We start from the raw sequence: 72089 nt of genomic DNA on the forward strand, positions 1-72089 counted from the left end.
GGTATAATCTACGCATACCCTCCATTTCCCATTCTTCTTTTGAACGACTACTACATTTGAGAGCCATTGCGGGTATTGCACTTCTCGAATGAATCCTGCTTGCAATAGTTTATTTACTTCCTCGGCTATTATGCGATTCTGTTCGGGTGCGAACCGTCGGTGCCTCTGCTTGACTGGCCTGAACTCTGGGTTAACCCTCAGACTATGGCATGAGACTGTAGGATCGATCCCCACCATGTCCGAGTGATCCCAGGCAAAGACATCCGAATTGCACCGAATAACCCTGATCAATGATTCCTTCTCTTCGGCTGTGCAAGATGAGCCAATGTAGGCGAGCTTCTGGGGGTTTCCGAGGACTACCTCTATAGCTTCGAGGGACTCCTCGGTAGGTGCTTCAGCTTCGGCTTCTTCCTCTGCCTTGAGATACTTGGGCAGAGGATACTGTAACTGCTATTTGATCGCGTCTTTGGGATTCGCCTCTGACTGAGGTGACTTCGACGCTTTCTTTGCTTCATGTAGCGTTAGCATGTAACATTCTTTTGCAGCAACCTGGTCTCCCCAGAGGTCGATGACCTCCCTGCCATCCGGGGATAAACACCTCATTACTTGGTGAAGTGTAGAGGGGACTCCGTTCATACGATGGATCCAACCTCTCCCCATAATGAGGTTATAAGATGGATGAATTTCCGTTGCGACGAAGTTTTCCTTCAGAGTCCTCTTTGCTGCAGTAACAGATAGATCAATCACCCTGAGCGGATTCACCTTAGTACCATCAAATCCCATTAGGGGGCTGGAAGTTGGCCTGATGGACGATGGTGAAACCCCCAACTGATCAAAAGCTGTTTTTGTAATGATGTTGGCGCTACTTCCCGGATCTATCAGCACTCTCCTGATCATATAATTCGCTACCAGGAGGCTGATGACCAAGGGGTCCTCATGCGGGCGCTGGACTCTAGAAAGATCATTGTTACCGAATCCAATGTTGATGCTGCCTGGTGCAACCGTGTTTACCGAAGACACTCTTCGTAACTTATGAGCCTCTCTCAGCCTGGACCTGTACAACCTTTAGACTCTTCATCATCCTCTGACCTTCCGTGTATAGCATGGATAACCTTTACCTGACCGCCCTCTATCCGTCGAGGGTTAACCTCCCGAGGTTTTACGTGCTCCTTCGTGGCGAGATACTCCACCAATTCTCCTCTCGCTATCATGTTTTCTACTTGTCGCTGTAGGGACCTGCAATCATTGGTGGTATGCCCATAATCTCTATGGTAGGCACAATGTTTACTTTTGTCCCTCTGCTCCAAGGGTTGCTTCATGGGCTGAGGAGTCGCGAACCTTGTCTTATTATCTTGGAATAGGCGCGCCAAGGTAGTATGGAGAGGGGTAAGCCTGTCCTCTGTCCTTCGCCTTTTCTCAGACGCTTGGGTGACTTGTGTGGCGGTATGAGGAACCTTCTGCATCCTTGTGCTCACAGCTTTCTCTCGAGACTTGTTTTCCACCGTGACGAGGGTAGCGTGCTGTGCACGGTGGGCAACGTTTTCCTCCAACCGAATGTAGATTTGTGCCCTAGCGTTCAAAGTCTGCATATCCAAGGGGGAATATTTGACCAAGGATGTGTGAAACTTGGTTCCCTGGATCATTGCCAACTTAAATGTTTCGATTGCCGTGGCAGGATGGCAATCTGCTATTTCCGAGGCCTCCATGTTAAACCTGGATAAAAAATCTTGCAGAGTTTCCCCCTTCCTTTGCCTTATGGTGAAAAGGCTGGCGATACTTTTCTTCTGCTTCTTATTTTCACAATACTGGGCTAAGAACATAGTGCACAAGGTCTCATAGTCAGGGATAGACTTGTGTGTCCTATTCCTGAACCATTCTAACGCTGCCCCGGTTAAACTGGTAGGAAAAACCTTACACATCCACGGATCGTTATGATTGTCCAGTGCCATCTTTTGTGCATAATGATCGAGATGCCGAGAGGGGTCTCCTGCCCCATCGAACTGGGTGAAGGATGGCATAGTGAACTTCTTCGGCCTCTCCACAAGGTACACTTCGTCAGTAAAGGGGGTCTTGACCAAGGAGTTCTTGTGCTCTCTAGCCATCTTGGCTGGTGTCTGGACTCTCAAGAGCTTCTTTTCGTCGAAGGCATCTTGTACCTCACTAGGTCGAACCCCGTTGGGTGGTGTCTCGTTGGCTGGAGGCTCGTGAACCGGAGGTAAATTCTGGGTGGGGGGTGGTGCCGCAGTATCGCCTGGTGGTGGTTGTGGCGTTAGCTTGGCCATGGCCGTGTGCAGCGTATGAGTCTGCTGCTGAAGCGCAGCTATCTGGGCGACACTCGTATCGTTTGCTTGCCGGAGTGTCTCAAATTGGTGCAAGAACTCTTCTCGCATCTTTTGCATCAATTCTATCTGTTGATTCATTGCTGACTCTCCATTTGACATTCCAGACACGACTAAAGGATTTAATTTGAAGAACAAGTGGGAGTATATTTTTATACGGTTCCCACAGACGGCGCCAAAGTGTAGGTGTAAAATTTCGCCCAACCAATAATGATTGAGAAAAATAAAACAACTCATTCAAAAACAATAAAAATAAATAAGAACAGTGTGTAGAGAAGCGTAGAATTGCTTGATCCTTTATTGGAGGTCTTAACCTCTATTTATATACAAAAGATTGCAAAATTATGGTAGGACTCGCGTTGCTTGCCCTCCAATTCTTTCTATATAACCATTCTTTTCTAATAGAGTTCTTTCCATTGTCGAATTTTCCATACATAGAAATTGCCTTGTACAGAACTTCCTATCCGAATTTTCCTTCTACAGTAAATCCTTCAAATGGTAGGACTTGTGCATTCTTGGGCTGAATATATTTTGATCCGGCTGGGCTTGGGTAACAGGTCGGATGTTAAATACTCATACGCTGGGCTGACGACAAGCTGGGCTGATGACTTCTTGATTCGGCCTTGATGGAAGTTGGAGGACAAATAACAATGGTCTTGGGCTGTAAATACCCTCAACTTGGGCTTGAGCATGATGGGCCTCATATGTCCTTGGAATGTAGATATGGGTAGTGGTGACGTGTGCGCTTTTTATTGGAGGGAGTTTTTTCCCTCCACAGCCTCATTTTGTAAGATGTTGGCCAAAATGTACCATTTTGTAGCATGTGAAATATTCAGGTTCATTGTGTATATGGCCTTTGGGGGAAATGTAATTATGCTTAGTTACAGTAAATCATTTAGTGTATTTTATGTAATATGTTGTAGTTGTTGTGAATATTGTTGTTGTTGTTAAGGTATTAGATGTTAAAATTTATTTAAATGTGTACGTGAGTGTAGTGGCGTGGATGATTGGTTATCAATGTTGGTGTATCTCAGAAATTTCGAGCTTGGATAACCCAGAACCGGTCGACGTAAAATTCCCACACATCGATCGGATGACCTAAACCAGTCGACGTGTAGCCTCCCACACGTCGACTGCCATCTCGGCAATAGGCAACGTCACTGTACGTGACCCAAACCAGCTGACGTGTGATGTGTATACATCAACTGGTTCTTGTGTAGTAAACATTTGTGGCTTATTTTCCATTTTGCCCTCGCCCACTCACTTAAGTGTACTTGTTACACGTTATATGACTCAGTATAATGCAATAATTAAATTTTAACCCTAGAAAAGGGTATATTGCCCTGGACTTTATTATCATTATTATTATTATTATTATTATTATTATTATTATTATTATAAGACCCAAGTAAATGACTATTGTGTCCCTTTGAGTTTCAAACCATTTAAATTAAGACAAAATACCATCTTGCCCCTTTTGGACTTGAATTTGCAAATTTAACGTGAAAGGATTATATTACCCTTGGATGATTTTGGGTCGGATAAAGATCCATTTAATGATCCGGACCCAGTGGATTTGGGTCGTTACACCAAGTGTCATGAAATGATTAAGAATGAGTGTTTTAAATCTTATTTGATTAGTTTAAGGATGGATTACCCACTCACATTGTAAAATGACTATTTTACCCCTGGTGTGTCATCGGATATGGTTAAGGACCCGGTTAGCAATCCGGACCTTCGGTTTGGGTCAGTACATCACTATACATATAACTTGGCTCAGATTTGAGTACGTAATAGGAAAACGAAAAAAAAAAAAAATGAAAAAAAAAATTACCACAAGATTCGAACCGTGGCCCTTTAATGCGCAAGTTGAGTTAACAAGCCACCAAACCACTTGTTCTGTTGTGATTATAAATTGACTATTATATGGTATCACCACTATACAAATCATATTATAGTGATTGCAGTATTTTTATAATCTCAAATTGATTATTCTTTTTGTGAAATAATTCTAACTATGTTATTTTATCATTTATAGTTCCTTCATAATGTCAAATCTTACCAAGCTTGAATTTGTGGCACTTGATATCTCGGGCAAAAACTACTTGTCATGGATACTTGACGCCGAGATCCACTAGGATGCCATGAATCTCGGAGAAACAATTAAGGAAGAAAATAATGCGTCCTTGCAGGACCGTGCGAAAACTATGATTTTCCTTCACCATCACCTCCATGAGGAATTAAAAACAGAGTACCTCACGGTTAAGGATCTACTTACACTGTGGAATAATTTGAAAGAACGATATGAGCATCAGAAAACTGTGATCCTTCCAAAAGCTTGCTGTGACTGGATCTACCTGCGATTGCAGGATTTTAAAAGTGTAAGTGAGTACAATTCAGCCTTGTTTAAAATCAGCTCACAATTGAAATTATGTGGAGAAAAAATTACTGATGATGATATGTTAGAAAAAACATACTCCACATTTCATGCCTCAAATGTGCTCCTTGAGTAACAATATAAAGAGCGAAGATTTACAAAATATTCTGAGCTGATTTCTTGTTTGTTGGTGGCTGAACAGAATAATAAGCTTTTAATGAAAAATCACCAGTCCCGTCCAACTGGATCTGTACCATTCCCAGAAGCGAATGTGTCCTCATTTCACGGCCATGGACGTGGACGTGGATGCAGACGTAGTGGTGGTCATGGATATGGTCGCAATAAAAATAATTATAATAATCGTGGTGGTCATAATTCCTCATTGATTCCCAGAAGGAACTCTACACCGTCCCACCAGAAGTGGAATTCAAATGCGACCAAGCAAGCAAAAGGAAAAGCTTTGCAGAACAAAGCTCCTGAGATATATGATGACAAACCTTGCTATAAGTGTGGAATGAAAGGTCATTGGTCACAAACCTGTTGTATGCCCAAACATCTAGAAACCAAGCAAGCAAAAGGAAAAGCTTTGCAGAACAAAACTCCTGAGATATATGATGACAAGCCTTGCTATAGGTGTGGAATGAAAGGTCATTGGTCGCGTACCTGTCATACGCCCAAACATCTATACTCCGAGATAGAAAATATTTTTCGCATATAACATTAGTTGAAGCTCGTGTCAATACAATATCAAGTCTAGCAGACCTAATTGAAGGCCTCGGAAGAGCTATCATTGTGTTACCATGTGGAACAAAATTGAATATTGATGATGCTCTATACTCTATTAAATCCAAAAGAAATTTATTAAGTTTTAAAGATATACGTCTCAACAGTTATCATATGGAGACTATAAATGAAGTGGGCGTTGAATATCTCTGTATTACATGCCAGAAGCATGTATTAGAAAAACTCCCTACTTTATCTTTTGGATTATATTATACAAATATAAGAATAATTAAGTCACATGCAGTGACGCACCAAAAGTGCTCTGACCCAAATATTTTTATACTTTGGCATGATCACCTTGGTCATCCTGGGTCAATAATGATGTGCCGAATCATTGAAAATTCACATAGTCATCCACTAAAGAACCAGAAGATTTTTTTAGCAAATGATTATCCGTGTACCGTTTGCTCACAAAGGTAAATTAATACTCAGACCATCACCTTCCAAGGTAGTCGTTGAATGCCCACCATTTTTACAACGAATTCAAGGGGATATATGTGGACTAATTCATCCAGCGTGTGGACCATTTCGGTATTTTATGGTCTTAATTGATGCATCAACACGGTGGTCACACGTAAGTTTACTTTCTACTTGTAATGTTGCATTTGCTCGACTCCTTGCTCAAATAATCCAATTACGAGCACAATTTCCAGATTATCCAATCAAGACTATCCGTCTTGATAATGCCGGGGAATTCACATCTCAATCATTTGATGACTATTGCATGTCAATTGACATTCTTATTAAACATCTTGTTGCACATACTCACACCCAAAATGGTTTTACAGAATCTTTTATCAAACGTCTTCAGTTAATAGTTAGACCATTACTCATGAGAACTAAACTACCTGTTTTTGCTTGGGGACATGCAATATTACATGCAACATCACTAGTTCGCATTAGACCAACTGCATATCATAGTTTTTTACCACTACAACTTGTGATTGGTCAACAACCAAGTATCTCTCATTTACGAGTTTTCGGTTGCGCTGTATATGTTCCCATTGCACCCTCACAACGCACCAAAATGGGTTCTCAATGACAACTTGGTATTTATGTAGGTTTTAATTCTCCATCTATTATTAGAAATCTTGAACCTATGACAGGTGATGTTTTTAAGGCGAGGTTTGCTGACTGTCATTTCGATGAGGCTGTTTTCCCTCCATTAGGGGGGGGGGAAAGAAAAAGCTAGAAGAGCAACGAGTTATTAATTGGAATGTCTCGACTTTATCTCATTTCGATCCTCGCACAAATCAATGTGAACTAGAAGTTCAAAGGATCATTCATTTGCAAAGTATTACAAATCAATTACCCGATGCATTCACTGACACAAAGAAAGTGATGAAATCACATATACCAGCTGCAAACATTCCAATAAGAATTGATGTCCCTGTAGGACAGTCTGTCAGTGTTATTGCAAATGCATCTAAGACACGCCAGAAGCGTGGTAGACCAGTCGGTACAAAAGACACTGTTCCCCGGAAGAGGAAAGCACAAGAGAAATCAAATAAAGAAATTGGCGCTCCTAGAGAGGTCACACTTGCAAAAGGAACAATGAAAATGATTGATCAATCTAAATTTTATAAGCAAGTAGCCCCAGAAGATATGTATGCTCCGGAAGTGGCATAAACCCCTGAAGAGGTACTGGTACCTGAAAATAATGAAATCTCAATAAACTATAGAGAATTGTAGAATAAAAATACAGTTATTATTAACTATATATTCTCCTTTGCAGTTGTTCTTGATATTGCAGGTGATAATGAGGATCCTGAACCTCAAAATGTCAAAGAGTGTCAACATAGAAATGATTGGCCAAAATGGAAAGAAGCAATACAGGCAGAGCTAAACTCATTAGCAAAACATGAGGTATTTGGACCTGCAGTCCAGGCACCTGAAGATGTCATGCTTGTAGGGTACAAATGGGTATTTGTAAGGAAATATAATGAGAAAAATGAAATTATAAGATACAAAGCCCGACTTGTAGTCCAAGGTTTCTCGCAGAGATCTGGTATTGATTATGAAGAGACATATTCTCCTGTGATGGATGCAATCACATTTCGCTTCTTGATCAGTTTAACAGTCTCAGAAGAACTGGATATGTGTCTGATGGACATGGTTACAACTTATTTATATGGATCACTAGATAGTGACATATATATGAAAATCCCTGAAGGATTTAAAATGCCTGAAGCAAATAGCTTGAAACCACGTACCATGTATTCAATCAAGCTACAACGATCCTTGTAATACCCCGTAATTCATTAAAGAGTTTAGTGTATTTAAATTCAATTATGTGTGGATTCCGGTACCTATTATTGTGCATGCTTCATTGTTATATTAAGTTCATTTAATGGTGCATGTAAATTAATTGTGTATGTTAAAATAGTAAATTTATTCATTTAATTGTGCATGTATTATTATAATTAATTTTATTTGTTGATTATGTTTAAATTAAGCAATATTAGTTAATTAGAATATTATATTTGTGTTATAAAGTATTATGATGATATAATATATTATTTTGTAAATAACAATAATAATAATTATATTAGTTTAATAATAATAATAATAATAATATAATAATAATAATAATAATAAAAGTTTATTAATAATAATATTAGTTATAATAATAATAATAGTTATAATAATAATAATAATAGTATTAAACCAATGTCATGATGAAATTAGAGATTAGGATAGGATTGCATCAATGTTTATGGGTGGAATTGAAGCCTTATGGTTGGGAGGATGGTTAGTAGATGAAAAAATAAGATATTTGTAATATTTATATTATATATTTTGTATATAAATTAACTAGCTTACCTTAGAAGAAAATAAAGGGAGTTAGAAGCAAAGTATAATTTCTAGTGAGCTATTTTATAAGAGTGAAAGGAAAAGAGAAAGAGAAAGAAGCTTGGACCGGTGTAGGCGATTTTACCCGAATACGCGCAGACCGGCGGATTTATTTTAAATCCAAAAAGGCAAGTTATTATCTACTTTTCCCCTTTGAATTAATAAATTAATTGTTTAGCTTATTTTTATGCATAGAGCCAAGGGTTGGAGGTTAATAAATTATTAATTTTATTTTATTAAATTCATGGAATTTTAATTATATAGGATGGTATATATTTATTTAATGTCCTATGAAATTAATAATGGCTAAAAATAATTAAATAGGACTTTAGGGATTTTTCTAGAATTTTCTAGATTTTTCCGGGCATTTTCTGCAATTTCCGGCGACCTTCCGGCGAGTTTTCCGGTCGCCGGCAGTGGGGGAGACGACCGGAGTGATCCGGTGCGACGCGGCGCACCATAGGAGGGTGTACGCGCGCATCCTGGCCATTAATGGAGTCTGATTGATCCGGTGCATCGCGGTCCATGATACCGCGGTACACCCGGATCAGGGAACGCTGGATGGAGGAGATGCAGGTGGATTGATCCGGTGTGGCGCGCATGCAGGAAAGCTGATGCAGCCAACCAACCGGAGGACGCCGCGTCAGCAAGGCACCCTTAGTGCGCGCGTGGCAGGCGCGTGACTGATGCCAGACGCGCGTGGGAGCGCGTGCAGGCGCGTGACTGATGCCAGACGCGCGTGGAGGCGCGTGGGAGAGTGGGGAAAGCTTGGCTGCGCGTGGGGAGGCTCTGGGAGGCGCGTGAGGGCGCGTGTGGGGTCCCTACAGCTGCTGGAAATTTCCAGAATACCCCTAGGGCCTGTTTTGTAAATTCCAGAATCTTAAACTTGGATTTTTAGGTACTGTGTTGGTATTTACGGGTTTAACGGGCCACGAAATTATTATTTTAACACCCGTTACTTATTCTTATGACCGATTAATCTTTTCTAAGCATTTATTGGCTCGTTCACAGCACAGATACTAATGTGATTTATTTAACGACATTGTTAAATATAAATAGTGTTATTATCGTATTAAATGGTATCAAACATTACTGTTAAATTAAATAAGGCCATGGTTTTAGTCAGATAAATTATCCAGAATATCTTATGGGATGTTTATACTGTTAATTGATATATAAACCATGATTATTATGCTGTGTGCATTTCAGGGAATAAATGGACTGTTTATTATGTCGCATTTATATTGTATGGATGTGTTGCCATATAGAACCATGTGAGCTGGCTAATAAGTTTAGACTCATTTATACCTTATGCATTCGTTGCGATAGACAGATGTGTGGCTGTCGGGGTATGTGGTTTAATATTATTGGCATGTGTTGCCTAATTGACATACTCGGTATATTTCTTAATATTGTTGGCATGTGTTGCCTAATTTATATGCTCAGTATATTCATCAGTACTTTGCGAGGTGTTATCACTGTGTAGTTCGTTATAGTCTGTGTTGTCAGTACCGTGCACCATGTATAATAGTTGATTTCCCGGGTAGGGAAAGGCGACACTTAACCACCTAGTGTGAGTCTAAGTGATCACCGTCTATTCTGGTTGAGGTCATGTTATACATCGGATAGTTCCCATAGGATGTATACAGATATAGTACTCATCCGATTCATAATGATTAATTTATTTGATTCTCTGATTTGGGTCATAGTAGAGAGGACTTGCTCGTGGGGTTGACCCACCATTGTTGTTATTTCAGGATACGGTCAGTATCCGTTTCAAGGCTGAGGTTAGCAGTGTGGGACCATCATCCGAACTCATCTACTCTTACGATCCAGTGCAGGGTAGAAGTTTTATGTAATACTTCAGTTTCAGTTTTTAATTACTTTTGACGTTGAACTCTCAGGGTTATATTTAGGGATCCCTGACGTAGGATTTCCAAGTTGTAATGAAGTACTGTATGAAATAAAGGATGGATGGATGTTGTATTATTTAATGTTCCTTTCCTGTCTAAATTCTTTTATTTCCATCATTTTGTATTCCATGCTTGTATATTGCCAATTGTTTTTGATATCCCTCGTTTTTCGTGTATAAGCCTGATCAACTTATGCGGGGAAAATGTGGGGGTGTTACAATCCTTATACGGATTGAAACAATCCGGACGCATGTGGTATAATTGACTCAAAGAATATTTACTAAAAGAAGTATATTTGAATAATCAAGTTTGTCCCTACATTTTCATCAAGAAATCAAAATTTGGATTTGCCATTATAGCTGTATATGTTGACGATCTAAATCTTGTGGGAACTCCTGAAGATCTCACCACGACTGCTAATTATTTAAAGAAAGAATTCGAAATGAAAGATCTTAGTAGAACAAAATTTTGTCTCGGCCTACAGATCGAATATTTACCAAGTGGAATTATTATCTATTAGTTAACATATACTGAAAAAGTCCTGAAGCGCTTTTATATTGATAAAGCTCGTCCTTTGAGTTCTCCAATGATTGTCCGATCACTTGATGTTAAGAAAGATTCTTTTCGTCCTCAAGAAGAAGGTGAAGAAGTTCTTGGTCCTGAAGTACCATATCTTAGTGCAATCGGTGCTCTAATGTACCTTATGAATTGTACCAAACTTGATATAACATTTGCAGCCAACTTACTAGCACGGTATAGTTCTGTACCAACTCGAAGACATTAGAATGGGGTCAAACACATTATGCGTTACCTTCGGGGAACGACTGATATAGGGTTGTTTTATTCAAGAAAATCAAAGCCCCAAGTTGATCAGATATGCAGATGCAGGTTATCTTTCTGACCCATATACAGCCCGATCACAAACAGGGTACTTGTTTACTTGTGGTGATACTACTATATCATGGCAATCTATGAAACAGACCATGACTGCAACTTCCTCAAATCACTCTGAGATACTCGCAATTCATGAAGCAGATAGAGAGTGTGTTTGGTTGAGATCTGTTATACAACATATTCGAGAATCATGTGGACTCTCCTCAATTAAAGGTAGTCTAACAATATTATATGAAGATAATATAACATGTATTGCACAGGTAAGAGGAGGATACATAAAAAGTAATAGAACCAAGCACATTTCACCAAAATTCTTTTCCACACATAAGTTCCAGAAGAGCCGTGATATTGATGTTCAGCAGATATGCTCGAGTGATAATCTAGCAGATTTATTCACTAAAGCGCTTCCAACTACAACATTCAAGAAGTTAGTGGACAACATTGGAATGCGTCAACTAAAGGATCTTCAGGGTTGAACTAATGAGGAGGAGCAAGTGATCGAAAAGGTACTGGCATACTGTACTCTTTTTCCTTCGCTATGGTTTTTCCCACTGGGTTTTCCTAGTAAGGTTTTAATGAGACAGTTTTAATCTATGCAATACCATACACAAGAATACTGTACTCTTTTTCCTTCACTAGGATTTTGTCCCATTGGGTTTTCCTTAGTAAGGTTTTAACGAGTCGTATTCTTAGTGTAGTAGTGTGGACCCCAGGGGGGAGTGTTATATATATTTGTTTGTGGGGCTTACAATCTTAAGTCATCAACGATGACATTATTGGCTTACGGAGAAAGCTCAATTCTTGCTTACAGTGAAAGCCTTATTATGGCTTGTTTGGGAAGCTAAAGTTTTGAGCCTATAAATAGGCCATATGTATATACAGCTTGTAAGTACACACTTGAATAAAAGCTTTCCACTCTCTCTCTCTCTCTTTCTCTATGAAAGATTTATTTCTCTGAATATTACTCTATATATACATATATATTGATTACAAATCTTACCTTTTTCGTTTGCTTTCGATATAAATATTTTTTTCCAGAAAATATTTCTTTTTTTCAAGTAAAATATTGAGCTTGTGAAATAACTTATCGAAAATTGATAAATAAGTTATTTTTATTAGGTTTTAATTTTTTTTTTCATTCGTAAATATTTTACGACAACCAAACACCAAAAAATAAAAATAAAAATTCTAAAAAATATTTTACATCCAAACGAGCGCTAACCTAAATGTTTTCTTACTGTTACATTTGATTCAGTTTCATTGATTTTATTGTTCGATTTGTTTTCATTTTTATTTTAGAACCATTAAGAATGTTTTGGCTTCAAAATGGATCCAATCCAATTCATGTCCTCCGTTTGTTTGGATGAAAAATATTTTTCATTAATTTTTTTTTTGCTTTTTTTTTTTTGTGTGTTTGACAAATGTTTAGGTTGAGATTGTGGTCGAATTCACCGGTCGGGGGGCATGTTGAAAATTGATGGATTAATTATTTTTGTTAGATTTTAATATATTTTTTCTACCTAAATATTTTACTACAACCAAACACTATAAAATGAAAAAAATATTTTACATCCAAACAAAGCCCAAACCGAACTTTATTCTCACTGTTTCATTTGATTCAGTTTCATTGATTTTATTATTCGATTTGTTTTTTAAATCTTTTTTAGAACCATTACTACTGCTTTAACTCCAGAATGGATCCAATCTCCCCTCCTAAAATTCTATTTATTTGGATGTAAAGTATTTTTCATTAATTTAATGATAAAATTCGTTTTTAATTTTGTTAGAACCATTATAGCTGCCTTGGATTAAAAATGGATCCAATCCAAACAATCTCCACCCCTAATATTACACATGATATATTTCAATTTTCTGGTAATTAACTGAACACAATAGAGAAAGGAAGCCTACTATATCATAACGCGCGCGCGCGCGCACACACACTCTCTCTCTCTCTCTCTCTCTCTTCCTCTGTCTCACCAAACTGTTCCTACGCGGGCGCAATTTAAGAACCGAAAAAAACTGTATGAAACGCATCAGTTAGTCGCACAAACTTCATGAATTCTTCATAAAGTCGTCCTTAATTACAACCCATCCTTACACACACACTTTAAATAACACCACATGCTCTTACACCAAATAACCTCCACCCTTTTCTCTGCTCTTTTTTCTCTCACAAAATTAATGTCCCCTGTTGCCCCCTTTTTTCCTGGAAAATCTCTGCCGGAAAATTCTCCATTTCAATGACAACTTCCATTTTTGGATTAGTGTCCCGACAACTTCTTCCATGTTTGGCAAATCTTCACATGGTAAGGAACACACCCACCTCATTTATGATCTGGTTGAGAACTACTTTTTCCTTTTTTTCAAAAAAATATTTTTTGGGTTTATTCTAAATCTTTCCATTCCTGTTCAAATTGAAATATCTTCATATTTGAATAGTACCCATTTGGTGAATGAAGAATTTAAATTGTTTTTCCCTGAATTGGCACTAATCTTTGTGAATGGGATACACAAAATGGCTTTTTTGGTTGAAGAAGCACTTCTGAATCAAATATAGCCTTTGTTTTTTTGGTGAAATACCAACCCTAACCATTCACATTGTGGAATGCTAGTTCAGAAGAGCCTAGGTTTCACCAATTGGAGGAAATTGAGTTTGTTTCATTTGAAAATTGTTTGAATAAACAACATTTGTATTCAATTAGAGACAAATTTAGGTGAAAATGAAATCGAGGGAAATGAAAATGGGGGACCTCAAGGATGCTGCCACTTTGCTTAGAGCAAGCCATTCTAGGTTTTTGCCACTAAGAATCCTGCAGTCCCTATTGATGTTTTTGGGTGCAAGTATTGTATTTTCAATCGGTAGTATGTATATGATCCGGTATTTCGGAGAACAGAATGTAGTCGTCCCATTCGTACAGACCAGTGTGCAGACATGTATTGAAGAGGCAAATACCATAAAGAAATGGATTAGGCCTCCAACAAGCTTGAAGCACACCATGAATGACGCGGAACTATATTGGAGGGCCTCATTTGCTCCTCGGAGGAAAGCTTATCCATTTAAGAGAACTGGCAAAATTGCATTCATGTTCTTGACTAGGGGACCATTGCCACTGGCACCTCTTTGGGATAGGTTCTTCAAGGGACACAATGGGCATTATTCAGTCTACATTCATTCGCTTCCATCTTATATTCCAGATTTTCCACCTTCGTCTGCTTTCTATGGGAGGCAAATTCCTAGTCAGGTATCAGCAATAATCATCATCTTCCCTTTTTCTTTCAAATTTCATGCAATTGAATGTTCTATAAGTTATTGTTTTATGTATGCAGTTTCAAATTTTTACTGCTTATCATGTTCATTTTATTTTTATTTTTTTTAGTGGAATGCTTTTTCGTGCCTAATCTTTTCATCTAATGTAGAACAAGGAAGTTGTTTTAGATAATTTTGATCATATGTTGTCATTTCTATGCATACATCTTAATTTAGAATGGGGAAGCTGTTTAATTTGTACAGGAATAAACAAAACATTTCTTTGGTGGTTGTGAGCTACATGGATATAGGAATAGATCCTAGAGGATTATGAATTGTGTTTGTGAGCAACAACATTTGTTTTCAAATAAAAGGAGTCCCAGAAAACCAAACCGAACTTATGATAATTATGATGCAAACTGTGTATGCCACGCCCGTGAGTCCAAATTTCAATACAAGGATGAGTTCTAATCTGCCAAAATCGCATGACAGAGGAAGAAAATTATAGTTGATGTTGAGGGTAGTGATAATGGAAGGGGAAGATGGAAATTTTCTTGGGTTGAGATTCCCAACCAAGAGTATACATACTTGTGCGTGGTTTAATGGAACTTATGGCCCTAGACTATGCATATTGGCTATATAAAGTTTAAAAGCACATTGAAGTGCTTGAAACATGATGCTAAACATATTTAGATGCAAATGTCTGCCCAATGATGAATTATGTTTACTTTCACTTAACTCTTGTATATAGGAAAAGAGAATCGATCTTTTTACTACGAATTTATAAGCTGTTTTATGGCATTTACGAGGGAGGGCAGGGGTTATGGTTTTGATTCAGTCCACCTACTTTCTCACATAATTATATGCCAATATGAAACCAAATGGATAGTATTGATGCTTACTATGACTTTTGAAAGCATTATCGAACTTACTTGTTTATAAACAAAAATTTTATGAGGAACTAGAAGTATGATATGCCAATCTAAATAACCATTATAGGAAAACAAAGTTAACCTTTGGACTTGTACAGGTACAATTTGAAAATGTAACTTTTGAGGAAAGTTTCTTTATTTACTCACTAATTTGATTGAAGAATTCAATACATCATAGGGAATAGGAGGGATTACCTTTATAAACAAATGTTTCTAATTGTTTATCTTCGAAATACATTTACCATTTTACCTGTTTAAGGGTTAAACTTCTTTATTTTCAGAATCTGGGAAATGTTGCATATATGCTTCAAGTTTTCGGTTTCTTCTAAAACTATCAAAGTACAGAATGTAAATAAGGTTCTTATTTTGGGTTGCACAATGTATCTTTTCTATGCAAGTAAGGTGGTTTTTCTGGCTATAGGAAGATAAAACAGTAGTAGCCTCTGATATTTACTTTAGACCACTGTCCATTCTTGGTTGCCTCTGTGTTTATTCAGGCATGGAAATGAAAGAGCCAAGCAGGTAGCATTTACCTGCACCCAGATTCGGGATTATAATCAATCAAAATCTACTTCATCAAGAAAGCGCAACTGATTATTTGACATATGCTCCTACTACAAATTTTAAGCATCTCAACTGTCACTTTATATCAATTTCATGGGGTCATTTACTTTTGAAAATTTTCGATGTTGAGAAATCACATTTGGACACACAAATATACACACTTGTTCCATTTGTTTTCCGAATTCTCAACCTTCAATTTGGAGGTGGAGAAGCTAATGTACTTAACATAATGGTAGGTAATATAGTTAGGAGATTGTGATAATCTACTGGCTATTTCTTCTTCTTCTTTTTTTGAATTCCCAATAGCCCTTTTTGCATTTATCTTTGATTGGATACTGTCATTGTTGTTATCGTTGTAATTTGTTTCTGTTTAGGTGGCAGAGTGGGGAATGATGAGTATGTGCAATGCTGAAAGAAGACTACTAGCTAATGCATTGCTTGATATCTCCAATGAATGGTTCATCCTTGTGTCCGAGGCATGCATTCCTGTTCAGGACTTTAAACTTGTTTATCGTCACATATCAAAATCCAAGCACAGCTTTATAGGTGCAATGGATGAACCTGGACCTTATGGAAGAGGGCGTTATAACAAGAACATGGCACCTGAAGTCAACCTCACCGAGTGGCGTAAAGGGTCCCAGTGGTTTGAAGTTAATCGAAAACTAGCTGTTGACATCATTCAAGATAGCTATTTTTACCCCAAATTTGAACAGTTCTGCAAGCCAGATTGTTATGTGGACGAGCACTACTTCCCGACCATGCTGAGCATGCAATCTCCTCATCTCTTGGCGAACAGGACCCTCACTTGGGTGGACTGGTCTAGGGGTGGTCCGCACCCTGCTACATTCGGGAAGGATGATGTTACGGAGGAATTTTTTAAGAACATTATTGAAGGTTCAACATGCAGTTACAATGACAGGCCAACTTCTATTTGCTTTCTTTTCGCAAGAAAGTTTTCGCCAGATGCTTTGGATCGTCTATTAGAGCTTGCACCCAAAGTTTTCCACTATTGGTGAGACATTGTCGACTGAATCAAAATTTTGGAGTAGAGCCAATGGAAGCATCAGTTTTGGTTTTGAAACAACCCTCTTCTTGGTAGGTTGATGAGATTGATCTATGATTGCACCAAGTACATGTACTTCTTATAAAATTAGAACCCCGGTTCAACATGTCGAACGAGTTTGTGGTGCAGCAATATTTTTTTAGGTCTGTTGAATGTATTAATATCATATAACAAAGTTTTCGGTCTCTTTTGTGGAGGACCCCTAACCATATCTCATTCAGATTAATGATTAATTATATTCCATATTAACATCTGATACATTTTTTCCTCAGTCCAATAAACAATGGATCGAAAACCAAGTTGTTGGTTGCATTTAGTCAGGCTCTTCATTTGCTGTTCAGGTTGGTTGATTCCTAATCAAAGTTCATATTAGGTGCTACTTGTAGATGGTCATGTTGCTGCCTCTGAAGTTTCATAAGAATTTATACATGTCCTTCAGGCATGTAGGCTGATTAGTTAGTTTTGGCCATCAACCTATATATGCTGTCCTTGATTAGCATAGCACACACTTAATGTTTGATATTTGAACGTGCGATGAAGGCATTTGATGAGCATATATCGTTGTCTCTAGCACTTAAAGAATGCACCATCTATTTTCACACAGTTTACTGCCCTTTTTGAATGAGGATGCATGAAGAAAATGAGAACATGTAATTAATACTCGTGATCTTTCCCGCTTCCCTTCTCGAATCACTTGGTTTTTACGGTTGTTTAACCACATACTTTAAGGGATTCGATGTTGAGTGAGCCACAGTGCACTCTTTATTCCACATTCTGTATTGCAATTGAGAAGGATTGCATTAGAATCTTATAAATACACACTGCAATGCAGCAGAAGACAGCTTGAAATTTTACTATGCAGTTGTCTCAGTTACAGCAATTAGGCATCATGATTTCGAATGTTAGATAGGACATGGAGAACATCTTGGTTGTATAGAGCGATATATGTTTGGCGAATAAGCTTCACTTCTTGCTTTGTTGACTGCACTAGTGGCTCTAAATGTGTACAATTTACTTTTCTTACTGTTATCATTGATATTTGATAAAACCATATGCTTAATTTAAAATTATTCCTAGCAGGACTCGAACGCTTGCAATATTACTCATAGCTAGGCTCGAACACTCATAGTAACCATATTTTATGGGATGGAGGTGTTTATTTCAAAAATCAAATATTTTCTTTTACAATAAAGAAGCCAATAGCAGAGTAAAGGAATAAAAATGATATTCCAGTTTTAAAGGTGAAAATATAATGGAACATATGCTAACTGTTTCAATGCCAACACCAACACCTAGCTGCCTTTCTTTATTGGTCTATGAGGTATCTTTGATCTCTCTGTTGATGTCAAACATATTGGTGTGGAATAATGGCCAAACTGAAATTAATTACTTAGTCATAATTTTTTTTTTTTTTTTTTTTAATATGACTTAAGCTATTCAAGTTATTCATTTATCATTGATGTAACATATTCTCTAACATTTGGCCTCAGTAGAGGAAAAAATTTGAGCATTTTCACACCCACAGACTAGCTAGAAGAAGAGCCAAATTGCCATGTCAAGCAGAGTCCCAATTAAGGCATACCACTTACCCTTGCTCTTTGGTGGCTAATGAGCATTAGTACTTCCAAGTTCCAACTGACATGGTGTTCTGTCATTAAAATTACAAAGATGGAGACAAAAGGGACCAAATTCCAAGATACATGACATGTATACACGAACCCGATACAACACCGATATGTTGACACATTAAATTTAAAAAAAAAAAAAATAGGACATGGACACACAACTTGAACACTGCTAATATAAATCTGAATTTCGTTTATGTATCTATTGAGTAAGACAATTAATAACTTTAATTAATTTATAATTTTTATACTAAAGTTTATAAGTTAAAAATGAAATTATTAGAATATTAAAAAGAATATATTATATTATATATGATATACTTTCTTATCTTGTTATTATAGTTATATTTTTGTTCACTACATTCTTTGAGATGTATTTAATGTCAATCTTTTAAGAAAAAGAGATTGGACATTTCATGTATTTAAATATATATAATTTCACCGCGTGACGTGTATTTGTTTTATATATGATCATTAGCTAACATAGGATATGTTGGTCAAGTGTTTAAAAATTTGTTAATCAAGTGTGCGAGATGTGTCATCTAAGTTTTTGAAAATAATAAAAATTACTTTTAAATTTCGGACATGGCCGTGAGGTGTCAGACAATTATTTATGAAGTGTCGAGAACACGAGAACACGACACCTCGTAGAAGTGCTCGCACTTCGTAGGATATGATTAACATAAGCAAGGCTTAAAGTTCCTTAACCAGCCCAAAACACTTTAAATAGAATGGGATTGGTCTATTTAAATTAGGGTTGCAAACGAATCGGTCTTGATTTGTTTAGGGCTCGTTTATTAAGCAAATGAATTAAGCTTGATCTCGATTTCTAAGCTCATTTAAAAAATGAGCCGATCCCGAATAATGTTGGGCTAGTGAAGATGAGTTCGTGTAGGCTCATTTTTATTTGTGAATATATATAGACTTCTATACGTTCGTGACCATTGGCTCGTTATAGGACTTATTTATATTTATATTTATTTATTATTATTATTATTATTTATTTTTGAAAATATAAAATAGAAATATAATGATTTATATACTTATATACTACCTATATCCCACATTAGATGTCTATTTCAGTAATTTTGACTCATAAAAATTGTGAATCAAAAATTTTAAAGTGAACAACTAATAAGAGAGGGAGGTAGTACTTAGAATTATCTCTATATGCAGTGACATAATAAAGCTTTGTTAAATCTATGAACAAATGTATGTCCTAGCTAGTTTTATTGCATCTCTTGTATGATTGGCATATATTTTGTTTCTAAAGGGTTACAATTAGTTCATATTCATTTTTGAACCCCAAACTATGTTATATGAGCTCTTCAAAAATAGGTATAATACTCCTTTCAAACACATTTAAAAAGATATATACATAAAAAAAACTAAAAAGAAAAACATGATTGAAATGATTATATTATTACTTCAAAAATGATTGAAAGGCCTAAATTTAACGTACACCATATTATATAAAGACTTTACTTTACTTTAAATATATATATTTGTCACCCGAATTCATTTATCATCAAAACCTGTCTGTAATGGGCATTTTCAGACAACAGGCTAGTAAGACAATGCCCACATATGTAATTTGTGTTCATCAAGCTGATTCCATATCACCTTCCAATAAAAAATAAAAAATAAAAAACACTGATTCCATATCAAAATGCTATGCCGACTAAAATTTTAAAATTTAATTGTTAATTTCATAACCATTTTGGTATAAAAATTGATGCTCTAAAGTTCTGGCAAGAATCAGATGCAAGCAAGATCATTAGAGCATCAATTATTTAGACCGACTAAAATTTTAAAATTTAATTGTTAATTCATCAATTACAAGTATATATTATGAGAAGAATATACCAAAATGGTTATTTCAAAATCAAAAGCAAAATTCTAAGATAGTGGTAGGGTCACGACCCAAAAATTCCAATAAAATCCTCCATTCATTCAAATCAAAATACATCAAAATATACCCAGAATCATAAAAAAGAAAAATTGTTCTCTTTTATACAAAGTCAATTTCCTCAAATACACAAAAAATTCTTCAAATAAATAAAATAAATCATGCAACGCCGACTCTTCAACCTAAGCCCAAATTTAACAATCCACGTTCATCTTCGGTACCTGAAACTGAAACTCCCAGTAGGAAAAATCATAACAAGAATTTTATGGAGGTTTAATAAAACAGCTTTACAAAATATACATATTCATGTGGACATATAAACAAAATACATATATATTTAATAAAAACCATTGAAACAAAATCATTCCAAGCCATTCAAGATATAAAGAACCCTATACTAAAAAAAAAAATTCCTCGCTAAACCATCAAAACCTCAAACATGTGGATATATAAACAAAATACATATACATTTAATTAAAACATTTAATAAAAACCATTGAAACAAAACCACTCTAAGCCATTCAAAGTATAAAGAATCTTATACTGAAAAAAATAATTTCCTCACTAGATCATCAAAGCCTCAAACTTCTGGCCTCCTCTGCAAACTCTCGGACCTCCTGTCTTCTCTCGGCTCACTCACTCTTTCCTCTTATTTTTCTCTCTGTATCTTTGTATACTTAGTGCACATAACAGCTGAATATATAATGCAAATCCACAGACGGTACAACAAAAAAATCAGCCAACAAAACCTACGTGGTTTGGCCCAAAAATCTTTAGTGGATCGCGCCACTATCACCGTCACCTTATCTTCTCAAAATCTCGGCTACTACACCCCCATCGCCTAACCACTAATATCAATTCCAAACCTTACAACCCACGTCAAGAAAATCAAAGTCAAGGCCAAAATAATTTTTGGCCAAACAAATCATCAAGTGGGTCCCGCGGTTCATCACAATCCATTTCTCTCTCACATTGTTTTCGGCTTCCGATCAAAATCCTCTCTAGCACAACAAGAAATATGTTCCAACTTGCGAGTTATATGTGGACACCATTTTGCTACGTGAGTTAATCAAAGAAGGGAAAAGAAAATAAATCAATTTTTGCTAAAGATGTATTAGTGTAAACATACAAAGTTTGCTACGTCACTTAGTCAAAAAAGACAAAAGAGAGTAAGTCAATTTTTAGTACATATATACAAAATCTATACATCCCAATTTTCTCCTTAACAACATTATAATATTTTCCTAATGTACATCCCAATTTTTTTTTAGAATACGGTATACTATTCATCTATTTCTCTTGTTAGGAAAACGTTTGGACGTTAGTCTTGCATCACAATATTTTCCTAACGTACATCCCAACTTTCTCCTTACTAACATCCTAACATTTTTCTAACGTGTATCCTAAACAAGATAAAGCAATAAATAGTGTGATGTTGGTAAGGAGAAAGTTGGAATGTTGGTAAGAGAAAAGTTGGGATATAGGTAAGTCCGTTTTTAATGTAAATATAGAAAGTCTAAACATCCCAACTTTCTCCTTAACAATTTTTCAATATTTTTCAAATTTCTCCTTACTAGCATCCCAACAATTTTCTAACTTACGTCCCAAACAAGATAAAGCAATGAATCGTGTGATGTTGGCAAGGAAAAAGTTGAGATGTTAGTAAGGGAAAAGTTGAGATGTAGCTTAAGTTAGAAAAATGTTGTGATATACAATTTATACAAAGATATGTTTATTTATGTATTTGTACAAGTGGGATGTTGGTAAGGAGAAAATTGGGATGTAAGTTAGGGAGATCAAAGATTTTCGCAAATTGCTTCACTTGTGCGATATTGAGAAAGATTCAGAATGTGATATATAAGAAGTTGTAGATTAAGAAAATGTTTATGTAGAGAGAAAAAAAAGAGCAAAATGTTAATCTGGTTTTGAATTAGTCTCGTATCTATGTGTGTATGTATATACAAAAGTTTTGCTTTTTAATTTTTCACTTTTACGATTTTAACTAGTTGCGCAGGAAAGAATTTTGATCCCTTCCTTCATCCCACGGCTGGTGCATCTTCCTTCCATCAACACATACATTATATATATATATATATATATATATATATATATATAACCAAAAAAAAAAAAAAAATCAAAACCCATTAAATGACCTTTCATCATCAACCATCATTTCAGGCTGCCTTCTTTTTTCTTTCCTCAACCGACATTTTATACAGGATTAATTATAATGACATCCATGTGATTTATCTTATTGATGATGATACTTAACTTATTTTTAGATAATGACACTTCTTGATAATTTGTTAAATTAAAAAGATTGTGAAATGTCTAGTTGCCCCTTATTATTTAATTAATTTTTAATACAAAATATCAACTTACTAAGTTTCTTAAATACCCGTATCATTAGTCTTCGAAAGACAAAACCCAATTCAACTTATTTTGCATCTTCAAACCAATTCTCTCCCCAAATTCCAACATCTCTTTTTCTGATCTTCCATGGTCGGTGATGAATTATTTTCCCGGTGGGAGGCCTAATAAGCCGCTGAAGGCGAGGAGCATGTGGAGGGTGCAGAGGGTTAGTACGAGGAAGAGGTCGACGGTGGAGGGTAAGAATCTGGACTGTTGTGGCCTCCATAAGAGGTGGCTAGCGGTGGTGAAGGGGTTAATAAGCGTGCCGGCGACGATGCTAAGCCAAATGAGCCAACCGACGGCCACATGCTCTCAATCCACGTACTTCTACAAATTACCCAACCGAAAGCTCAAAGACTTACCACCACAATCGTGAGAACTCGCCCACCCCGATTCACTCGATCAACTCGCTCCCACTCAATCCTCTTCTTCTTAGCCACTTGAAACCCGCGGTCGCCTCCGTTACCCGCAGCGGCGAAGGGCACCTTTGCCTCTGTCACGTTCTCCATGTACTCATCTGAAAACCTACTCTTCTTTCTCACCTGACAACTTGAATCGCACTCGCATATTTCAATTATTTGGACCGGTTTATGATGATGATCAGCGTGAGGTGAAGAATGAGAAAAGCAATCCCTTGAATATTTTATAGGTTTTATTTACAGTGGGGAAAGAGAGATCAGATTAGATTGTTGATCAATCACAGGGTGCATATGTGTATGTGAGTCTGTTGATCTAAGATATATATATATATAAAGAATATTTTGGTTCATTGAAATATTTGTAAATGTTAAAATTGTAAATTTATTATTTAAATAAATTAATTCACAAAGGCATTAAGGTCAATTTACATCATGTCAGACCATTAAAGGGGGTCATTGTTAACTTTAACAACTTGAGAGAGTGTCATTATAAAAAAAAAAAGAGACCAAATTTCATTTGAGTGAAAACCACAAGAAGTATCGCTTTCATATATATATATATATATAACAAAACCAAATCCCAGTAATAATCTTCTGATACTCAAATCAACCATCACAATTCTCTTCCTCTCAACTCTGCCAACCCTCCTTAATCTTAATAGACGGATGTCAAATAAATGTACATATAAGTCAAATAAATTGACATCTGTGGATTAAGATAGGGTGGATTAAGATAGGGAGGGAGCAGTAGGTGCCAAAATTGAGAGAAAGAAAATTGTGTTTGGGTCCCACAAGATTATTAGTGAAATTTAATTGAAAAAATTACTAAAGTTATGAGTCATAAATATTAAATCGGTTTTAAAAGTTAATTTTCTATTTTGATTGAATTAAACAAAATAATTACAAATATATCAATATTTATTGCTCAGGTCAAAAATATTCTCACAATCTTATTTCAAAATCTCAAAATATCCTCCTTAAAATTATATAATTTCAATATAATAAAATAAATAATTAAAAATAAGTTTGACTAGTGAATAATAATTCTCTATTACTTACCTTCGTCGTCAATAGCCACCAACGTCCAGGGCATCACCCACCTTCCAGGTCTTCTAGGTCTCCCTCCCTCTCTCTCTTCACACACACATATAAATATAAATATGTTATATTTTTGTTTAGGAGTTTAAGATCTAAGACTCTGTAGGCTTTAGAAGTATGTTATGTCTTATGAATTTAGGGTTCCTCTGGACAACAAAAAAGAAAGAGAGGTGGATATTTTAATACTTCATTACCCTACTGCTATGATATGAAATCCTTAATAAATCCCATTATAGTTTTGGCATCTTCTAATATATTAACAATAATAATAGCTTCTTTTAGGTAACAATTGAAAAATCTTCTATGTGATATACCATTATTGCCATGTAGAGCTTCCCTTTTCAATTCTTACCTTTTACATCAGATGACATCAATTCCAAAAGGCAATCCAATGGCGATGGACGACGAAAAAAAGAGATAGAGAATTTTTATTTGCTAGTTAAACTAATTTATAATTATTTATTTTAATATTTGAAATTAAATAATTTTAAGAAGGATATTTTTGTATTTTATAATAAAAGTGTGAGGACATTTCAGACCTTAGCAATAATTCTTGATGCATTTGTAATTATTTTGTTTAATTCAATCATTGTGAAAAATTAACTTTTAAAATTGATCAATTTGTTATTTAAAGCTCTTAATCCTACTTATATGTAGTTTTCCCAATTTAATTTCATTATATATTTATATATACAAATGTAATAAAAATCAAAATCCAATCAACTCATTAAATAATGGTAAATTTCTAATAACAAATTAAATACTCAATTTTGACTAAAAAAAATCATAGAATAAATATTAAAATCCTAAAATTCCGGTTATCACAGGTAGAATATAGAATCAGATACTGCAATGACTCAACCACTCCCTTGTTCTCTATATTAGCATCCCTCCACTGCAAATAGTAGCCATTTACTTGCCACCTCTCGTCATACTTTCCTTGGTTCACATGGTATCAAACACACAACTCTAGTTCTACAAATATATATATATATATATATATATATATTTATGTTGTTTATACTTGTTAATGCATGTGGTGTATATGATGTGCTGTTTATAGGAGGGTGAAAAGGATCAAGCTGGTGGGAGAAAGAACATAGTTGTCGGACCATGGGGAGGTAATGGGGGGACAAACTGGGATGATGGCAGCTACAACGGAGTGAGAGAAATCACACTTGTTTACGGCCGTTGCATCGATTCGATCCGCGTAGGGTATGACAAGAATGGTAAACCTGTTTTAGCAGACAAACATGGAGGTGTTGGAGGTAATCAAACAGCTGAGGTATGACTGATCTTTAATCCCTTTGTTTGGCTTCATCAATTGATCCTCCTATCTTAATCCATACCAATACTTGACAAGATATTTGCTAGATTCATGAACTGATCATTTTTCTTGTATTTTGCAGATTAAGCTGCAATACCCTGAGGAGTTCTTAACAAGTGTGAGTGGCCACTACTGCCCGCTGGTCCACGGTGGTGGTCCGGTGATCCGGTCACTGACGTTTAAGAGCAACCGGAGAACGTTTGGACCGTTCGGAGCGGAAGAAGGGACACCATTTTCCTTTTCCATGGATGGAGGCAAAATTGTGGGGTTCAAAGGAATTAGTGGTTGGTACCTAGATGCAATCGGCTTCCATTTGTCTAGCTCCCAAACCAAAAAGCTCTTTCAAAGAGTTCAGAATAAGCTTAAGAAACTCACCAATACCAAGTCTTTGGCCCCAAAAGATGATGGGAAGTCTATAGTTACAACCACAAAAGCTCGTGCTTAGGATGTTCTCATGAACCCCTATGTATTTAAATATCTGCTTTTCTATTTAATTAGATTTTATTTTATTTTATTATGTATTGTGTTGGAAGCTACCTACTTATATCTACATCTTGAATAGAAGCCATTTTAAAAACCACACGGCCGGGGCTCCCAATTATACATAAACATAGGTTCATAAACTGTTGGAAAGAAACTGAAATAAGAAATATCACAAGGGAAAAAGGGATAAAAATTATAAAATCTATATACTGTTGTAATCTATATATTGTTGTCCTCATCACATTTAGTATATGAAATAAACGCTAGCTTAAACCATGATATGATCTTGACAATGAACATTCCATTTCACAGACACACACACAAAGGGTGGGTAGAGGTAACTTAATTTTGTTCCAAGGAAGTAGTTGTGCAATACAATACACAAACAAGATGGATCGAGGTTTTGGAAATATCTTAAAGGCACACAAGTTGCTTTAATACCAAAAGGGCTGGACATTTCCAATTTTTCAATCCGTAGGGAGTATAATGGACCCAAAGAAGTATGTGAGTGGGGGCAAATTTAAAAAATAAAATAAAATGTTGTGGGGGTAATAATGAAATTTTTCTATAATTTCAGGAGGGCAAAATTTAAATTTTATAGGTATATAAATAAATAAAAACAAAATTAGTAGCTATAAAATACAAAAATAAAATAAATTAATAATAATAAAAATAATATATTAGGTCCATGCCAAATTAGTATCAAGTTCTTACCCACTTTACACTACGGACATAAATTGCAAGGACAAGCAACTCTTCTTTCTCTGTACATGTGTTTAGTTATCAAATTTTTTCTTTATTCAATAGTCAATTGACTTAAGCAAGAAGGTAAATAACTAACTAACTTTGTGTTTTTTTTTTTTTTTTTTATAATAAAAATACACTAAATTGGGGCCAAGTATGATTTTACATATTATTGTTTTATTTATTAAAATACAGTCATATAGTTCAAGATCTCAAGCCGAGTTTTGATGGATACTAAGATCATCCATAGCCAATATTTTTCAGCCGAGGAATATTCAAGGATCATGACAAGCATTTGTTGTAGTTGGAAGTCTTTGATGGATACTGAGATCATCCATAGCCATTACTTTTCAGACGAGGAATATTCAAGGATCATGACAAGCATTTGTTGTAGTTGGAAGTCTTAGTAGGTTTCCTAGAAGTAGAAAACCAAGGACCCTGTGACTTTTATGCGCACTCTCCCCTCTTAGTTGCCTCAAGAATACTTATAATATTTCATTATATATGCTTTTACACACACACACACACACAAAAGTCATCATTATACAGTACTCCAAATCCTCATAAGTAATTAAAAATTGTAAAAATTAAAAATAAAATAATAATAATATCTAGGGATGTCAATTTTTACCGCCCCGCCGGGGCCCCGCCCTGTTCCGCCCCGTTAATAACGGATATGGGAACACTTATTATACCGTTGGGGTGGACATGGATACAAATTTTGTACCCGTCGAGGGTCACGGGGCGGGTAAGGGTTCAATATATATATCCTAGGGGCCCCGCCCCGCCCCGCCCTGCATATAACTATATTTAATATATATATATATATATATATATATATATATATATATATAGTAATAAGTTATTTTAGCGGCTTACCCAACCCATCTCTTACAATCCTAATTTGGGATGTAAACTTAGTATTAAATTTGCTTTTGTTTTGGTTATGGTGGAAGTTGGAGTTTAGAACTTCTTGTGATTTGGTTGTATTAAATTTTTATTTTTGTTTATTATGTTCTTTGAATTATGTTATGTGCATGTTATTTTTTTTATTTTTGTTAGAATACATAATTTTATTTATGTTGTGTCATTCCTAGGCTTTGCACATTTAATAGCAGGAGTTTAAGTTCCAAAAAGTGGGAGAAAAAAATTTATTAGTGGGGCGGGCACGGGGGCACAGTATTTCCTAACGGGGCGGGGTTGGATATGAAAATTCAACCCGTCGCGGGTCTCGGGGCGGGCATGGACTTGACAAAAATTAAAAGGGGCGGGGCGGGATTTAGGGAAACCTGCTCCAAACCCGCCCCGTTGCCATTCCTAATAATATCTAGTTGTTGATCCATCTCTCCCACGCAACCTTCAAAGTTCGGTCATTACATCATCGGTGACATCCTTTCTCACACTCTGCCCCTTCTCTCTCACTTTTAGTTCACAAATCTTTGAGTCTCACAACGTGTTTGCGTCTCAATCAGAACCAACAATGATAATGAATCAAGTTTCTTAGTTTCCAACCACGGATTTGTCATCCTTTTTAGTTTCGCAAAATTCAACCTTATTTTAATTTCTAGGGTTTAGCTTTTGAGTCTATTTCACCCATTTTTCCCTCTTTTTCTTTCTCTATATTTAGGCTTGGATTCAAGAATATGAATGTTTTTTATTGTTATTTTTGTTGTATATATAATTCAAAGGAAAAAAAATTCAACTAAAACCGTGGAACTGAACCGAACCAATCCATCTTTTCATGGTTTGGGCTGGTTCGGTTTCAGATTTTTTGGAATCATAGGGAATGGTTTGGTTCTAAAAATCTTCAAAATCGGACCAAACCGGACCATGTACACCCCTAATGATAGACCCATAGAAGTATGTGAGTAGGGGAGAATTTTAACAATATATATATATATATATATATATATATATATATATATATATATATATATATATATATATTGTGGGGGCAATAGTGAAATTTTTCTATAATTTTAGGAGGGCAAAATTTAAATTTTATAAGTATATAAATAAAATTTAAAAAAACAAAATTAGTAGGTATAAAATATCAAAAATAAAAAATAAATAAATTCAGTGGGTGCACTTGCTTCCACTGGGCCCATATTAGGTCCGTGATTGAATTTAATGCTTTCCGAGACACTAGTATTAATTTCTAACCCACTTGACCCTATAGCAACATGAATTGCATTGACTAGCAACTCTTCTTTCTGTTTAGTTATCAAAAAATTTCTATATTTAATAGTCAATTGACTTATGCAAGAAGGTAACTAACTTTGTTTTTTTATTTATTTATTAACTTTGTTTTTTTATAATTTTACTAACATACACTAATTTGGGGCCAGATATGGTCTGAAGAATGGAGGCTAAGATTTGCATCGGCGAGGAGGGTGAGAGTGAAGAGAAAGAGAAGAGAGAAATGGGTTTTCCGGTGGTTGAAGGCCATTGGAGTTAGAACGCCGCGGTGAAGAGAGGGTGGTGGTGGTGGTGGTGGTGGTGGTGGTGGTGTTCTGTTACTGCAGTTATGAGTGTTAGTTTGGTTGGATTTTTATACAAGGGAACGCGTTGTAGACTTGGGAAGTCGTTGGACCCAGGGCCGGTTCTGAGATTGAAAAAATCTTGAGAGGCCCTAGGCGAACTTTAAATGTGAGGCCCTCTATACATAAGTTTTACACGCGCAAATTTTTTTTTATTTATAAAAGTGCAAATTTTTCATTATTATTTTTTTTTTACTGGATCAAACTCAGCAATCATTTTAATTATGCTTCAAAAATTTCTATTATTTTCTTCATAAAGATTCTCATTGTCCTCACGGAATGCCAAACTATTTTTAGCAAGAGTTTTCACAACAAAAATTATTCTCAATAATACTTCCCTCCAATGTTCTCTATCTTTGTTAATTTTTTCTTCCACACTTTTATCGATTGTTGCATTTTTTGTAATCTGATTTCTAATTCAATCCAATTCCCCATGCTAACAATGTGTTCACGACTAGTCTCGTGACTTTTGAGTTTGTCCCAAAGATTTTTCCAGTCATTAATTTCTTCATTTGCCAAATGAGTTTTTTGTTCGTCACATTTAAACAAGTTACAATAAAAGGCCCGCGGGGGCCTAGTAGTGATGGTAAGGTGTTGGCATTGGGTAATCACTCTCCAGGGTTTGAGCCTTACCACCTGCTAGAACTTCAACTCATCCGATATTGTGGCTATAGGGCTGGGCTACAATATCCCCAGTTTGGTGCCTTAGGGTAAGGTCCGAAGGGTCTTGTTTTGGGGAGTTTTGGATTATCAAAAAAAAAAAGCAATAGACTCTTTCCAAAGAACTCGAATAGATTAGCCATCTCCTATCATGTTTTTCACCGTTTAATAAGTGTCGAATGTAATATGTAGAAGAGAAATGTCTATATTTTGAATTTTTAAAGAAAATTTTCAAATTTACCATATCTTGGAGGACCTCTTTCAACTAATAAATCTATCATTTTTTTATCAATATCTTTCCAATTTCCTGGGTCATTAATGTTCAAAGGAAGATTATCATTCTCATTCATATATTCTTCATTTACCAAATCTTCAAGTTCATTCACATTTTCTTCATTTTGATTCTCTTTCATATCTTCATTCATTAAATTTCCATGTTTATTAAGAGTTTTTTTCATTCCTATGTTCTTCATTCACCAAATCTTCAACTAAATTCTCATGATTCCTAAAAAAAACTTATGAATAACACCATTTTGAGATTGAATCAATTCTTCTTCTTCCTCTTCTTCTTCTTCTTCTTCTTCTTCTTTTTTTTTTTTTTTTTTTTTTTTTTTTTTTTTTTTTTTTTTTTTCAATACCCAGATTTAAATTTTCTTGTAGACATAATTGTCAAAAATCTTGCAAACTTAGAAATCTAAATAACAGGAAACACAATTAACATAACACTAAACTTAAAAAAAAAAAATGTTTTGCTGAAAGAAAATATAGATTAGCTTGATCTCAATGGCTCAATATGTAATAATATGATTTACAGAAAAACAAAAATATATTTCAAGTGAAGGATTACTGGATTGGAATTTGGAACTCATGTATTACAACAAATTCATTTGTCAAACAATAATTCCATAAGAACAATCGATATAGATTTAAGCTCATCAAAATAATTTTTTGGTTTAAGATTTAAGTTCATCAAAATAACTACTTGAAATCTTGAAGACTTGAATTAGAGTTAGAAGTAAAAAACTTACAGTGTTCAGTGAGGTCACACAGAAGAATAAGATGATGATGATGCAGATGCAGATGTAAATGCGACTATTGCAACTTGCGAGTTACGAACCCAAACTGGAAGTCTAGAACAGAGAGTCTAGTCTATCTATAGAGAGAGAGGACAGTCGAACAGAGAGCAAGAGCCAAAGGAACTGAGTTTTGAACTTTTGATTTTTGAGGAAAAAAAGCTTCTAATTGTTGCAGTCTTGCAGAGCAGAGAGAGAGGGAGTAAGCTTGAGAGTTTAGTCTGTTGAGAACAAGAATTTGGATTTGGAGGCGACGTTCAATTGATCAAACCCTAATTTTTTTTTTTTTTTTAGGCCCCTTTTTGCTGCATTTGGTTACAATTTTTTTTTTTTTTTTTTTGGTGTCCCATCATTCTTGAGGCCTGATATGTTGCATTTGGTTATAAATTTTTTTTTTTGGTGGACCAACATTCATGGACCTAGGCCTCATAAATGATTTGCTGCATTTGGTTATAATTTTTATTTTTATTTATTTATTTATTTTTTTGTAGCCCATCATACATGGGCCTATAAATTTGGAGGCCCCTTAAATTCTGAGGCCTTAGGCGACCGCCTTGGTTGCCTTGGGCCAGGGCCGGCCCAGGTTGGACCCATTGGCCGTGTGGAAAAAGTTGGGCTATAACAGACCCAAAGAAGTATGTGAGTGGGGGCAAATTTAAAAAATAAAATAAAATGTTGTGGGGGCAGTAGTAATTTTTTTTTTATAATTTCAGGAGAGCAAAATTTAAATTTTATAGGTATATAAATAAAAATAAAAATAAAAAACAAAATTAGTAGCTATAAAATACAAAATAATAATAATAATAATAATAATAATAATAATAAAATAAAGGGATAATTACGTATAAATGGGGTTAGGGCTCCGTATTTACTCAGAGGCGGAGTCAAAGTTTCATATTTCCCTAAAATGGATTGCTGACGTGGCACATGGATTATTACTGTTCAAGAAATGTTTTGCCAAAAATGTCCTCCTCACTTTTTTCTGTGTTGCCTAAAATGCCCTTTCTCCATAATTTAATATATTGCCCTAATTCGTTCGGTAAATATGATCCTCTTTGGCCCTAAAAATAAAATTCTCTCATTCGCTGCTCTCTCTCATCGCTGCTCTCTCTCTCTCTTTCTCCACGACTCTTTCTAAGCCGGTCCCTCCACCCTCTCTCTCTAGCTTTATCGCTGTAGGAATTGAGAAACCCAGCTCAATTTTCAGTCCAGCTACAATGGGCTCAGAAGAGGGATCAAGGGTTCTCGGTGAGCTTCAAACCATACATTTGTCAGTGCATTTTCATTGTTTCAGTTGAATTTTTCTTGTTTTCTTTTTTTGGCTGTAAATTTGGATTGAGTTATGATGATTTGGTGTTTCTTAAGCTTTTTTGTTGTAATGGTTCTTGTTTTTGTGTTTTCTTCTTATTGTAGGCTATTGGGTTTTCTAAAATTAGGGTTTTCTTCCTATTGTAGGCTATTGGGTTTTCTAAAAAGAAATATAGAAACTACACAACAGGAGCCGGCTGCAACTCCTTTTTTTCTTTCACTCAATTTAATAGGAAAAATGTAGAGAGCGTGATTTTACATCATGGATCGCTGGCACTTACAAAATGTTTTACATTGCAATTGAAAAACAAGAGTTCAAATTTGAGGAGTTGTCACTTAAGAAGCAAGGAACTACTCTTATCGTGCACTATGGTTGGTGTCTCTCAAATTCGTTGTGAATTAGTTGCTCTGTTTCCAATTTATTTTAATTTTTATTTTTTTTTTAAAAGAAATTCTCACTAAAATTTTCTTACTTCATCATCAATCAATTACACAGAGCACCATCAAATCAATCACTACAGACTCAACTGATTGATTTAACTGTCTAACAAGCTATTGGTTGTTTGTGAATGGGCGAGTAATGGTGAGGAGCCAATGAAGCTGAAGCTATATTCTTCCTGGGGGAGCTCTTGCTCTTGCCGTGTTCGTATTGCTCTCAACTTCAAAGGTCTCTCTCACTCTACTACTTTCCCTCTATAAATTTTGATCAGTCAATTTCTTCTGCCGGTTTCACTTTCTAAAACCCTGATTTTTTATTTGATTTTAGTTAAAAAAAAATTTTTTTTGTTAATTATTGACCATTAGTTATCGCCTCTTTCAACACAGATCTCAAATATGAGTACAAAGCAGTTGATGTCATGAAATGAGAACATTTTAGTCCTGGTGAGAACATACATGGTGTCTCAAGAAATTTCTTGTAGTATTTAGGCTTATTTATATGATGATAAAGTATGATATTTATAATAATTAACATATTGGGTGTCTGGCATTAATGTTACACTATGGACATTCAAACTTCATAATTCATTTTTTGTTCACACATTATGATCAGTAACTTTTGTTGGTGGTGGATAATTTATCAAAGAAAGTTACTTTCAGCTGGAAATAGACATCAATTTAAAGGAGAAGTCACCCTCTCTTGAAAAGAGTCATAAGCTCTCTTCACTGGCTATTGGATTGAGAAAAATATCGTAATTTGTGAATGTAAAAACACAGTCTGAGAATCTTATATCAGTCCTATCCATAAAGAGAATTCATGGCTCTTGTCAACTGGAGATCTTTGGATAGCTTTACTATTAATTTAAAAGGTTTATTTGGAAATGCAGAAATGTAACACTAATTTCATAAGTTAGTGTTTGTCTTAACTTTTTGATCCATTTCATGCATCTAATAAGTGAAAACAAAATAGAAACTTGATTATTATCTATTGCTTGTAATATTATATATATATTCAGTTTGGCTTTATAAAATAGAGTCTTGAACGGTCGTTGCAATTTAATCATTGGCCTAAAAGTTTTTGGGACTCTAGCTCCATATTCTTTTTTGGTAGTCTTTATATATCTTGTTAATGTGTTATCTGTTTTTTGAGTATAGAATATTTAAATATCTTGTCAATATCTTGCTATTGTAGGCTATTGGGTTTTCTAAAAAGAAAGATAGAAACTATTAGATATAAGGGGACTACACAAAAGGAGCCGGCTGCAACTCCTTTTTTTTTTCACTCAATTTAATAGGAAAAATGTAGAGAGCGTGATTTTACGGGTTGGATCGCTGGCACTTATAAAATGTTTTACATTGCAATTGAAAAACAAGAGTTCAAATTTGAGGAGTAGTCACTTAAGAAGCAAGGAATTACTCTTATCTGCTCGTATCATACTCTTTAAATACTAACCAATATGTGTTCCATACTTTTTAAACTTAGTGCTTTCTAGACAGTGGCTTTAAATTGAATGTGTGCTTTCTAGACAGTGGCTTTAAATTGAATGTACCCACTAAATGGTTGATTTGTTAAAATAAGCTATATCCTATTATGCACTAAAATAATTGGATTGGTTATGTACTTTCTGCTACAATGGTTTTCACATAACATAATTGTCTGTGTTCGATGATTAACACTCGCAATCAGCATCTTTCTTGAGCCTCTTTGTTCTTTTGAAAGAATATTCTTTGAGCATTTGACTTGACCAATATATGAAAAATGATATATCTCAAATTTCTGTTGTTTCGAGACAGGAAACCTTCACTGACTTCAATTTTTTGTAAATAATGACAGGATAAGTTCTCATCTAGTGAAGATAAAGTGGAAGTTGTTATTAAGATTTTTTAAATTGATGTCATTCCTGTTCTTGTGAACTTCAGAAGGTTAGTTTCTATAATCCTCTTAAGAATGTATAATCCTCTGAAAAATACCCCTACACACTATCATACTCTTTAGGATATATAATCGAAATCGTTATAAATTAAAGGGATTATTACACATAAATGGACTTAGGGTATCATATTTACTAAGAGATTGAGTCAAAGTCCCATAGTTTCTTTAAAATGGGTTTGACCCAAAAGCTGAGGTGGCACATGAAAAAATACTGTTTGATATTTATGTTACCTAAAATACCCTTCTTCCTATTTTATGTGTTGCCTAAAATGCCCTTTTCTACACTTGCCTAATTTCTAGCCCTAAGGCCTTTCATATTCCATTCGGTGTAATCCTCTCTCACGACTCTTTCTCCCTCACTTGTTTCCTGCGATACAGATACAATCTGCCATGGCACGAACAATCTTCGATCTGCTGAAGGGAAATCAAATACTCAGGCTCAACGGTTCCTCTTTCCCTCTTTGCTGAAACCCTAACCTTTCTCTTCCTAATTTCTGGTGTAGCGGCAATAACTGGACGGTTGCAAACAATTGGGGTTTTTTACCATCATCTCAGCCTCCGGTCACGTTATAACTCTTGAAATGGGTACTTTGACCTAATTAGAGCCCTAATGCTCTTTCATATTTCTATTTGTGCAGACCCTTCTCTCTCCCATTCTCAAATGAGACCTAGCCCTCACTCTATTGAATCCATCAATGAAAGCCTAACCCTTTCTAAGCACTGACATAACTTTGCCTCAATCACAAAGGATGATTGTTTGAAGCTTTGTCTTTTGCAAGTTTCACCTTCAGAGGAAAATCGCCCAGGTACCGGCCTTGTTCTCCTTTCTTCCTTTTTTAAACTTTCATTGATCTTTATTATTCTGCTTTCTTCCTTCTCTGAACTCTCATCAATTTTCTAATTTTTTCTTCAATCGCAGAAGTTATTTCTTCAAGCATAGGGATAAGCCCTAACCCTCTCTAACCCGGGTACTATTTTCCAATTTCCTCTTTCATCTCTGCCTTCCCCTAGAAAGTTGTAGAGTCTCTCTGTAAATGATACTATGTGTTGAAAATTTTAATCAATTAAGTTGTTGTTACTTTCTGCTGACATGATTTCAATTCATGTGTTGTTTACATATTCACTAGATTTGAGGATTCATATGCTGTAAGCTGTGTTTTTCTGTCTTATGAAGTTGCTGGTTTTTTTTATTTTCTTTTATTTATTTTTTTTTTTTTATAGAAGAATGATTCAGTTTTATCCTTTTTGGTTTTGGTTGTGCTACTGCTCCAATTGGGTGCATACTAATTTACAATAAAAAGTGGAACTAAACTTTCTTGTTTCTCCAAAGATAAGATTAGAGGATTTTTTTTACTTTTAAAAAAAAAGAAAAAAAAATATTAGAGGATTTTTCAAAATAACTACATACCAGTAATACTGGTAATTTCTTTGTAGTCTCATTGTAAATATGACTATGATTACTATTGATAACTCCTCTGTTCATGGTAGGTGTGATGGCAATACAATTATTGGTTATATATTATGTAAGGAAGTAAATAAGTCAAATCCAAAAGTTAAGGGAAAAATAACTGTGATGTTAATGAGTTCTCATTGGGAAACACTTGCAACTAATCATGCAGAATTTCATAAAGTTGTGGTAAATCTCAAATTTCTGTTGTTTCGAGACAGGAAACCTCACTGACTTCAATTTTTTGTAGATAATGACAGGATAAGTTCTCAGCTAGTGAAGATAAAGTGGAAGTTGTTATTAAGATTTTTTAAACTAATGTCATTCCTGTTCTTGTGAACTTTAGAAGGTTAGGTTCTATAATCCTCTTAAGAATATAATCGAAATCACTATAAATTATATTAACCCAAAAAGACAATCAGAGCTACTTCACCAAAAACCCATAAGCCTGAACTCTCTCCAAGGACTTCACAACTGTGACTAGTACCATGTGATGAGAGGTTATATACAAATTTATAAACTCAATCTACCATAGAGCACAAATCCATGTATAATGGGTAAGGCAGTCAAGTAGTTCCTAATATAGTAGTAGTTATGTAAGGAAGAAGCTCTTCAATATTGGTATGTATAGAAGAGAGTACGTACCTATGCTATGTCTGACTGTGTAGTTAAAAGTGCTATTTTATAGCCAGAAGTTAGACACATACGCGATAACTAAGTGGTTGCCATAAGGAATATCGGAAAGAAGTAGTACCTTAATCTGCTACAAAATAAGGAACTACGGCTACAAAATATTTGCTACAAGATATGGAGTATATATGTATTGGCTACTAACTACCTCCTGGGACATAGTATGCACTACCTCCAATAATGATACTAACATTATATTTCTTCAATTATTTGGTACAATTTCAAGAATCTTGTTTAGTCACTTTTGTTTTTTAGATAATTACTCAAAAAATATTATTTTTAAGTTTTCTAGTTAAGTTTAATGGTGGTTAATAGCATGCTTTTTACATACGTGCTTTAATTTTGGTGAGAAGGTGAAGATAATGATTATGGAAGTATCAACTAGGTATAATCTCTTATATAGGAATAAGTAGTTGATATATTCTACCAACAATTGCAGTTATCTTATACAATAAATGTGTTAATTATTTCATCTTTGTCTTAGTTTTGCATCTTTGATCTTATGACTTTACTTCTCAATTATTAGGGATTAGATTCCCTATTATGCCTATTTGATTACTGAAATGTCACAATTTTCTCCCCTTACCAGAAACATATGCATACTAAAGATTTCTTTCTATTAAAATGTTGAATTCCAAACGAATAATGTACTTCTTTTGTAGATTTTATACCTCAAGTTGCTAAAATTTTGTTCCAGACATTCCATCAAGCTAAAGTACAATTATTTCTAATAACGTAACAGTAGAAGTGCATGTTATTCCCAGCCATGAAAATGGTATTTTCTCTCTATTTTTTTTTCCTTGGCAAACTAGAAGGAGAAAGGACTCGAACACAGGAAGCTGGCCACTCTATCAATTAGGCCACTGGGTGATACTCTTTTCTCTATAGAATGAACAAGTTGACTGAAAAAATAATTTAGGATAAGTAGATTATTGTTGATTAATTAATCTCATTTTGTTGGATTTGTCTTACTAATAATGGTGTATATGCAAAATTTCATTTTGTAGCATATGTGGATGATGTTTCTTTGTGTATGTTGAGAATTAACAATGTAGGACAAAGGGCTAGCTATATCATTAAATTTGTTTGCTAGAAGGCATGGACTTTGGTATTGATCATCCCAATCTTTTATAAAAGTTTAAGTCATTGCTTGGACTTTTTAAGTTAAGATGTAGCTTAAATTAGGCTAGAACACAACAATTTTGAACTGTCCATTATTTGGTAGCAGAGAAAATAAGGAAAGAAGAAAAACTTTAAGATTAACAAGTTTCTATAAAGGAGTAGAATTGTTACAAGATTCCATGTTTCCTAATTTCTTCTTGTTTTCCCAATTTCTTGGCAACCAAACATAGGATAAAGTATAAGGACTTAGGAAAAGATTGGTTGAATGGACTTGTATCCAAATTTTCAGATTTTCCAATAGTTATTAGGAAGCCTTTTTATGCATAATGTACAGTTTATTGCAAATTTCAATCACTTGTGAAAGTAGTACAGCAATTATTGAACCTTTTTTTTACTATTTCGTTGTTATTATTGTATATATGTTTGAATATTGTTGATGTAGCAAGTCTCATGATTGTTTTTTCCTTTATACCTTATGTGGATACATAATTTGAAACTTTGAACTAGCATTTAGAGACATCGTAGAGCATTCCTTGGCAGATTATCCTGTTAATTTAAGTTTTTCATGCGTTTCACCTATCTTTTAGATTTGATATTCATTTGTTTACAGAAAAAGAAGTCAATGGTCCAAATTTAATCAACAATTAAAACTAAGAATTTACAGTCACACAGACACACTTTCTCAATCTTTTGCTCCAACAGTGAGAAGTTGCAAAGCATGACGCGCGTATTTTATTTTGACTAACAATTATGATAACAAGGCTCCAAATTTCCCATCCTCCAGAACTTCTTAAGAACTCAATTGATTTATGCGAACTGAGCTGAGTAATTGGTTTATTTGAGTGAGTCAAGTTTGATCACAACTGTTCAAAAATTAACCAAGCTCAAACTAAGCTCAGACACTGCTTCTAACCAGCCAAGCTGAGCATAAGCTCTATAAAGTTGGCTTGACTCAGCTTGTTTACAGCCTACGAAATGGCTAATCTCATACTTAAATATGTCTCCTTATAGTGGCCAGTTTAAGCTTTCACCATGTCACCTGACCCCCTTTTTTTTATCAAATATATATATATATAAAGTAGCATTTTGAATACTAAAGAGTTGAACTATCACAAAAATATACCAGGCCATGTAGAAATTCTCACGTCTTGAAGAACCGGCTGGCTGGTGATTGTCCCTTCCACTTCCAAAACCTTTTCTCCTTTTGCTGATCGAAATGCAGAAAGGAGAAATGACCCTGATTGGGTCTTCAATTTTCTTATTGCCCTTTAAGAAAGACAAAAAAATTAATATTTAGAAGTTGGATTTGATGTGACCTTATTTATAAATTCATGATAGGATAAATTATTTAAGCTTGAAACTTGAACGGAGACTCAAGAAAACGTCATCAGAATATCTCTCATCAGTTAACTGGACTCATGTACACTTATTTTTGTGAAAGTAACATGTATGTGTGAGATTTGTCAAACCACCAAATTACAAATTCTGAGTTTCAACAAGAGTATATCTAAAGAAAACAAGGGTTAAAGTAGTTTTTAGTTTAGCATACAGTTGCCAGTTTGAAGAGAGCCTTGCATTCCTAAGCATGCTAACTCTATTTTCTTTCATTAATTCTTTCTTTATTTCTTTGTTTCTGATGTACACTTTCTTATTTCTTTACACTTAGAATAGCCTTCCTTAATTTATAATTATAGTAACATAAAAGCTAAAGCATGTAGTTCTTATTTTGTAGCATAACTACTGCATAAGACTCAGCTTAAATGAAGACTGGACTTATAAATTTGAATATCTGTGTCATGTTCGATTTTCTATTAATAGTTAATGAGTTGGTGTATATGTCTTAAGATGACTGTTCGTGTTCATTCTAGCTTCTCGTGTTTATGGTTATCTTGTTCTGAGATTTGTAACTGTAATTCTTGTTTTGCAAACTAAATCCTATTTGGTGAAAATTTTTATGATCTTTTTTATATACTTTTTTTTTTTTTTTTTTATGAATTTTAGTTATAAATATTTGTGAAGATAATGACTGAAACAGGATCTCCCTTTGCAGGATTTGAAAGACTAATTGGTAAATTTGGGTTGAACTTTAGTCTTGAACAAGCTGAAGGCCCTTATTGTGGATTATAATTTTTACAATTGCAGCACCCTACGGTCTTACCATATTTTAGAGTGCTTTCATCACTTCATACTGGTAAGTCATATCTTTAATTATTTAAATATATATATATATATATTTTATTCCAGTTTTTTTTATGCTAATAATAAATTGGATGTTAACCGCATGAAGCATAAATCTGTCAATTAAGACAGGCACCCAATTGTATATGAAACAACGTACAATATAAAGTAACAAAATTTATTAATATATAAACAACAAAATTTTCATTTTTTTATTTTTTTATTTTCTTTTGTGTGTGTGTTTTTGTGCTTGAAGGTTGAAAGATTTGTGTAGTTATTCAGTTGTAGAAGCAACAATAACACTTCCAGTGCTTCCCAAAAATAAAAATCATCATTATCATGGTGTTGTCATAAAACTTTATTTGAAAAAGGATAATTCTTAACTTATTTATTTGACTCGAGAAACTGATGTTATTAATATTTGTGGGCCAATTTGGGCGCTTAATTGGTAATTGATTGTGTGTTTGAATTTTGAATGTCCTAGATTCAAAGGTGGAAGCCACATAAACTTGCACTGAGAATGGCATAGACTTTATAAGTTGTAACCTTCCAGCACAAAATGAGTAGTTGGTAGTCCAAAACTCCTCAATTAAAGGATCACAGTGCTGCTTATTCAGTCTATTAGACAATAATGAAACTCCCAAATATCTAATTGGGAGGGTCCTAATAGAGAAATTAAGCTTTCTGAGAATTAGGTTTTGAGTAGCAGTCTCTATACCAGATCAGAATATGACACCTCTTTGCATTCTTTGGAATCAAGCTAGAAATAGAAGTTAAAACTAAATTGAGCTATTGATTCTGTCAGTATTTTAACAGATTCAACATCCCAGCTGCGATTAACATAAGATCATCAACAAAAAGGTCCATTACTTATCCTCTGAGCTGAGCATTTCCAATGGTAATCGAAACCCCCTAGAGTTATTCTCTAATTAAAAATACGAGGTAAAACCTTTATTCCCATAACAAATGGTATGAGGACATTGGATCCTTCGTCCTTCCCTTATTAGGTAAACCATGCGACCATTAACATCCAAGGAAAAGAACTTTAGAACAATTTCAATAAAAGAAATAAAAATAAAAACTGTAAGTGTTTTTTTTTTTTTCCTTTTATCTATTCGATTGGGTTAAGTGATGCTTTATATATGCTTCTTTTAGTGTGTTTTACCTATCATTAACGTGCTTAGTTGGATTAATTCCGAAGAATGTGTATTGAATTAATGAATTAGGAATATATGAGTACTCCCAAGTGCCTTTGTGAGCTAGCAGATTTGAGATTGAATCTTTTCAACATGTAATGTGTAGAAGTGCAAATTGGTAAATTTAAGTTGGACTGTTATGTCCATATATGTGCTCTATCCTTCCTTTTTGTATCTAATATGCCTGTGTTGGTAATTTATTTGTAGATGTTGAATACCCGGTGTTCTCCAAATAAATTCAAGGAAACGGTTTGCAATTTAAGTGAAGACAAAAAGGTTGCCGTACAAGAGATTGGGTTTGGGTCCCTTTTAGACATCGAGTGTACCATTTTGAAGCGCAACCTGTGCTTATGGTTGGTAGAACACTTTGACCCTAGAACATCTCATCTCACCCTTGAATCTGGCGCTCGGATCCATGTTACGCCAAGTGACGTTGAAGAGGTACTTGGCCTACCCTCGGGAAGAGGAGAAGATGTGCCAAATTATATTGTACAAAGTGTGCATTGGTTAGAAAATGGCATTTTTTTAAAGGACGGTGCAATAGAAGTGCCAAACTTAGTGCATCAATTAGACGTTCTTCCTATTGGGGATGACTTCAAGAGGGCTTTTGTCCTTTTCGCTTGAGGATCACTTCTAGCACCCATATCGAAAAATGAGATAAGCAAAAGGTTATTGGCAGCGGTTGACAATGTGGATGCTATTAAATCGTACAATTGGGGGAAGTTTGTTTTAGATTGGTTGAAAAAAGGAATTGCGTCCTATAAAGGAAAGGAAAGAAGAGAAGGTTGTACATACATACATGGATGCTTGTTCTTTCTCATGGTATGTTCTAAGATATAATATTTGTAATGTGTCTATCATTTTATTTTAAATAGCTATAATGTCATTATCATAATGGCTTATATGTTGTAGCTTTTCTACCTACACCGTGTGGATGTCAATGGACCAAAACCGAAGCCTGAGATGTCATGCCTACGTGGATGGACCAACAAATTAATAGGCGAGAGGTTGAATTTGGAGAAGCGTAAATATAATGGTTTCGGCTTCGGGGAGGTAAAGTTTACAACTGATACATCTAAAGATGCCGATAAGGTAATCACGTCAATTATGGCTTTTTATAATTGGTACTAAATATACGGTTATATTTGCATATTCATAATTACTTGGAACTCTACAATTACATTTATATATTAACTGATATATATATTTATTAAACTTGTTTAAAATTGTTAGGAGTTGGCATATGAAATTATGATAGTTGTTAAGAAATGGAAGCAACGGCACAATGTAGGCCAAGGCAGGGGGTCGAGATCCTCAGAACCCAGTTCATCCACACGACAACCTAACCCATCTTCGCAATTGTTTACACAACACCATCCGATGGAGGAGGAAGATGAATCCCACATACCAGTGGAGGAGGAATTCGAAACCTCCACAAGACAAGCAAACTCACCCTGGCAATCTTTTACAAAACACGATCCCATGGAGGAGGAAAGAGAAATCCCCGAACCAATGGAGGAGGAAGTGGGAACCTCTACAGCAATGGAAGAGGAGCGTGATGTGCAGGAAGCAGTGATCCCTTTATTACGTGTTATAAAGCCTGGGCGCCATAAGGGATCACCTTGGGTTGAAATAAAGGTCAACCGATTGCGTGTCCTTCGTCCAGAAACAAAGGCAGTCATCTCATATGCCATGGATGAGAGCAGAAATGATGAGTGAGAAATTATATAAATAATTTCTTATTTGCTCTATATTTACTTACTTTCTATGCTCAAACACTTAATATGTTATTGTTTAATTATAGTGAAATGCTGGTGAACATAAATGATATTTTCCTCACAAGAAAAGAGATGAGAACAATCTCTTACAATCATTGGATATCAAATATGGTATGTTCACTTAAAGTTCATTGATTTTTCAAACCAATCACACGCATGCATTAATGGTTTAAATGTGATCATTGTAGGTGGTTGAAGTCTATTGCCAAATGCTCCAGTTGAAACAAAAGCGTAGAGGAACCAAATTTTTCTTTCCGCCTTCGATTAGGGTAACAAATTCTTCTATCTATAATGAGTGTTTGTTTGACACATATTAGGTTATCAATTGTGTGCATTTTCAGATTGAACTTTCCAAGATACCTTCAAAAGTGGTTGATAGGAAGGGTAAAATACAAGCAGTTTGGAACAAGTATAAAAGGATAAGGAATGTCGATGATAACAAAGTTCGCCAATTCAATATGGTAATATTTATCGCTTGGAAACATAAATAATTATTATACTTTTATCAAAAAAAATATGATTCTAAAAGTAATTAAATTTTTACATTGTTAAATATGCAGTTTTTCTTTCCAACACCTGTAAATGAGAAACATTGGTGCTTGTATGTCTTTAACATTTGCGATAGTCGAATGGATGTGTTGGATTCAATGAAGCAATGTTCGCATGATAAGCGTACTCCAGACAAGATGTCAAAAGATTTGGTAAACGCTTATTACTTATGAGCTCATTTTTTTGATTATGTATTCATTTACTGTTAAATTAGGACGGTAACGTATACAAGTTGAAGAACGTGGTACTGAATTTTTTACTCTAATCATTTATATATTGTGCATTTGTAGGTAATGTTGGTTGAGATATTCACCGGAAGAGATCTACAAAACTTCATATACAATGTGCCCAACGTACCTCAACAGCCCGATAGGTAATTTTATCACTTAATGTTCCTAGTTTGGTGTACTGATTATGTTCACAATTATAATTAACAGATACCTAAACAGTCTTTTATTCAGTGATAGTTGTGGTGCTTTCATGTTGGACTTCATGGAGAAATGGGATGGTTCACTCAGTCACCCAAAAGAGAATATGAAGCCCAATTCTATTTTTTACATGGGTCTTATTTATTTTTTTCCCGAATGAAGAAAATACCGAATTACTAAATCACACAATCTCCTCGATACTCTTCGTTAATCATTTAATTCTCTGTTTTCTTCTAAACCATTGGTGCATTGTTAATCTAAGCAACCACTGGTCATTAGTCTTCAAAGGAAGAAATGGGTCTTGCCTTTAAAGGTTTCAAAAAATATATTTGTAAAACTGATCCACATTCCTACACACTTTTGTTCAAGGGTTGAAACTGGAGGGTCTTCAATTCCAATACATGCAAACATAATTTAAAAAATTAATGCAACCACAAAATGCATCCACTATAACGTTTTCCTTCCTCTTCACTGCACTCCCCATTCTGTTTTTACACGTTTTCCAGCTTATACCTTTCTTTTTTCTTTTTGCATCTTTTAAACCCATGTTTGTGTGCAAGTACTTCGCTTTCCGATCTCTCTCCGCTAGGCTGCAATGTCGTAGTCTCAATAACGGGAAGACCAGGGGACTACGACACGTGCTGAAACAAAGAGAGCGGTAAGCACCCCCTTTAGGCAACAAAATTTTCAACCTTAGAACCCCCTAATGCAGTATACCCTTAATGTATGCCATTTTTTGGAAAGAGAAAGCATCCAACTCTAGTGAGTACGGATCTAACATGAAGTAAGCAATAAAATGAACCATGTAATGAATGATATAGAAAAGGTTTGACATCCACTGTATAATGGGTCCTATCGAGTAGAAACCAGCTTTGCTAGATGAGGTTTAAATGAATAGCATACTCTTAAATATTTTCAGACAGTTTTTCATTGTCAAAGAATTCAGTATGAGATCAGTAGCTTAAATCATCAGTCAACCTTGTTTTTCCTACATCACCTAACCAATTAGATATGCAAATACTGGACTCCTGTCATTTTAAATGAACATATTGCAGTTTATATGGTCACTTCACTGTACTTAGTGGTGCTCATTAAAAATGAACCGAACACAAAAGATACTGAAACTACGACATATTGAAATGAATGATTAAAAAATTTCAAAATAAATAGTCACTTTAAGATTACTTTTGGAATGTCAGAAAAAAGGTGCGTGCCATTGAGTGTTTGGAATCAGTAAAAAGGGACAACTATTTTGGGACAGGGAGATCTTTCGTATTATTAGATTTGTTGTGGTTTTGTTTATGTTCTGTCTCTGTGCTGATCTGACCAAATTGCTAACATATTTCCCAAGGATGAAGCTACATGTTTATGCAATATTTCACATATAAAAGTTTAGTATCACCGAGATTTTGTGCATATGCCAAATTCAACATTGTTGAAAAAGTTTTCTTTATCAAATATATAGTTTCTGCAACACTAGATTCTTATCTATTTACACTTATATGTATTCACGCATGAAGTCCATTTCCCTATCCTATATTCATGATTTTTCTTTACCTGGTTTAATTTGCAGGTGGACGTTGATAGATTACATGCAATTATTGCTTCAAATTTGCTTTCAGATGACAATAACAAAATGAAGGATTTTGTAAAGAACAAAGCACTTTATCCATTTGGTCAAGCATGTTGATTTCAAGTAAGCTTCCATCAGCTTACTTGTGGTTAGTAATTTTTTTTATTTTTTTTATTTTTATGATTCTAACATCACCTCCATCAGCCAACAAGGTACCATTTACCTCAAGGAACCTCACTATCTCCATCTTAATCCATCAAGGCGTATAAGATGTAATTTCCTCGACTTCTAATATAATTTTTTGCTGTACAACAATTTATTAGTATAAATTAGTTGTTAGTACTATAGCTCAATGTTCATTTGCACTTTTCCATGTGATAAATTTGTCAAGAGCTCCAATGGAAATATTCAATCTCTTAAGTAAACTCAAAATTATTATGTAATTGTTCAAACATGTTTTAAATAGCAGTACTGCTAAGTTGGTTGGATAATGAGGTCACTTGCAGGGTGTTGGGCAAATTATAAATTCTTTTTTAATTTTGATGATTCTGTTTAAAATTATTATTATTATTCAAAGTTTTGAATTGTCTGTTTTTATATTGCTTTTGTTCCTTATTAATATTATACAATGCCTTAATACTTTAATTTTTATTGCATGTGACAGTCACAGAGACAAAGTGGTTATTTTGTTCCAACTACACAGAGATAGAAAGAATGCATGTCCATCAAATACACAAACAAGAGGACTTTGATTAGTCTTCAAAGGATAAGGGCAACAAATTGGTTTACCACATAACAAGGAAATACATACCAGTATTTGCCCAGATGGAAGCTAGAGGAAGTGGGATAGGAGGATCGCTGAATTTTCTAAAAAGTGGTACCTGAAATGATGTGGGATATGGGGCATTTGTAATGTTGAATAGTGTCATTTTTTTTTGCATGTATTTTGCACTCTGTTGGTGTTAGCTATTTTTAAAGTTTTAAAGAATAGTAGTTTTACAACTTTTGATTGTGGATTAGGTTCGTATATTTTTGCAACTATTGTATGGCTTATTATACTGGCATCTACCTTACATGAAATCAAATGAAGTTGCTCTTTTGGGTTTTCAGGAATTAGTATTGTATGGCTTATTATATTAGGGTCTCAATGAATTTTCTTTCACTACTATATTAATGTACTAATTTCAAATTTGATGGAGTTTAAAACTGAAGCAGTTTATAATGAATGAAAAATTGGTTTGGATCTTCCTTGGTTCCATGGTGTCGATAAATGGGTAGTTTAATGAATGAAAAATTGGTTTGGATCTTCCTTAGAGAAAACGTGGTACCTTGACGCCAAAAAGAAGTACCTTCAGTTCAAAAACGTGGTCCCATTAGGAAAAAAGTGGTACTTTTACAAAAGGTACCTATTTTTGCAAATGAAAATGGTATTACACCCCACATCGCTAATTAAGTTGCACATTACATCCACAAACAGCTCCATTAGCGCCATGAATAAGTGTTTAGAGAAAACGTGGTACCTTGTCGCCAAAAATGAGTACCTTCAGTTCAAAAACGTAGTACCTTTGGAAAAAAAAGTGGTACCTTCGCAAAAGGAATTTATTTTTGCAGTTGAAAATGGTATTATACCCCACACCGCTAAATAGGTTGCACATTACATCCATAAATAAATCCATTAGCACCATGAATAAGTGTTTAGAGAAAACGTGGTACCTTGACGCCAAAAAGAAGTACCTTCAGTTCAAAAAACGTGGTCCCTTTGGGAAAAAAGTAGTACCTTTACAAAAGGGACTTATTTTTGCAATTGAAAATGGTATACCCCACATCGCTAATTAAGTTGCACATTACATCCTCTATTAGCGCCATGAATAGTTTAGAAAAAATGTGGTACCTTGACGCCAAAAACTAGTACCTTCAGTTCAAAAACGTTGTACCTTTGGAAAAAAAGTGGTACCTTCGCAAAAGGAATTTATTTTTGCAGTTGAAAATGGTATTATACCCCACACCGCTAAATAGGTTGCACATTACATCCATAAATAAATCCATTAGCGCCATGAATAAGTGTTTAGAGAAAACGTGGTACCTTTGGAAAAAAAAAAAATTAGTACCTTCAGTTCAAAAAACGTGGTCCCTTTGGGAAAAAAGTAGTACCTTTACAAAATGGACTTATTTTTGCAATTGAAAATAGTATACCCCACATCGCTAATTAAGTTGCACATTACATCCATAAACAGCTCTATTAGCGCTATGAATAGTTTAGAGAAAATGTGGTACCTTGACGCCAAAAACTAGTACCTTCAGTTCAAAAACGTGGTACCTTTGGAAAAAAAGTGGAACCTTCGCAAAAGGAATTTATTTTTGCAATTGAAAATGGTATTGGTACCACACCGCTAATTAGGTTGCACATTACATCCATAAATAAATCCATTAGCGCCATGAATAAGTGTTTAGACAAAACGTGGTACCTTGACGCCATAAAGAAGTACCTTCAGTTCAAAAACGTGGTCCCTTTGGGGAAAAAGTAGTACCTTTACAAAAGGGACTTATTTTTGCAATTGAAAATGGCATTACACCCCGCATCGCTAATTAAGTTGCACATTACATCCATAAACAGCTCCATTAGCGCCATGAATAAGTGTTTAGAGAAAACGTGGTACCTTGACGCCAAAAAGAAGTACCTTCAGTTCAAAAATGTGGTCCCTTTGGGGAAAAAGTGGTACCTTCGCAAAAGGGACTTATTGTTGCAATTGAAAATGGTATTACACCCCACAGCGCTAATTAAGTTGCACATTACACCCATAAATAGCTCCCGTTAGCGCCATGAATAATTATTTAGAGAAAATGTGGGTTCTTTTTTCCAAAAAGTGGTACCTTCAGTTAAAAAACGTGGTACCTTTGGAAAAAATATGGTACCTCCGCAAAAGGGACTTATTTTTGCAATTGAAAATGGTATTACACCCCGCATCTCTAATTGAGTTGCACATTATATCCATAAACAACTCCATTAGCGCCATGAATAAGTGTTAAGAGAAAACGTGGTACCTTGAAGCGAAAAACTAGTACCTTCAGTTCAAAAACATGGCCTGTTGGCTAAAAGAGTGGTACCTTCGCAAAAGGGACTTATTTTTACAATTAAAAATGGTATTGCACCCCACACCGCTAATTTTCTTGCACATTACATCCATAAATAGCTCCATTAGCGCCATGAATAAGTGTTTAGAGAAAACGTGGTACCTTGACGCCAAAAAGTGGTACCTTCGGTTCAAAAAATGTGGTACCTTTGGAAAAAAAAGTGGTACCTTCGCAAAAGGGATTTATTTTTGCAATTGAAAATGGTATTATAACCCACACTGCTAATTAGGTTGCACATTACATCCATAAATAAATCCATTAGTGCCATAAAGAGTACAAACTTTATTCCAATCTATCTAACTTGAGGGAATGAATAATACAAAATATACTCCAACATCACTTAAAACATTACACAGAAGCTAATTTTTTTTTTTTATTATTCTATAAGATATCCTAAAAACAATTATTCTCTCCCTAACAGGTAAAGAAGCTGCTTTTAAGCCAGTTCCATTATGAAATAGTACTTTGCAAAAAGTTCTCCTTACCTGATTAGTGTCCTTAGTTCTTCAAAGTTTTTCTCCCGGAACGAAGCTCTCAACGACTGCAACTTCCACCAGCGTTCCTTAAGCAATTTGATAGAGTTTTACCTTCCAAGTCTATAATTAGGAGTTATGCAAGCAAATCGTAGCGGGTTGAAGTGAGAGAGGTTAACAACACAAAATATTTTTACAAGGGTTGGCATGAATTTATGGAAGACAATTCACTAGAGTTCGAAAATTTCCTAGTATCTTATTATATATACTGAGGAGATTTCCTAGTATTTTCTTATATATGAAGGAAGAACATTTGCTGGTTGAAGACAATGGCAAGCAGCAAAATCCTATACGTCGGAGGGGTCTCATGGCCTTACGAAGTGTCATGAGGAGTTAAAAATGGAATAGTTTCAAATATGAGGAGTTAAAAATGGAATAGCTTATAATGCTATAATGAATAGAAGCCAAATAATAGCAAAATAAATACAGGGTACATTTGTAGAAACACAATCAAAACGTTTATTGACGGAAAAATAAATACACACTTGAACACATTGAAAAATAAATACACACCAAATCTCGATGGAGGTGACGATGATTATATGCCAGGTTAGTTTTACATAAAAAAATGAACCATCGATGTGAGGAGTTATAAATGGAATAGTTTTGAGAACGATTGAGAATGTAAAACAACTACTTTCAATCCATGCATCTCTTAACGAGTACTTTCGTTCTATATACTTACGGTCCATAGATCAACAACTGAGATTTACTAGTGCTAATGTTATGGTTTTGTGCATATGCTATATGTCTATTTATAGAGCCCAATTCACAGACATGTGAATGAATTTTACCCATATCATGATTTGACAAAAGGGACTTACACATCTCTCTCTTTGGCATGATAGGGGTGTCTTCATAATAGTTGTCGTGTTATACACCTAACACCACTATTTTTAACTTTACCCATGTGATGATAAGATGAAAAAGTGGATTGGTTTTGTGTATCTACAAGAGCTGATTTTTTCAGTGAGAGTCATATTATGTGACTAGCCATGTGATTGAAAAAAAAAAGCCAAATAATTTGAAGTGGCCTTAGACCATGGCAGATAAAGATGAATGGTCACATCATCAAGAAAAAGCCTTAGTGTCTGAAAAAGTTATAAATAGTGGCATTGTTGTCATGAGGCAGAGTATTGACATCCCTATTTGTAATTATAATTTACTAATCTAATGTTTTTATTTTAACAAAACTATTATAATGTTAATTTATTTTTTAAATAGATTTCTAAGTGCACTTTGATTATGTAGTGTCTTTATTTTTTCTCATATTTGATCAAAGCTATTAAAAAATCTATATGTCAGATGTTGCAGGAATGAGAGCATTTCCATTGCAAAGAAGATGCATAAGGATCCAATTGAAGTTATTCAAGCCATTACTAATGATCCAGACTTATAAGTTGCTTCAGAGTTGTCAGATTATTCAGATATAGGGGATGATGACTTTGTAATTCCACCTCCCCGTTATTGCTCAAAAAAACTTAGTAGTTGAGTTAAATTTTATGTAGTATGTATATGAAATGTATGTATTTTTGATTTATTTTATGCAGTATTTTTATGAATTCCACCTCCCCGTTATTGCTCAAAAAAACTCAGTCCTTGAGATTTACTAGTGCTAATGTTATGGGTTTGTGCATATGCCATATGTCTATTTACAAAGCCCAATTCACAGACATGTGAATGAGTTTTACCCATGTGATGATTTGACAAAAGGGACTTACACCTCTCTCTCTTTGGCAGGAAGTGGGGTGTCTTGCTTAATAGTTCACGTGTTTATGCACCTAGCACCACTATTTTTAACTTTAGCCATGTGATGATAAGATATGAAAGTGGGTTGCTTTTGTTTATCTACAAGAGCTGATTTATTCAGTAAGAGTCCCATTCTGTGTCTAGCCATGTGATTGAACAAAAAGCCAAATAATGTAAAACAGCCTTACACCATGGCAGATAAAGAGGTATGGTCACATCATCAAGAAAAAGCCTTAGTGTTTGAAAAAGTTATAAATAGTGCCATTGTTGTCATGAGGCAGAGTATTGATATCCCTATTTGTAATTACAATTTACTAATCTAATGTCTTTATTTTAACAAAACTATTATAATGTTAATTTATTTTTTAAATAGATTTCCTCCTATAAATTATTTATATCATTTGGATAATCTTTAAATTATTTCATCCATCACTTTTTCAAGTTGTGCATGAATGGTGTCTGCCTATCACTACAACAAAAAATTCATTGTACATTAAAAAAATTCATCATTTACTAAAGTTCCAAAACAATTCATCATTCATCAATGTTCCAAAACAGGAACAAAATCCATTTGTCAAGAATATCATCAATTTCCTAGCACTGCTATTCACCAAATTTATAAACCTTCTAGCACTTGAGTTTCAGTCTGCACTTGTCAAAAAATCACCTCATTGTCCATGGTACAAAATCCAAGCAAGTAGGTGCATCACACAAGTCTCAAATTCAGTATGCTAATCACAAAAGGGAAAGAACAAGATTGTCATTTATGAATCAAATAGATATCATCATCATTGACAAACAAAATGTAGCGAAGAAACTACTACCAAAACGTACGAACAAAATAACATACATAAATAAACAAAACCAAGATAAGAGAGACTAGTGCTAATTTGGGCATTTGGAAACTTAATTTCGCCTACTCCTGATAAACAATACTGTTTTCCCATACAATTAATTTGGGTAATGGAGGTCTAAATCCCCGTGACCCGCCTAATTTAATTCCAAAGGTTTTGTATTTTCATGTAAATTTTGGTATACACCCAGAAAGACCAATTAATTATATTGGATTCTCAAGTACAGGTATAATTTAACTTGATTATCAGTGAACAAGATATGTAAGTAGTAATAGATTAAATAATAAAAGGAACCAAGATCCAGTATAGGATATTTTCAGCAAGGGGTAAGAAAACAGGATCATAAAAGAACTGGACAAAGAAACTGCAACTATATTTCAAGATTAACCAGTTAAACATCACCTTTTAAGTCTTTAATTTCTTTAATAACCCTACTTCGGGATCACTCCTACACCAACACAGTTTTTTTTTTTTTTTTTTTTTTTTTTTTTAGTATTTTCTTCAGTAGTATCCTAAAGCCATCATCCATACCAAGACAGTTTTTGGTTTCTTTTAATTTTCTAATACAGTTTTCTAATACAGTGTGTGATTGTTCCAATCAAGAAAACCAACCCTTGAACTATGCCCGTCTTGCAAAGTCCTCAGCTGTTCAGAAAAACCAAGCAAATTAGAGTACAGGATGGAGAGGTGGCACCAGAAAAATCAAATCTAATGCCTAGATCATGAGAAATGTGACAATTTGCAATAAATACATTTCATTTCACTCCAAATAAAGAATATAAAACTCTTAGTTCTAATATTTGTTTTCTAAAATATAGGCCAACTATACAAGCCATAATCCTTCATAGTAGTTCACTTTATGCATTATATCAGTATAATAAAATCTTCAATGATACATGCCTCATTCAACCTTGCACTTCACCACTAAACTGGACTTTGTTCTCTTCCAAACTAAATAAAAGGTAAAAGAAACTACCAACTTTAGCAGAACTTAAATGGGATATAAAAATGCATCTTGTGTTGCATTTAAACCCATGTTTTTCTTTAAGTTTTTCTTTTTCCACACAAAATACAGTTAGAGAAACTGACAGAAGCCCAATTTCTTCTTAGCACCTACATATCATGGAAAACATGAGTTCATGAAATATCAAAGAGCAGAGTTCCTGGAAAGTAAGAGGTTGAACGTTTCGTTCCTCCAACCACTCGGGGTGTGAGTGCCTCTATTCTTTATTTTTAGGCTTTTTCCTCTCTGACGACAATTTTCTTTCAGCGAGAATGTGTTTTGAATCTTATTGTTTATCATCTCATTTTTTGTAATAAAATTTTTCTTTATTGACCAGGGTTTCTTACAACTAGTCAAAAATGCTTGTCATCTTTTTTTAACAGAACAACATTAAAAAAGAATGCCAACTTTTCACCATGCCTCATCTAATTACTTACAATAATCTGTTCAAAGAAACAAAAGCATAAATGATCAATAAAATAGAAAAAACGAAAGCATAATTAAAAGAAAACTCTTACCATCCGACAAGATGAAGGGTCCAACAGCTGGATGTAGGAATTACTTAAACCAACAGCAAGATGTACTCCATCCGGCGCCCATCTGACACTTGTCACATGCCCAATTTCCTCATCAATCACAACAAGTGCAGAAGTAGCGCCATTAGCAGCATTCCACAAATATACTGAATTCCCAAGAGCGATAGTGACAATGTTACTGCTACTCCAATCCAGTAAATTCAAATAAAACTCATCTAGGAGCTCAGAAACAACAAGAATCCTTTCTGGAGACTGTTAAATTACCAAACAAACACATGTCAACAAGAAAGCAATCAATCCAAAACACAAATCAGAATGAGAGCTTAGCAACAAGAAGAAGAAAAAGGAAAGAAAGAAAACCCACTTGGGGAATCTATCTCCTAGACTTGTTCTTAAAAGCAAGGATCCTCTTCCTGTAAGCTTCTTTGGCTGGAGAGCATGGTGTTGGGCTTTCCTTTCTTACCATCCCACCGTTGAGCATGTAATGTGCAAAATCAAAATCCATTGCAGATCGGTTGGGAATAAACCTATCCAGCTGCTATCCCAAAAGAACAAGATTAGTGTGAATTTCCAATAAAACCTATATATATATATATATATATATATATATATATATATATATATATATAAAGGCAAAATGACAGGAAAAAATCAGCCATAGAGTTTAAAACCCAGGAGCAAGATTAGTGTGAAGCCTATTGCGATGACAAAAGAAGGCAGGCAAAGATATTAAAAAAAAAAAAAATTAAATAAATAAAGAGAGTATATTTTGAAATCTAATATTTTCTTTATATGGAACACAAAAACAAAACCTGAAACTGTCGTTACTGTCTTCTATAACTATTTTGGTTCCTTTCGAGTAAAAATTCTTTGTAATCCAAGACAATAAGACATATGATAATATTACATTATTATCTCTTTTCCTCACTTAGAAACCTAACAACTGGAGAAATGAAAATGCTTACTGGTTCACCTTATAGCCTATTGGCTTATGGTTTGAATTATAAACCCACTGGTCAAGGTTCGAGACTGGTATATATAGAGAGGAAGCTATATGAGAAGTCACAGATGTTAGATTGTGAATCTTTTGGTCATTCTACCCAATCTTGCTCTTCTAAGCCCACTACTAAGCATACACAAAAATGGAGAATGAAGGAGGACGACTAGACCTAATTCGAATTAGTGGGAGGAAGTTATAAGGGAAAAAGGGATAAGTGTTGTGGATCCCCTCAATGAGGAATTGTGAAAAGAAAGCCCTAAAATGGCTATACCTATTGCTTCATTATCAAATATATTTGAATTCCCTTCTTCTTTTGATGTGTCTTTGATCACAATCTCATTGCACCTCTCTCAAGAGATTATGGGACCTATTGATTATTTAAACTTTATTGGGTCTATTTCTCTGAATAAAGAAAGAACTACGTAAATCCAAATTTATACAAATAGAAACAAAAACATATTGAGTGTGTTTTCCCTGAATCTTCATGTTGAATCCCATGGAAATCCAAACCAAGAAACCTACAGGACTATGACTTAAAAAATTATCTAATGATGTAAAAAATTCTAGTCGTGCAGAATCTATACAAGTTGAACAAATAAACCCTAAATTCCTGAAAACTCATATTCATAGACAATAAACCATCCAAATATGCTAAAGAAACCCTTACGTGAAACAAAATCAAAATCCAAGAAATTAATGGGAACATCAACCACAAAAATCTAAAGATATTGCAAACAACATTAGATATCGTCTAAAAAAAAGAAACATTCAAACATTAGACGAAGAAACCATAGTTCACAGTAAATCCAAAAGTCCAAGAAATTCACGAAGACAAACAAAAGAAAGAAAATCAAAAGGAATTCGATACAACAGCTAAAAGCATTTATACTTTTCGCATTTTCTTGAATTCATTGCAACAAAACAGAAAGCCGAAAATATCAATTGGTTGGTGAACATACATAAACACACACAAGTAGATGGAAACACATACTTTTTCGCACAAATTTTGCCTTCGAAGTTTCTGATCGGAGAGAGGGAATCGCGACACTTTTGTGTCCAATTCCTGAATCCAAAATTGATGTTTTAGGAACAGCATATATATATATATATATATATATATATATATATATATATGGATCAAAATTGTATAAAAACAGAGTAGAAATCCCAGCAAAACGATGAACAAGACTAGAGAGAGAGAGAGAGAGAGAGCAAGAGAGCGTTGATGAATGAGTTGGGTTTAAGAGAAAATTAGCAAAACCTCCACATATCAACATGTACGAAGAACGTGAGAACTTGCATTAACTCATTAAACAACATATCAACAACTTCTCCTCCACAACAATCAATCAAAACCTCCACATAGGATGATCCCATACTCCCATGCTTTCAACATTTTGTCACAAGAAAAAAAAAATGGCCTCCACATGGGCCGATGTAGCAATAAGGTAATAAAGTTCAAGATACACCATAAAATTGGTCACTTAAAGGCATGTGACCCCCCCCCCCCCCCCCGAGTATGAGTATAAAAAGCATTACAAATATGCAATCATAAAAGATTTTTATCGAACATAAAGACCATATAATGCCAAAATTTTGATGTACTTGATAGCCATGCAATCGACGCTCCCGTTGTTATCTCTTCCCAGCCCCTAGCGGGAAGACTACATTTGAAGTACATGCAAATCAATTAAACAAAATATAACACCAAAATATTGTACAAGTGGAGATGGTTAAATGAAAAAACTCAAAAATAAGGGACATATGAGCAGACAACTTTTTTATTAGGCGCTAGTAACCAAAAGCAAGACTCTAAACAAAATAAATAAATAAATGGGGTAACAGTAGTCAACTAAGATTATAGCAAAATCCTTTTTATTATTGTTTCTTTATTTTTTTATTCTATCAAATATGATTGGACTATTTGGACCACAAAAAATCAGAAGGAAGCCCGAAAATCTATTTGAAACAATTTTTCCCAGAAATACATACTTCCCTTTGAAAAATCAATAAAAAAGAAATTCTCAAACAATTTGCATGAAACCAAGTCCATTGGAAGCTTAAACACACAATTTTTCTTCTATCAATTTAAATCAATAAATTTTCTTACCGATTAAATCAGGTTTGAAGGAAAAGATAGGAAAAATTCTGCTTACAAAACAAGGATCACAACATGTTAAGATTAACTTCAAAAATCCATACTAATTTTAAAATCCAATCAATTTGAGCCAAAACAAAAACCTGTAAACTCATTAATAATAACTGATATCACATAATTTGAAGTGATTATTGTCAATTATGCTCATGAGTTTGAAACGTATTCGTTCACGTGATCTTTTAGACATTTAATAGAGAAACAAACTACCCTTTTCTCTATGTCATTGTATAAAAAAGAACAAGTGATAAATACCAAAAAGTGCCATACATACCTCATCGGTTCGCAACACAACAAATTGGTCTCTGCTGGTTATATGTGACAACACCTCACTTCAGGGACGGATATAAGTCCAAAATCCTTAATAAAGTAGTCCCCAAAGGCTCTAGACATTGCCAATCTGGGGCATTCCTCATTCGGCAGCCAAATTTTGTGCACCACAGGCTTGTCGTTTAAACTGAACACTCTTCCTTTGTACTGATTTATCCATTCAGCCTCATCTGTCAAACAATGTTGATAATGTAAACACAATGTTCATATAATTTTTGAGACACAAAGAAAGTGAGGAAGAGAGAGACTCACGAGGTAAATTGTGGTTGAAATAACAGTCATAATGCAGTAGGGGAGCTCCAAGGAATTAATTGTGAGGAAACAAGTCATAATGACTTTAATATGATGTTATTTTCCTAGCCTTCCGTAAGCATATAACATGTAAGCCCGTCCATTGTCACATAATCCCATAACCTCCTTGCTTTCACGACCCTCCAGCTGCCAGAAAACTCACACACCTATGATTAACACTCCACATGAGACTCATACGAGGACCCAGGAAAATAATTTCAATACCAAAATAAACCACCAGATGAATAATATAGATTCAACTTAGAATAAGTTACATCATACTTAGAAATGTTTTCTAAATAAGTTAGAAATACTATCACAACATAGTTATACTAACGCAGTAAGGGAGCTCCAAGGAATTAATAGTAATTACAAAATAATTCCATATTTAAGGCCTTAACACCTTACAAAATAACTCCACTAGAATTAGCAATTATATAACTATTCTATCCAGGTATAGGAGCCTTGCACTTTCGATGATTATGACCATTCTCGCCGCATCGCGAACAGTGTAACGACCTTACATTTTGAAATTGTGATTCGATTCGTTTAATACGAGGTCGTCCAGGGGGACGTGTTACCGCAGGAGGCCTAAGATGGGAAGCACCTTCACCGTCAGCAGTAGCAACAATAGCTGGATTCGGCATATCATGCATGGGGACAGAAGACATGAGATGTTCACATAGTTTTTGTTGTGTTTCAACCTTAAACCATGGATTAACCATCTCATAAATATTTAAAGATAATTCATAGATGGCATAGCATGCATGCGAACAAGGAATCCCACTCATGGTCTACTTCAAACAACTACAAGAATTTTCACTGCCAAATACCACCCTGAATGGTTTTCTGTCTCGATCATATATTGTACACTCAATAGGCGAAACACGCATCGACTGAAAACCAAGTGCTAACTCTTGCTCTTTTTTTATTTTCTCCTCAATACGATCCCCAACCGGGATAGTCCACTTCTGAACGTCCAAACTCTTTTGGTATAAAAATTTGCTGAGTCTTTGCATGTGTGTATCCATCAGCCTTGTGATTGAAAAAACCCTCTCTTCTTTCACCCATGCATTGAAGGACTCTGCTTGATTGGTGTATAATTTATCCCAACGCTTAGAAGTAAACATAGCATTTGACCAATGTTCAGGTGAATTCGCCAAAACCCAATCGCACAACTCCCCTCGAAATACCCGGATGGCAGCCAATGCATTCTTATACTCATCTACAGTTCGAGCATATGCAATTTTATCGAGTAATTTTTTCGCATGCTTTTTACCCGAAACCCTCAATCCTAAACTTTGTCTCCCAAGAATGGATGTAGAAAAATTCGCTGTTAGGTGACGAAGACACCATGAGTGGTACTGGGAGCCAAAAATATCTCTAATACAACTTATTAGGCTCGGATGCCTGTCGGTTAAGATTGTCACAATGCGACCATCTAGAATCTCTTTCACCTTGCTCAAGAACCAATGCCAATCATCATCATTCTCAGAAGAAACAACAGCATACGCCAAAGGCCACAAGCCATCATTCGCATCGAACCCCGTTGCACCAAACATTGTTCATTTATAATTGCCACTTAAGTGGCAAGCATCGATTGCTAACATGGGCCTGCAATAGTTGATGAAACCTTGTATGGAGCACCCATAAGCTACAAACACTCGCTTAAATCTCCTATCATCCGTGCACTCCCACGATGTAATTGTCCCAGGAATATATTCTGCTATTCGTTCACACAACCACGGGACTAAAATATAGCTATCCTTGGGATTTCCCTCAATGATATGACGTGCACACTCCTTAGCTCTCCACGATTGCATGTAAGTCATTTTAGCAGAAAATTCACCGTTTATGTCTGTGGAAATAGTCTTGGGGGTGCATTTAGGATTGTCCCTAACCTTGTTCACAATAGCTCGACCCATTTCCTTCGACCAAAAAATGGCTTTATAATCTGAAATGTCTTGAGCAGTGTGAGTGTGAACATTATTAAACCGCTTGATTCTCACTATATCACCACTTCCTTCACAACCAGCTGACAATTTCCATGGACAATTATTAACCTCGCACACAACTCTATAATATTTTCTGCTATTGTCCAAGTACTTGAACCGAAAATGATTACGAAGACCAAACAAAACGAGTGCATCTTTGAAATCATTTGGGCTGTCAAAAAGCTAATCCACGCAAAGAATGTCATCAATGTGTCGGAAAGAATCCCGATGCGCATTTATCGGAGGAAATGAAGACGTTGACGCAACACTTTGTAGAAGACCAATTGGCGATGTGGCTTCAACAAATTGTCTACAAGTGGATAAAAAGGTATATTAAAAATCACATAACCTATGCAGCGCATACATCAATGTATTACTTTAAATATATGTGTCTTACCTCTCACTATGATCAGTAGGAATTGTGCATGATGCAATTACAGGCGCTGCATCTTCCATATACACATTTAGCATGGGACCACTCATTACAAGCATCACTCTAAATCCAGATTCTCCCGTCATCCTCAAAAGTTCATTCTTGTTAGATTCGGTGGTATAATATATGACTTTACCACTCATGTTTGAAGATGAACGTTGTTGTAACTCATTTATAAATGATTCGTATGTTGTTGTTGTTGTTATCATAAAAGGGTCTGTGACACCGCCGATGTATATAATTTCCCCATTCTCATTTTTGTCAATTTTCCCATCAAATCGACAATAGCATATAATTTGTCTCTCATCCATTTGTCCAACTGCTTCGAAAATTGACTCATTAGTTAAAAAAAAAAAAAAAAAAAAAAAACTAAATATGAAGTTCAAAAAATAATGAAATATAAAACAATTAAATATCATAATTATATAATGTAATTTAGAGATCTATTTACAGCGAAACACTACTAATTCCCCCAATAGGGATAGGCGGTGTCAAGATTAAACTTTTCCTAAACACACACTACAGACCTTTTTCAAATCAAAATACAACCACAAAATCAATGCCATTGATTACTAGATAATTGTATCACTATGTGTACAACAAACATATATACAAGATGAGGGAGATTATGAGATGAATAGAGAGTTAAATAGGACAATATAAATTGAAAATAAAAAATTGAGAGTTAAATAGAGAGAGAGCAGAGTGTTGAATATTTTTCACACACATAATTTATATGTGTAAGTCTTGAAAATGGGGGAGACAAGTACAAGGGAATGTTGGAATAATAAATTAATACTAAATACATTTTTTTGATAAATTAATGCTAAATACATATATTAAAAAAGCCTCATTTATAGAGTTTGCTAGCTTTTGCATCAATTCTATCATGTGCGTAGATGCCTAAAGACATATTACACAGAGGTATACTCTACATGCCATTTGAGAAAGAGGCAACAATCTTGAATAATTCTTGATCTAAATTGAGTTATAATAATTAATTATACATAAAAACTAATTGGACTACCTATGTGTTGGTGGCTTTGAATTTTAACTCCTAAATTCCTAGGTTCTGCTGAGGATTTAGTCTGCAGTCATCAAAGAGCCTTGAATATATAGCTTGAATGAAAAAAGCTACCAAAACAAATAAAATCATTCTTCTTTAGCCCTCTGACTATGTGGGCATGGAAGATTCCCGTAAATAGTCTGGTTATCTTAAAATTGAACAAATTGTTAAGTTTCAGAATTCTTTCTAATAGGAACCATTTTTTATTTTTTGTATTACTTACTTTTTCCACTTCTATTACCACCCTTCCCCATCCAAAAGACTCAGCTTGAGTGGTATCTCATGTCGCTTCCAAATAAGGATTCAATTTCCATGTAAAAAATAATAGTAAAAAATTGATAAATTCTGACTCTTTTTGTAGGAGGATACAGATATAGCTGATTTTACATAGATATTATTTTCTAACGGAGTGAATTGATACTACTCATAGCTATCGAGCAATATTGTGGTGTGTATTGGTTGTAACTGACAATGTGAATTTAAAATTTCAAATGGATATAACCATGGTCAGTATTAATGGTTTTAACTAAATTTTGATATTTCCATTAAAATGGTATCTCTCTTTGATTTTGGATCATGTGTGTGGTTATTAAATTATGTGTTGATTTATAAGGTTGCTTTCAGATTTGGACGAAAATAAAATGAAAGTCTTGATAGTTTGTTGATGTAATGAGCTTAAAAATTTAAAATTATATGCTTTGAACATATATCTATATCAGTCCATGGCAACTACTGCTTAATGATAAATAAGCCGTGAAACTACTTTGATCATATGGAGCTTATTAGTTGCATCATGATTACTACTAGTTTTGTGTATGTGTTCCATTATGTACTAGTGAATGTGTGGTATTTAGGCCTATGGCCAGTGTGTGTGTGTTAAAATCATGTATAAACATACATATATATGACAAAGTCGTGTTATGTTTAAATATTTCAGCCCAACTCTTGTAAAAATCAGAACAAATTCATGTTGGTTTGGATGACTCCTAAAGGTTTTTTTTTTGGATGGTTAAACAAGTATTATTATACCATTTCTCTCAGTCCTTCTCTTTCTCCTTCCAAATCGAGGTATGTTAGGGTTTTCTCTCCCCTAATGGCACACGTGTTCTATGGACCTATATTAGAGTATAGTTCACACTATGATTCTTAAGATTGATATGCTTATTGATGGTCTAGTGCTGTTTCAATCTCCTCCTAACAGCACTTAACATAATCATAAACTAGATTTAGCTCAGCCATTTTGTCTTGAAGTTTTTCCTCAATCTCATTGGGAAGCTATTCATGTAGTGGCTGAAATATGTTTGTTTTTTTATGATCCAAACACACTCAAACAAACAAGAACAGTGACCAATAGCTAGCCACAGAAGTTACAATAGGTGTAGCTAGCCTATGACAAGTGTGTTTGTGTTAAAATCTAGGTCATACAATTCTTTTTAACAGGTGTAAATCTAGCTCCCATTCTCACGATTTGTTTGTAATTTAATTTTGTTGCTTTTGTGCTCTATCTACCACTTTATGCGACTTAGTATAAAACCAAATATAAATATTAACTTACTGAATTTTTCTGTTACTATCAAATACCATTAAAGCAAAATTACAAAATTAGACCCTCCCTCACAAGAAACAAAATTTTAAGAATTTATTAATCATTCTAATCGATTGCAATAGGCTGCCAACATAGTTAATTGAGAGTCGATAATTCAAAGAGCATTTCATTTTATTTTTGTCCAAAGCTGAAAGCAACCTTACAAATCAACAAATAATTTCATAATCACACACATGATCCAAAATCAAAGAGAGATACCATTTTAATGGAAATATAAAAAAATAAGATGTTTGGATACAATTAAAAATCAAAAAATAAAAGTACATGAAGCACCAGATTTAAAATTAGATTCCTCATAAGTACAAATAATTCTTTGAGACTACGCTTTCATGAGTACAAATAATTCTTTAGGAGCTCCGAGAATTAGTGGGGTAAAACCATGTATATCTCGATTGCGAGAAAAATATATAATGCAGCTAAAAGAGCATAGGAAGATTTAATAAAGCAATCCCCACAAAAATCTATAAACTCTACCATGTTTGAAGGCTTTTCTCTTAAAAAAGACTTTAGTAGTACTACACTTATCTGTTTCCCATTGAAAACTTTAAATCACCCATTAGCTGTTTTGATTTTGATTTTGATTTTGATTTTGATTCCTTTCCTAGTGCAAAGACATGTAGTATCCGTATTTACCTTCACATAAAGGTGGTGTCTTTGGTTTGATTGTAGTGCCAGAGTTTTGGACCAAAAAAATCAGATCCACCTCAAAGAGAGAGAGAGAGCTCTCTCATGTAGCCTTTTCAAAACAGAGCAAAATACAAAGAAATATTGTCAGTGTTCCCTCAACCTCTTCACTCCTCATTTATGAAACCTGTCTTTCTTTATTTATTTGACATCAAAGCTCTATCAAGTGAAATTCTCAACTCAACTCACAATATTATATATATATATATATATATATATATATATATATATATATATATAATATGTTTTTGGAGTAAGTGTTGTGATTCTGTACACAATAGGAGATTATTTATTATCTATTATTAGAAAATCGAACAGATAAAATGAGAAACTTTGGGAATACCCCCCCTAAGGTAGTGTGTTTAATTGTGGCATTCATATTAAGTCATCAATTTAATATGTATGTTCCACAATATATTTATATATATGCACGGGTGTAGAATATATTAGATAAAAAAGTAGTGTTACTCTTCAATTTATACAAAAAGTAGTGTTACTCTTCAATTTAGTTCTAACTTCTATTTCTACTTTGATTCCAAATAATGCAAAGAGGTGTCATATTCTGATCTGGTATAGAGAATGCTACTCAAAACCTAATTCTCAGAAAGCTTAATTTCTCTATTAAGCTCTCCTCTTCGCACTTCTTCAGCTCTCACGGCTGTTGGGGAAGTTCTTGAAAAATCGGCAAACTCTCTCTCATCTCCCAGAGAAATGCTGCCCAGAATTGACGAGAGTGGCAGGTTTTGCAGCCCCAGAGCCGCCAGAGAGATCACCTTGTATGTCCCCCTCTTACCAATTTTTGTTTTTCTGTGTGTGTATATATATAGAAAGTTCGGGCTATTTGTTTTGGTTCTTTGATGGGTTGAAAATTGCTTGAATTTCAATGTCAGGATAATTATTTATGCGGCGTGTTTGGAGGGTTATGACCCAATTCGGCTATTCAAGAAGAGAATCAACGCCCGAAGAGGTATTAGTATTACCAATGTTATGTCTTGTTTTATGACAATATGTTTATCTTTTTGGGTTTTTCTGCATCCCTTTTGATAAAACTGAATAAGTACTTAATTTATTTATTTATTATTATTTATATAACTGGTGTTTAGATAACTACCTACTGCTTTATATTTTCTCTTTTTCATCTCGTTAGAAACTAAATAACTTCCAAAGCATCAGTCTTGGACAGAATTTTGATCGAAATTTACTTCTTTCTTTCATTCTCTCTTTCTTTTCCCGTAAATACAATTTAGACGTAAAGGTCATATAACAGTTTTCCCATTATTGTTCGTGTCTTGTATTTTCAACTGAATTTGGGCTTAGGTATAAAGCAGTTTGCACTCTTCACCAGTTAGGGGGGGGGGGGGGCGCGGGGGGAACTTGTGAGCATATCTAGAAATTTGTTGTTTAAACCCATTCAAATTTCATGAACAGATGGTGAAGAAATCTTTTCCATTTCTGGTCATTGCATGGCAATATCTTAGACTAAATTTTTTAATCGTTTAAAAATGTTAACATATTCAATCAGTCTACTAAAAAGAATTATTTATCTAATTTATTTAAATGTTGGTAATTATCAGACACCAAGGCCATCACTGACATGCTCTAAAATGCTATGTTTCCCTAGTGAAAACATTTACCAAAGACTTCCAACCTTGTAAGCTAAGGCACAAATCATAGCATAACCATGAAGATTTGTTACTTCATCTCTGAGTCACAGTCCAAAGATCCAAACAGAGTAGCTTCTTCCCTTTTGTTTTATATTGAGAACTAAAATCTTTATTAGTGATTCTTAACACCCAAGATATTAATCATGAAATTATTATAAAGCATTTTCATTTAATTGAACTAAACTCAAATTTTATATTTAATTACATTTCAACCACTAAACCACAACAAATATAGTATGTATGAAAAACCTGTTTTTAATTTAATATTGTAGAACCAATACTAGTAATCTTAAACAATTCTTTTATTAAGCAAATGCAAATGGGAATGTAGATTTCACAAACATTTGATAACAAGTGTCCCTACCCAAAGACTATCACATGCATGCCTCTTTACAGTTTACATTTATTGATTGTATCATAAGGTCTCTAGAGCAAATGACTTATGAAGATAGGATTTAAGCTTGTTACCTTGGCACAAGCTAGTTAGCTAACTAGTGAAATCCAACAAAAAGCCTGTAGGCACCACACGTACTGCCACTTGCTTCCACATGGTCCTAGTAAATTTAAAGAACATGAATTATTTGGATTTAGGGACATTGAATCTCTACTATACACAGGTAGGCATTAACAGTACAATGTTTAAGTTTTAAGATCAGATTAATGTTCTATAAAAAAAAATTCAGCAGGTAACAAAGGACATGCATGGAAATTTGTTTTTTATCCTGTTTAATTATGTTTTCTTCGGCAAATTCCGAGTATTTTAAGTATGAAAACCCATGCTAGTGGAAAGATTGTAGGATAACATTTGGGATTTCAGTTCAGTCAACGTATAAAGAAAGCATGAACTCTTCAAAAACAAGCAAACCTAATTACAAAAGAAGAAGAAGAAAAATAAAAAATAAAAAATAAAAAAAACATTTGATTAATTAAGTATCTACTTTATGAAAATTTTGCCTTTGTTGGTGGGATAAAACTGAGTTTTAAAAATTAATTTTGTCACGCACAAGAGAGCAACATTTTGTTACGCACATTTCAAACATATACAACAAACAGAGCAACAACAATCTTGATTGCAGAATAGAAATTATATATATATGATTGCATAATAGAAATTATAAGAGGAGAATATATATAAACATAACCTACATGAAAATCAGACATCCAATTGGAAAAAAAAAAAAAATTATAACACTAAATCAGGACCATAATCATCTAAAAAATAAACGTGTGTGTGTTAAGAGGGAGAGAGTACTTACCATATTACTATAACAACAATAAATGAATGGCAGAAGTGGAGAAGTGCTTCGCTGGGTTACAAAGAGGGCGCACCAACGACGGTTAGACGTGGAGAAGTGCTTTGCTGTTACAGAGGGGGAAAGAGAGAGGGCTTGAATGAGGGTTAGGGCTCAACGGCTACGCTTCAATCCTGTTACAGAGATGGGGGGAGAGAGAGAGAGGGCTCTTAAGGGCTCTTCACGAATGAGATGAGGGAGGGTTAGGGTTCCATGTTCGGTGATGCTGTGTTTGCCTGGGCTTGCTTCGCTGGATTTGTGACGCACGACTGTGTATTTTAGGGCAACAATGCTTTAGAGTTGGGTGACTAAATTAAACGGGGACAATAAGGTAAATGTGCTGGAATAGTGAGAAGGGCATTTTAGGCACCACAAGTTTTAAACAGTAATAATTCATGGGCCATGTCATCAATTTAGTCAACCTCATTTTTAAGAAATATGAGACTTTGACTCAGCCTCTTGGTAAATATGAAACCCTAACCCCATTTATATGTAATAATCCCTAAAATAAAACTCAGCCCACTTGCCCAACGGACATAAATTGCAAGGACTAGCAAACCTTCTTTCTCTGTTCATGTGTTTAGTTATCAATTTTTTTCTTTATTCAATAGTCAATTGACAGAAGCAAGAAGGTAAATAACTAACTAACTTTATTTTGTTTTTTTTTATTATTTATAAAATACACTAAATTGGGGCCAAGTATGATTTTACATATTATTGTTTTTTCATTTATTAAAATACAGTCATATAGTTCAAGACCTCAAGCCGAGTTTTGATGGACATTGAGATCATCCATAGCCATTACTTAGGGGTGAACAATGGGCGGATTGGGTAAGATTTGGGTTGGGTTAAAAATGAACGGGTCAATGGGTCAAGACCCATATTCAATTCGTTCAGAACAGATTAAAAATAGACGGGTTAAAAATGAGCAGGATCAACCGTTATGACCCGTGAATTCATTAATTATTATTTTTTTTTAATTTTATAGACTTTGAGATTGGATCAGCCAACATACACGTGTATAATTCGTTACAGAGCTAGAGAGAGAGAGCAGGCAAGAACGAGCATTTGATTGATATACCTATTGACAACAAATTATATTATATTAACTTAGATTCTGTTTGGAGATTCCATAATTCTGGTTTCCCCTACATTTTTAACTGAGATTCTGTCACTTCCTGTATCTATTTCTATATATAGTTTATATCTGAAGCTACTATTTCTTTACTATATGTTGCTTACTTAAATATATTTCGTTTATATTAATATTATGAATTTGAAATTGCCACCAAAATAAAATACTTCCAGGTTTATGGGGTGCCATTAATAATTGAAAGTGATACCTTTTTTTTCATCGTCAATATTAGGTTCTTATATTTGCCATTTTCCAGAAAGGTATGCGTTGTAAAAGAGTTCTATTATACTCCATATTTTAAAATATTTGGTTGAAGAAATTTTGTAAAATTTGACAAGGCATTAATTAATTAATTATGAGCATCAGTTAACATAATATAATATAATACAGGAAATTATATTATATTAACTGAGATTCTGTCCAAATACAGCTTCAAATCATCGCAGGTTCGCAATTTCTCTTCGTATATTGCTTCAGATATATGTTTGCATCCAAAATATCCGTATAATACGGAGTATATAAATATAATTTTTTTTTTTTTTAATTTTTAATTTTTAATTTTTAAAGTTTTTAAATTATTTATTTTTTTAGAATAAGTTTCTAGAGAGAGAAACTTAGAGAGGGGATTGAAAGAGACAAATTCAGAGAGCGAGAGGATTATGAGAGAGAGAATTCTAAAGAGAGAAATGAGTTGAGTGCAATATCAAATAGATGTGTGTTGTATGTTTATTATGTGATTGGTGAAATATGATCCATATTCAACCCATCTTGACCCTTAAATTAAGTGGTTAAAAATTATCCAACCCATCTTGATCCTCAAATTAAAAGACGGGCGAATATGGGCGGGTTGATGGTTCCCGACCTATTTTGCCACCCCTACCATTACTTTTCAGACGACCAATATTCAAGGATCATGACAAGCATTTGTTGTAGTTGGAAGTTGTCACGACCCCGAATTTTTTAATAAAATTCTTCAATTATACAAATTTAAATACATCAAAATACACCGATGATCTCAAAAAAAATATTCTCTTTTATACAAAATCAATTTCCTCACAATATACAAAATTCTCCAAATAAAAAAATTTTAAATTTGGCAACGCCAACTCTTATCATTACTTTCCAATACAAATTCTTCACTCCATCAGAATCCCACGTAAGAAAAGGAAATCAAAGCACAATCAGTAGGCCCCGCGACTACATCATTACAATTGCCCTTCATCACCTTTCTTCTCAGCCGTCCACCTCGCCTTCTTATCCCTTCAAATACAAATTACATATATATATATATATATATATAAAGATCAAAAAAAAAAAAAGAGTAAAGTACAAAGACACCCCCTGAGGTTTGGGGAAAGGCCAAGCAAATGAAAGTTGGCTTATTTTTGGACAAACACACCCCCTTGTGAAATTTGCCCTCCAAACAGAGCCTTAAATCATGTGAAAAGTCCACTTTACCCTTCACTATTTTATTAATTTTAATTATAAAATATTAAAAACTTAAATGGCCAAATTACCATTTTCATCTCTCTCTATATATACTTATATATATATATACACACACACACACCAACAACCAGTTACCCCTACCCCCAACCTCCATAATCCCTAACCCCCAACCTCCATAATCACCACCCATTAAAGAAGACGCTGAAAAGGAGCTCTGCCACTGCTACCTCCTCGACCTCGTCGGAGCTCAGCCTCAATTCAGGCGGCGAACTCGACCTCGGACAAGCCGGGTTTGACTTGGATTGACAGAGACGTTTCCCACACCGGCGTCTTTGATTTTTGACAGTGGCAGATAGTTAATGTTTTAGCCTGCAGCGAAGATTTGAGGATGAGATTGGTGCCACCGCCGCCACCACCACCACCTCTTCCCCTCTCTCTCTCTCTATACACATGCACACACACACACACACACACACACACACACATATATATATATCACCCCCTTATCTGAGCACATCACCATCCCCAGTTCTTATCTGCGCACGGAAAGTGCTCTAATCGGACGGTAGAGGCGATGTCCACTTCAACCTCCTCGGCCTTGCAGGTGACAGTCGCCGAACTGTGCTCATCTGAAACTTGTCGTCATTGGAGCTTAGACCTCGCCGGATTGTTTCTGCTCGTTAGTCTCTTGCTGCTCGGTTTCTAAACCTCGCCACACTGTTCAGTCCGTGGCCTCATCGTCATCGAAGCTTGGTCCTCGCCGGCAATTTCAAGATTTCGCCGATGCTTCTGGGTTTCGCCGCCACTGTCGCAGTCATCGCCGATGCTTCTGGGTTTCTTCTTCATCCTTGAGTCACCTCCAGTAGCACTATTACTCTGTCCTTTCAACAAATCTAGGGTTCCTTTGGAGTTCAGATTCGTGGGCTGAAACTCATGCCTGTCCGGTATACCATCCTTAACAAATCTAGGGTTCCTTTACAGTCATCGCCGCTACTGTCGCAGTCTCTCTCCTCTGGTGAACTGTATAATATACACACAGGCCAAATGGTATTTAAGTCAATTAAAATGTTAATTTTATTTCAAAGGGTAATAAGGTCAATTCACCATCTTCAGGGTCTCTTTGTTCATTTTTCAAACTTGAAGGGGTATCATTGTCCAAAAATAGGCCAACTTTCCTCTACTTGGCCTTTTTCCAAACCTCATGATATGTTTGTGTACTTTACCCGAAAAAAAAAACAAAACTCCTTCTCAAGTGGACGCGCAGTAACATTTCCATTTCATTCTTTCTTCCAACCACATTCCGCTGGCCCCTTTTTGAGACAAGATACAAGATGTATATATATATATACATACATAAGTATACGCACATATATATATATATATATATAACAAAACAAAACAAAAATAAAAATTCAATTACATCATTAGTTGGACCCCACAAATACCATCACCATTACATTTCCCTTTTCTCCTCAGTTCGGCTGATCTCATTCCTTCATTTAGACAACAATATATATATTTATATATATATATATATAATACAATAAAATTAAACCAATAAATATCTCATTTATGGGTCCCGCAAATACCCATTTCTATTTCCCTTTTATCTTTTATTTTGCTGGTACCTTGCTTGCTGCCACCATCCAATGTTACACAAACATATATATATATAATATGTAACATAAAAATAAAATAAAATAAGCTAAACTGCATGTCTCCAAAATTAAATAATCAATCTCTAATAATTAAAAATTATGAAATAAAAAAATAAATTTAAAATCATAAAAAATCCTCTTAGTAAGTTTCCTAGAAGTAGAAAACAGCGGAAGAAGTGGTTGGTACCTGGATGCAATCGGCTTCCATTTGTCTAGCTCCCAAACCAAAAAGCTCTTTCAAAGAGTTCAGAATAAGCTTAAGAAACTCACCAATACCAAGTCTTTGGCCCCAAAAGATGATGAGAAGTCTAAAGTTACACCCACAAAAGCTCGTGCTTAGGATGTTCTCATGAACCCCTATGTATTTATATATCTGCTTTTCTATTTTATTTTATTTTATTTTATTATGTATTGTATTGGAAGATACCTACTTATATCTACATCTTCAATAGAAGCCATTTTAAAAACCACAAAGGACTCCCAATTAGGTTCATAAACTGTTGGAAAGAAACTGAAATATGAAATATCACAAGGGAAAAGAGGATAAAAATTATAAAATCTATATACCGTTGTAATCTGTTTATTGCTGTCCTCGTCACATTTAGCATATGAAACAAACTCTAGCTTAAACCATGATATGATCTTCACAATGAACATTCCATTTCACACACACACAATACAATACGCAAACAAGATGGATCGAGGTCTTGGAAATATCTTAAAGGGCTGGACATTTCCAATCTTTGTTGAATGGTTGTCACTATTAGACCAGTCACAATTATAGTTCAAGAGAAGAAGAAAATTGGTCAAACCATCCAAGTACAGACCTACGCGATAAGTAGAAAATTGATGCTTCTCTCCAGACCATCTGTACTGTACCACTTAAAACTAGCAGTAAGGTCCGTCTCCGAGCAGAATGCCTACATGAGAAGACATCGGGTTGAAAAGCATGTCAATAACACCACAGATCGTCGACTTTCCTAGTAGTGGAAGAGATAAGTCGGGACTGGAGTATGACACTGACCGGGGTTTTAATTCTTGCCCCTCTGCATGCTCAGTTTTGCCCCCCAAAACTGGAAGATCCATTGCAGACGAGGGCCTCACTCCGAGCATTTAACAATAACCGATGAGAGTCCAGGCAACCCGTGTGCGTAAATAGTCAATCCCAAACTAAGGGTACAAATGGACCAAGGTTTTGGAACCTGCCCTGTCCCTAAAACCCCAGAGCTCCAGGTCTTTCGACCTTGAACTACTTACCACTTCGCTTTACCACCATTTAAGAATCATTGCCAACACATTGGATGGAAAAAATGAAAATCTACAACAGCACAACACCAAAACAACATTCATTTCAATTTATATTCAACCAAAATCAAAGGATTCAAGAGGATAACCCACTCAAAGTAAATTTATGTGCTCAATTTTGCTTTGACAAAGACAAATGTCTACGGAATAGTTATGCACATGACGAACCTGAAAGGAAACTTCAAAGAACCTAATCATAAGTCCAGAATTTATCAGAAGACTAGATGGATGCAAGACTAATTTATACATAAATCCTACTTTCTAGTGACCACTATAATAAAGCTACCGTCAGCACCATATGGATAATTTTTTAAGTTCTGCG

At 34.7% G+C, this 72089-nt stretch overlaps 4 protein-coding genes and 1 long non-coding RNA gene across 5 annotated transcripts; 2 read left to right on the forward strand and 3 right to left on the reverse strand.

Annotated features, from left to right (window-relative positions):
* The first annotated feature begins 13124 nt into the window (after positions 1-13124).
* Positions 13125-17219, forward strand: LOC132284424 (glycosyltransferase BC10-like). Its single transcript, XM_059786544.1, has 2 exons — positions 13125-14404; positions 16280-17219. The coding sequence occupies exons 1-2, from the start codon at positions 13883-13885 to the stop codon at positions 16919-16921; spliced, it is 1164 nt and encodes a 387-aa protein (XP_059642527.1). The 5' UTR covers positions 13125-13882; the 3' UTR covers positions 16922-17219.
* A 3304-nt stretch (positions 17220-20523) lies between these two features.
* On the reverse strand, positions 20524-21418 carry LOC132286117 (uncharacterized). The gene is made up of 2 exons (XR_009472684.1): positions 21068-21418; positions 20524-20723 (listed from the first exon to the last, which is right to left on the reverse strand). It is a non-coding gene; the product is annotated as an uncharacterized LOC132286117 (long non-coding RNA).
* Positions 21419-25263: 3845 nt separating this feature from the next.
* Positions 25264-26275, forward strand: LOC132284117 (jacalin-related lectin 19). The gene is made up of 3 exons (XM_059786187.1): positions 25264-25383; positions 25495-25716; positions 25841-26275. Exons 1-3 carry the CDS (start codon positions 25381-25383, stop codon positions 26201-26203), a joined length of 588 nt encoding a protein of 195 aa, XP_059642170.1. The 5' UTR covers positions 25264-25380; the 3' UTR covers positions 26204-26275.
* Positions 26276-57927: 31652 nt separating this feature from the next.
* Positions 57928-58272, reverse strand: LOC132281259 (uncharacterized). The gene has a single exon (XM_059782977.1). The coding sequence runs from the start codon at positions 58270-58272 to the stop codon at positions 57928-57930; it is 345 nt and encodes a 114-aa protein (XP_059638960.1).
* Positions 58273-58275: 3 nt separating this feature from the next.
* On the reverse strand, positions 58276-59043 carry LOC132281260 (uncharacterized). Its single transcript, XM_059782978.1, has one exon. The coding sequence runs from the start codon at positions 59041-59043 to the stop codon at positions 58276-58278; it is 768 nt and encodes a 255-aa protein (XP_059638961.1).
* Positions 59044-72089: the final 13046 nt, after the last annotated feature.

The sequence above is a fragment of the Cornus florida genome, unplaced genomic scaffold, assembly GCF_030987335.1.
Source record: "Cornus florida cultivar Cherokee Brave unplaced genomic scaffold, ASM3098733v1 CherokeeBrave_3.0.0_Hap2_Chr11, whole genome shotgun sequence".
Taxonomy (NCBI): Eukaryota; Viridiplantae; Streptophyta; class Magnoliopsida; order Cornales; family Cornaceae; genus Cornus; species Cornus florida.

Bases quoted from the DNA above. Each gene is read 5' to 3' on its own strand.
- LOC132281260 (XM_059782978.1), bottom strand. From the start codon at position 59,043: ATGTTTGGTGCAACGGGGTTCGATGCGAATGATGGCTTGTGGCCTTTG.
- LOC132284424 (XM_059786544.1), top strand. From the start codon at position 13,883: ATGAAATCGAGGGAAATGAAAATGGGGGACCTCAAGGATGCTGCCACT. The intron at 14,405-16,279 runs GTATCAGCAATA...GTTTCTGTTTAG, and splicing joins GGAGGCAAATTCCTAGTCAG to GTGGCAGAGTGGGGAATGAT.
- LOC132281259 (XM_059782977.1), bottom strand. From the start codon at position 58,272: ATGAGTGGGATTCCTTGTTCGCATGCATGCTATGCCATCTATGAATTA.
- LOC132284117 (XM_059786187.1), top strand. The intron at 25,717-25,840 runs GTATGACTGATC...TGTATTTTGCAG, and splicing joins GAGGTAATCAAACAGCTGAG to ATTAAGCTGCAATACCCTGA.